At 44.6% G+C, this 72,089-nt stretch overlaps 1 protein-coding gene and 1 pseudogene across 1 annotated transcript; both read left to right on the forward strand.

The window, feature by feature from the left end:
• The first annotated feature begins 23,426 nt into the window (after nt 1-23,426).
• LOC123139422 (protein SAR DEFICIENT 1-like) lies at nt 23,427-27,197 on the forward strand (annotated as a pseudogene).
• A 19,726-nt stretch (nt 27,198-46,923) lies between these two features.
• LOC123138160 (probable peroxygenase 5) lies at nt 46,924-49,068 on the forward strand. Its single transcript, XM_044558072.1, has 6 exons — nt 46,924-47,125; nt 47,229-47,351; nt 47,497-47,582; nt 48,184-48,275; nt 48,361-48,486; nt 48,579-49,068. The coding sequence occupies exons 1-6, from the start codon at nt 47,038-47,040 to the stop codon at nt 48,733-48,735; spliced, it is 672 nt and encodes a 223-aa protein (XP_044414007.1). The 5' UTR covers nt 46,924-47,037; the 3' UTR covers nt 48,736-49,068.
• The last annotated feature ends 23,021 nt before the right edge of the window (nt 49,069-72,089 follow it).

Genomic DNA, 72,089 nt, shown 5'->3' on the forward strand with positions numbered 1-72,089 from the left:
TGCAGCAGGAGCTTGGGTTGATGAACTTCCATCAGTACTTTGGGGATTGAGGACAACTCCTAATCGGTCGACTAGGCGAACTCCATTCTTCCTAGTCTACAGAGCTGAAGCCGTACTCCCGAGTGACCTGCTCCACAATGCGCCCCGAGTCGAGCTCTTCTCTGAAGAGGAAGCAGAACAGGCTCGGCAAGATGCGGTCGATCTCCTAGAGGAAGAAAGAGAGATGGCCTTGATCCGGTCGACCATTTATCAACAAGACCTGCGTTGATTCCATGCCAGAAACGTAAGGGGTCGGGCATTTCAGGAAGGAGACTTGGTTCTTCGAGTGGACCAGCAGAAACCACACAAGCTCACTCTGCTTGGGAAGGACCTTTCGTCGTCACCAAAGTGCTCCACAACAGGGCATATCGTCTTTTCAACGTCGAACACAATAAAGATGAGCCGCGCGCCTGGAATGCGGAACTGCTGCGCCCCTTTTACTCTTAAAGTACTTAGACTATTGAGATGTAATAAGAAGTACATTTTAGTTTGATTATCAAAAGACATGATTTTACAGTTTTCCCAATGATTGTTGTTCATGCTTTGCATGTTCTAAAATCCCCTAGTGGGTGCCTTAGCTGCGAATCCGTTTTGCCTAAGTTGAAGAAAAAAAATCCTACCGAGTGGTGAGCCAACCTCCCACTCGGAGGCTTAGCTGCGAATCCGTTTCGCCTAAGTATTAAAAATCCTACCGAGTGGTGAGCCAGCCTCTCACTCAGGGGCTTAGCTGCAGTGCAGTACTCGCCTAAGTATAAAAAATTCTACCTAGTGATGAGCCAGCCTCTCACTCGGAGACTTAGTTGCAGTCCAGTACTCGCCTAACTATAAAAATCCTATCGAGTGATGAGTCAACCTCTCACTCGGAGGCTTAGCTGCAGTCCAGTACTCGCCTAAGTATAAAAATCCTACCGAGTGGTGAGCAAACCTCTCACTCGGGGGCTTAGCTGCAGTCCAGTACTAGCCTAAGTATAAAAAATCCTACCGAGTGGTGAGCAATCCTCTCACTCGGGGGCTTAGCTGCAGTCCAGTACTCTCCTAAGTTTAAAAGGTCCTACCAAACGGTATGGGTCGGCCAAGACCCCCCCCCCAGGGGCTACACCGTCAAGAAGAAGGTCGAGATTGTGAGAGCAATCCTCTCACCCGGGGGCTTAGCTGCAGTTCAGTACTTGCCTAAGTATAAAAAATCCTACCGAGTGATGAGCCAGCCTCTCACTCGGAGGCTTAGCTGCAGTCCAGTACTCGCCTAAGTATAAACAATCCTACCGAGTGGTGAGCAATCCTCCCACTTGGAGGCTTAGCTGCAGTCTAGTACTCGCCTAAGTATAAAAAATCCTACCGAGTGATGAGCCAGCCTCTCACTCGGAGGCTTAGCTGCAGTCCAGTACTCGCCTAAGTATAACAAATCCTACCGAGTGGTGAGCAATCCTCTGACTCGGGGGCTTAGCTGCAGTCCAGTACTCGCCTAAGTATAAAAAATCCTACCGAGTGGTAAGCAATCCTCTCACTCGGGGGCTTAGCTGCAGTCTAGTACTCGCCTAAGTATAAAAAATCCTACCGAGTGGCGAGCAATCCTCTCACTCGAGGGCTTAGCTGCAGTCCAGTACTCGCCTATGTTTGAGAAACCCAGTCGAATGGGACAGGTCGCCCACGACCCCTCCCCCCGAGGCTGCACCATCAAGAAGAAAGACGAGATTGTGCACACTGCCAAAGGCTCATCCAACAGCTGGCGTCGAGGCGAGCTTCTTTCAGGAGCGTCAAGACCATTGCTGAGTGCCTTGCTGATGAGCTGATCAATGCTGCCAAAGGCTCATCCAACAGCTAATGCCAAGGCGAATTTCTTTCAGAAACGTCAAGACCATTGGTGAGTGCCTCGCTGATGAGCTGATCAATGCTGCTCAAGGCTCGTCCAACGGGTCGACTGTGACCTCTTCCTTAGAAGCTGCATCAGGAGTACAAAAACCAACCCGAGAGAAGATAAACACATAATATTTAAAGATAAGCCCAGGGCAGATAAATCCAAAGGTTTCTAAACCACAGATTAAAGTACTCGGGCATCAGGCCCGAAGGAGTTTTAACGATTACAAAATCACTCGGCATTCCGAGGCAAATAAAGGTGAAACATAATGTTTTTTCGGTCACTCGGCGGGAGAAGGGCTGGCTAGATTGCAGAAGCTGTCGAGGTCGATACTGTCAGCAATACGAGTGGCTGCCTTAAGGAAGGTGTCCATGAAGGTCTGGAAGGAGTGCTTCTTCGTATTCGCAACCTTGAGGGCCTCCATCTTGTCTTCTCTAGCCTCCTTGCAGTGCACTCAAACCAACGACAGGGCGACGTCAGCACCACAATGGGCGGATGACTTCTTCCACTCTTCCACTCGGCCAGGAATCTGATCGAGTTGAGTCATCAGCGACTCGAGGTCTTGAGAAAGTTCCACCTGAGGCCAGAGTTCAGCATCCACTCGGGTCATCGCAGCCTTTAGTTGAGTTAGATAGGCAACAGCATCGTCCAGGCGTGATTCCAATCGCAGCAAGTTCATCGCAACATTATCTTTCACGGGACAGTTGATGGGGTCGAGACCTGTCTCGACTCGCCCAGTTTTTGCTTCGAAGTCCTGGCAAAGTTCTATTCCATCACGAAAAACAATGAGTCGACAATATTACAACATACTCCAATCGACGAAAATTAACCAGTCGAGTGACTATACCTTCAAGCTTCAGAACTAGTTTCGCGGCAAGTTGTCCCAGATAGGACTCTAACTTGCCCGTCTTGGCTCTGAGGCCTCCAACTTCAGTGGCCAGGTTCTCCTTATCCTTTTTCAGTTGCTCTACTTCTCGATTGGCTTCTGAGATGGCGGTCTTCAACTTCGCGTTCTCCTCTTGTAATTGGCCGACTGAAGCCAGCTTCTATTCCGCAAACGCCGTCTTATCACGTGCTTCCTTCTGAGCAGCAGCAAGGTCCTGGTCCTTCTTCTCCAAAGCTTCCTTCATTCTCTCCAAAGAAATAACACTCTTCAGACGAGCCTGAAGTTGACGGTTTTCACTATGCACATCTGCTTGTGTGAAGTCACTCGGTTCAAAGAGACTGAAAGAAAAATCAGTGAAAGACGCGAGATACTAAGTAGACGAGACAGTCGAACGGTTACCTCCCATGATGGCCGTCTCTTGCTGAGCATTCTTGAGGTTCTCCTTTGCGAGTTCCAGATCGAGTTCAACTCTGATATGCTTCTTCTTTAGCTCGGAAAGTCAAGCTCCAAGATCACAAGATCGCTGCAGTCAGCGAGAAAGATATGTCAGTCGACATAAACAAGAGGCAATGGCAGTGAAAAGTTACTCTAAGACTACTGCCGAATCAAATATTCAACAGTAGTCTCGGGGACTACACCCAGTGGGTGCACTTAGCGTGCCCCCACTGGTTCAGATCAACACTCAGCAGGGTCTGCCCAGCGTGAGTAAAAAAAATTCTAAGACCTCAGCCGACTGCAAGCAGTCGACTGTGGTCTCGGGGACTACACCCAGTGGGTGCACTCGGCGTGCCCCCATTGGTCCAGACAGATTACTAAGACTCAGTTCGAGTGGAGTGGAGTGGAAGGTTTCCTAAACTCTAGATAAAGGCACACCCCAGTGGGTGATCGGATATAAAACAACATTCAAAAGTTCAGTCAGAGTTCACTGACACTGCAGGGCAGTGCTGGTGTTGCAAGCCACCTGACTATCCTCGTGCATCACCTTCACCTGCTCCATGACAAGGTTCACCTGGCGAAGAGCCTCCCTAGCAGCACTTGGCGAGTCGTCCGGGGTCTGATATGCAGCGAAGAGTGATGGCTCCAGGGCGGTCGAGGCAGTTACTGGAGCGGCAGGAGTCGGAGCAGTCGATCCCGACGGACGATCAGTCGTCAGCGGGTTGGCGAACGTGACGTTGGTCCGAAACGGTTCTCCGGAATGTTCGACCACCGCCTCAAGCGCCAGCGTCGACTGAGGGACTTAAAGTTCAAGCCTCCTCCTGCTTGAGCCCCCACTCCTCTTCCTCCTCTCCTGTAGAGGCACTTCTTCTTCTTCATCATCAGGGAGCATGACGACCTCTTGTGGAACTACGGAAAAAGAGAAATATCAGAAATTCAGCCGATTGATGATTCACTCGACTCAATGAAGCCTGGTCGAATGGACTTACCAGCTCGAGAGGTGGCCTCCTCGTCTCCTGGTGCCTTGTTGATGTCCATGTCAGTGGCAGCAGAGGTGGGGCTAGAAAGATACATGATCCGGTTGGTCAGAACAAAAACTTCAGTCGACCTACGTAAACACAAGCGAGACACTCACCCTGAAGCAACAGGGACGTCCATCTTGATCCGCGGCAAAGTCTTCCGAGCCTTGGGAGGAACCACCTTGGGTTGCTTGGCGACCTTCTCCGTCGGCTCCGGAGTCGACGTCCGAGTGCTCTTCTGAGTGTGGGTACTCGGAGCCACGTTCTTCCCGTGCCCGCCCGCCGGGTCATGCTACTGCTTGGATCGGCATTTAGAGCGCGGCGGCGAGTCAACTTCTTCCTCGTCGTCCGACTCCTCGCTCTCCTCCTCCTCCTCCTCTTCATCCGAAGACTCCCAGTCACTACTCTCCTCTGCGCTGGCCTCTCCCTCCTAGCCCTGCTCCAAAGCTTGTTCGGCGTTGGGCATCAAAAACCTCTCAGTGAAAACCTGCAGGACAAATCAGTCGAGTAAAAGTCAGTCGACATCAAGTATAGTCGGAACGTATACGCGAGGCAGTCGGAATAAAGAGCATACCTTGTCGGGCGGATTGTCGTCACTGAAGGGGATGACTCGCCTGGATCCTCTGGGGTTGTCCTGATTGCTTGTGATACTCCTCAACCACATGGCCACGGTCTTGGGTGGCACTTCTTCTGGATGGACCCGAGCGGTGTCGTCAGACCCGAAGTACAGCCACATAGGATGGTCACGAGCCTGAAGAGGCTGGATGCGTCGACTGAGGAACACTTCCAGCAGGTCCAGGCCGGTGACACCCTCATTAATAAGTTGGACCACTTTCTCCACCAACATCTTCGTCTCCATGTTCTCAGCAGCAGTCACTTTCAGTGGAGCAGGAGTCTGAACACGGTCGAATGTGAAGTGGGGAAGGCTAGTCGACTGACCTGGAGTTGCGACGTCCTGGCAGTAGAACCAGGTCGACTGCCAGCCTCTAACCGATTCAGGGAGGGTCATAGTAGGGAAAGCACTCATATGCCTGTTCTGAATACCCAAACCCCCACACATCTAGATGACATGGGTCTTTGAGTCACTCGTTTTTGCTTTCTTGACCGACTGGGATCGGATGGTGAAGATATGTTTGAAGAGATCCCAGTGCGGTCGACACCCAAAAAGTTTTCACACATCGACACGAACGCGGCCAGATACGTGATGGTGTTGGGAGAAAAATGGTGGAGTTGAGCACTGATACGTCTCCAACGTATCTATAATTTTTTATTGTTCCATGCTATTATATTACCCCTTTTGGATGTTTATGGGCTTTATTCTACAAATTTATATCATTTTTGGGACTAACCTACTAACCGGAGGCCCAGCCCATATTGCTGTTTTTTTTGCCTATTTCAGTATTTCGAAGAAAAGGAATATCAAACAGAGTCCAAACGGAATGAAACCTTCGGGAGCGTTATTTTTGGAACAAATCTGATCCAGAGAGCCTGGAGTGCAAGTCAAGAAAGCTCCGAGGGCCTCACGAGATAGGAGGGTGCCCCCCCTATAGGGCGCGCCCCCTGTCTCATGGGCCCCTCGGGCGTCCACCGACCCCTGTCTCATGGGCCCCTCGGGCGTCCACCGACATACTTCTTCCTCCTATATAAATCCACGGACCCCGAAAACATCCAGGAGCACCACGAAACACAATTTCCACCGCCGTAACCTTCTGTATCCGCGAGATCCCATCTTGGAGCCTTCGCCGGCACTCTGCCGGAGGGGGAATCGACCATGGAGGGCTTCTACATCAACACCATAGCCCCTCCTATGAGTTGTGAGTAGTTTACCTCAGACCTACGGGTCCATAGTTATTAGCTAGATGGCTTTTTCTCTCTTTTTGGATCTCAATACAATGTTCTCCCCCTCTCTTGTGGAGATCTATTCGATGTAATCTCTTTTTGCGGTGTGTTTGTCGAGATCCGATGAATTGTGGGTTTATGATCAAGTTTATCTATGAATAATATTGAATCTTCTCTGAATTCTTTTATGTATGATTGAGTTATCTTTGCAAGTCTCTTCGAATTATCAGTTTGGTTTGGCCTACTAGATTGATCTTTCTTGCCATGGGAGAAGTGTTTAGCTTTGGGTTCAATCTTGCGGTGATCTTACCTAGTGACAGAAAGGGTTGCAAGACACGTATTGTATTGTTGCCATCGAGGATAAAAAGATGGGGTTTATATCATATTGCATGTGTTTATCCCTCTACATCATGTCATCTTGCTTAAGCCGTTACTCTGTTCTTATGAACTTAATACTCTAGATGCAGGCAGGAGTCGGTCGATGTGTGGAGTAATAATAGTAGATGCAGGCAGGAGTCGGTCTACTTGGTATGGACGTGATGCCTATATACATGATCATGCCTAGATAACGTCATAATTATTCGCTTTTCTATCAATTGCTCGACAGTAATTTTTTCACCCACCGTAATACTTATGCTCTCGAGAGAAGCCTCTAGTGAAACCTATGGCCCCCGGGTCTATCTCTTATCATATTTGCTTTCAATCTATCTTTATTTGCATCTTTACTTTTTGCATCTATATTATAAAATACCAAAAATATATTTATCTTATCATACTATCTCTATCAGATCTCACTTTCGTAAGTGACCGTGAAGGGATTGACAACCCCTTTATTGCATTGGTTGCGAGTTCTCAGTTTGTTTGTGTAGGTGCGTGGGACTTTTGAGGAGCCTCCTACTGGATTGATACCTTGGTTCTCAAAACTGAGGGAAATACTTACGCTACACTTTGCTGCATCACCCTCTCCTCTTCGGGGAAAACCAACGCTATCTCAAGACGTAGCAAGAAGGATTTCTGGCGCCGTTGCCGGGGAGGTCTTCGCTCAAGTCAAGACATACCAAGTACCCATCACAAACCCATCTCCCTCACATTTACATTATTTGCCTCTCTTTTTCCTCTCTCCCCACTTCACCTTTGCCGTTTTATTCGCCCTCTCTTTCCCAATCTCATCCTCTCTTTTCGCTCGTCGTTTTTCTGTTTGCTTGTGTGTTGGATTACTTGTTGCCATGGCACAAGATAATACCAAGTTGTGTGACTTCTCGAATACCAATAATAATGATTTCCTTAGTACTCCGATTGCTCCTCTTAATGATGTTGAGTCTTGTGAAATCAATGCTGCTTTGCTGAATCTTGTTATGAAAGATCAATTCGTCGGCCTTCCTAGTGAAGATGCCGCTACTCATCTAAACAATTTTGTTGATTTGTGTGATATGCAAAAGAAGAAAGATACAGATAACAATATTGTCAAATTGAAGTTATTTCCGTTTTCACTTAGAGATCGTGCTAAAATTTGGTTTTCGTCTTTGCCCAAAAATAGTATTGATTCTTGGAACAAGTGCAAAGATGCTTTTATCTCTAAGTATTTTCCTCCCGCTAAGATCATCACTCTTAGGAACGATATTATGAATTTTAAACAACTTGATCATGAGCATGTTGCCCAATCTTGGGAAAGAATGAAATTGATGCTTCGCAATTGCCCTACTCATGGTTTGAATTTATGGATGATCATACAAAAATTTTATGCCGGTTTGAACTTTGCCTCTAGAAATCTCTTAGATTCGGCCGCGGGAGGCACGTTTATGGAAATTACGTTAGGAGATGCTACAAAATTGCTTGATAATATTATGGCTAATTATTCTCAATGGCACACCGAAAGATCTTCTAGTAAAAAAGTGCATGCTATAGAAGAAATCAATGTTTTGAGTGGAAAGATGGATGAACTTATGAAGATGTTTGCTACTAAAAATACTCCTCTTGATCCAAATGATATGCCTTTGTCTTCCTTGATTGAGAATAATAATGAATCTATGGATGTGAATTTTGTTGGTAGGAATAATTTTGGAAACAATGCTTATAGAGGAAATTTTAATACTAGACCGTTCCCTAGTAATCCCTCTAATAATTATGGAAATTCCTACAATAATTCTTATGGTAATTTTAATAAGATGCCCTCTGATTTTGAGAATAGTGTGAAAGAATTTATGATTTCTCAAAAGAATTTTAATGCCTTGCTTGAAGAAAAATTGCTCAAAGTTGATGATTTGGCTAGGAACGTTGATAGACTTTCGCTTGATGTTAATTCTCTTAAACTTGGATCTTCTTCTCCTAAGCATGATATCAATGAGTCTCTCAAAGTAATGAGAATTTCCATTGACGAGTGCAAGGAAAGAACCGCTAGATTGCGTGCAAAAAAGGAAAGCTTTATAAAAGCGTGTTCTTCTAGTCTACATGAAAATAATGACGAGGATCTTAAAGTTATTGATGCGTCTCCGATTAGATCTATGTTTTGCAAGATGAATTTTGATGATTATGGGAGTGATGATGAATCAACTTTGCCTAGAAGGCGTCCCAAAAATTCGGAATCTTTAGATCGTGATGTTAAATTTGGTAAAAGAGAGATTGGAGAATCTTCAACTTCTAATATTGAACCTACTATCTCGGATTTCAAGGAATTTGATTATGATAATTGCTCTTTAAAAGGTTGTATTTCCTTGTTGCAATCCGTTGTTAATTCTCCTCATGCTTATAGTCAAAATAAAGCTTTTACCAAACATATCGTTGATGCCTTGTTGCAATCTTATGATGAAAAACTGAATTTGGAAGTTTCTATACCTAGAAAACTTAATGATTAGTGGGAACCTACTATAAAGATTAGAATTAAAGATTATGAGTGTTTTGCTTTGTGTGATTTGGGTGCTAGTGTTTCCATGATTCCAAAAACTTTATGTGATATTCTAGGTTTCCATGATCTTGATGATTGCTCTTTAAATTTGCACCTTGTGGATTCCACCATTAATAATCCTATGGGAAGGATCAATGATGTTCTTATTGTTGCTAATAGAAATTTGGTGCCCGTAGATTTTATCGTTCTTGATATAGATTGCAATCTTTCTTGCCTTATTATTCTTGGTAGACCTTTCCTTAGAACGATTGGTGCGATTATTGATATGAAAGAAGGGACATTAGATTCCAATTTCCTTTAAAGAAAGGCACGGAGCACTTTCCAAGAAAGAAAGTCAAATTACCTTATGAATCTATCATGCGTGCTACTTATGAATCAAGTGCCAAAGATGGCACTAGTTAGATCTATCCTTGCTTTTATGCCTAGCTAGGGGCGTTAAACGATAGCGCTAGTTGGGAGGCAACCCAATTTTTCTTTATGTTTTTTGTTTTTGCTCCTGTTTAGGAATAAATCTTGCATCTACTCTCTGTTTAGATGTGTTTTTATCTTTTAACTAGTGTTTGTGCCAAGTAGAACCTATAGGATAACCTATGATGATAGTTGATTTGATTCTGCTGAAAAACAGAAACTTTGCGCTCATGAGAAAAAATTCAATAAATCACAGAGACGTGATTTTGCATTTATTATGTTTGCTTCTGATCAATAGACAAATTTTCCAGTACCTCCTATTTTGATAGGATTTTTAGAGTCCCATAAGTTTGCGTTAGTTACAGATTGCTATAGACTGTTCTGTTTTTGATAGATTCTGTTTTTCGTGTGTTGTTTGCTTATTTCAATGCATCTATGGCTAGTAAATTAGTTTATGAACCATAAGGAAGTTGGAATACAGTAGGTTTAACACCAAAATAAATAAATAATGAGTTCATTTCAGTACCTTATGTGGTGGTTTTGTTTTCTTTCACTAACGGAGCTTATAAGATTTCCTGTTGAGTTTTGTGTTGTGAAGTTTTCAAGTTTTGGGTAAAGCTTTTATGGACTATGGAATAAAGGGTGGCAAGATCCTAAGCTTGGGGATGCCCATGGAACCCCAAGATATTCAAGAGTAGCCAAAAGCCTAAGCTTGGGGATGCCCCGGGAAGGCATCCCCTCTTTCGTCTTCGTTCATTGGTAACTTTACTTGGAGCTATATTTTTATTCGCCACATGATATGTGTTTTGCTTGGAGCGTCGTATATTATATTAGTATTTTCTTTTGAGTTTACCACAATCATCCTTGCTGTACACACCTTTTGGGAGAAGCCTATTTGATTACAATTTCCTAGAATACTCTATGTGCTTCACTTATATCTTTTGAGCTTGATAGTTTTGCTTTAGTGCTTCACTTATATCTTTTAGAGCACGACGGTGGTGTCTTAATTTTGAGGAAATTGCTAGTCTCTCATGCTTCACTTATATCATTTTTAGAGTCTTTTAGAACAGCATGGTATTTGCTATTGTTACAAAGTTGGTCCTAGAATGATGAGCATCCAAGTTGGGTATAATAAAAACTATCATAGGAAGTGAATTGGATGCTATGATCAACTTGATACTTGATAATTGTTTTGAGATATGGAGGTAGTGATATTAAAGTTATGCTAGTTGGGTGATTATGAATTTAAAGAATGCTTGTGTTGAAGTTTGTGATTCCCGTAGCATGCACGTATGGTTAACCGCTTTGTGATGAAGTTGGAGCACAATTTTATTTATTGATTGTCTTCCTTATGAGTGGCGGTCGGGGACGAGCGATGATCTTTTCCTACCAATCTACCCCCCTAGGAGCATGCGCGTAGTGCTTTGATTTTTGATGACTTCCAAATTTATGCAACAAGTATATGAGTTCTTTTGATTAATGTTGAGTCCATGGATTATATGCACCATTTCACCCTTCCACCATTGCTAGCCTCTCTTGTGCCGCGCAATTTTCGCCGGTACCATAAACCCTTTATTTACCTTCCTCAAAACAGCCACCATACCTACCTATTATGGCATTTCCATAGCCATTCCGAGATATATTTCCATGCAACTTTCCACCGTTCCGTTCATATGACACACATTACTTTTGTCATATTGCTCTTTGCATGATCATGTAGTTGACATCGTATTTGTGGCAAGGCCACCTTCATAATTTTCATACATGTCGCTCTTGAGTCATTGCATATCCCGGTACACCGCCGGAGGCATTCATATAGAGTCATATTTTGTTCTAGCTTTGAGTTGTAAATCCATAAAAGTGTGATGATCTTCATTATTAGAGCATTGTCCTCGTGAGGAAAGGATGATGAAGGCTATGATTCCCCCACAAGTCGGGATGAGACTTCGGACTTTACAAAAAAAGGAAAAAGAGAAAAAGGAAAAAAAGAAAAATAAGAAAAATGCCAAAGAAAGAAAAAAAAGAGAAAAAGAAAAAGAAAAAAAATAAAATGAGAGAAAAAGAGAGAAGGGACAATGCTACTATCTCTTTTTCCACACTTGTGCTTCAAAATAGCACCATGATCTTCATGATAGAGAGTCTCATATGTTGTCACTTTCATATACTAGTGAGAATTTTTCATTATAGAACTTGGCTTGTATATTCCAATGATGGGCTTCCTCAAAAGTGCCCTAGGTCTTCGTGAGCAAGCGAGTTGGATGCACACCCACTTAGTTTCTTTTATTGAGCTTTCATATATTTATAGGTCTAGTGCATCCGTTGCATGGCAATCCCTACTCACTCACATTGATATCTATTAATGGGCATCTCCATAGTCCGTAGATACGCCTAGTTGATGTGAGACTATCTTCTCCTTTTTGTCTTCTCCATAACCACCATTCTATTCCACATATAGTGCTATGTCCATGGCTCACACTCATCTATTGCGTGAAAGTTGAAAAAAATTGAGATTATTAAAGTATGAAATGCTTGGCTTGTCATCGGGGTTGTGCATGATTAAATACTTTGTGTGATGAAGATAGAGCAACAGCCAGACTATATGATTTCGTAGGGATAACTTTCTTTAGTCATGTTATTTGAGAAGACATGATTACCTTGATTAGTATGCTTGAAGTATTACTATTTCTTATGTATTTATGAACTTTTATTTTGTATTCATTTGGATCTGAACATTCATGCCATCATGAAAGAAAATTACATTATGAATTATGCTAGGTAGCATTCCACATCAAAAATTCTCTTTTTATCATTTACCTACTCGAGGACGAGCAGGAATTAAGCTTGGGGATGCTTGATACGTCTCCAACGTATCTATAATTTTTGATTGTTCCATGCTATTATATTACCCCTTTTCGATGTTTATGGGCTTTATTTTACATATTTATATCATTTTTGGGACTAACCTACTAACCTGAGGCCCAACCCATATTGTTGTTTTTTGCCTATTTCAGTATTTCGAAGAAAAGGAATATCAAACAGAGTCCAAACGGAATGAAACCTTCGGGAGCGTTATTTTTGGAACAAATCTGATCCAGAGAGCGTGGAGTGCAAGACAAGAAAGCTCCGAGGGCCTCACGAGATAGGAGGGCGCGCCCCCCTATAGGGCGCGCCCCCTGTCTCGTGGGCCCCTCGGGCGTCCACCGACATACTTCTTCCTCCTATATATATCCACGGACCCCGAAAACATCCAGGAGCACCATGAAACACAATTTCCACCGACGTAACCTTCTGTATCTGCGAGATCCCATCTTGGAGCCTTCGTCGGCACTCTGCCGGAGGGGGAATCGACCATGGATGGCTTCTACATCAACACCATAGCCACTCCTATGAGTTGTGAGTAGTTTACCTCAGACCTACGGGTCCATAGTTATTAGCTAGATGGCTTCTTCTCTCTTTTTGGATCTCAATACAATGTTCTCCCCATCTCTTGTGGAGATCTATTCGATGTAATCTCTTTTTGCGGTGTGTTTTTCGAGATCCGATGAATTGTGGGTTTATGATCAGATTTATCTATGGATATTAATTGAATCTTCTCTGAATTCTTTTATGTATGATTGAGTTATCTTTGCAAGTCTCTTCGAATTATCAGTTTGGTTTGGCCTACTACATTGATCTTTCTTGCCATGAGAGAAGTGTTTAGCTTTGGGTTCAATCTTGCGTTGATCTTACCCAGTGACAGAAAGGGTTGCAAGACACGTATTGTATTGTTGCCATCGAGGATAACAAGATGGGGTTTATATCATATTGCATGTGTTTATCCCTCTACATCATGTCATCTTGCTTAAGGCGTTACTCTTTTCTTATGAACTTAATACTCTAGATGCAGGCAGGAGTCGGTCGATGTGTGGAGTAATAGTAGTAGATGCAGGTAGGAGTCGGTCTACTTGTTATGGACGTGATGCCTATATACATGATCATACCTAGATACCGTCATAATTATTCGCTTTTCTATCAATTGCTCGACAGTAATTTGTTCACCAACCGTAATACTTATGCTCTCGAGAGAATCCTCTAGGGAAACCTATGGCCCCCGGGTCTATCTCTTATCATATTTGCTTTCAATCTATCTTTATTTGCATCTTTACTTTTTGCATCAATATTATAAAATACCAAAAATATATTTATCTTATCATACTATCACTATCAGATCTCACTTTCGTAAGTCACCGTGAAGGGATTGACAACCCCTTTATTGCGTTGGTTGCGAGTTCTCAGTTTGTTTGTGTAGGTGAATGGGACTTTTGAGGAGCCTCCTACTGGATTGATACCTTAGTTCTCAAAACTGAGGGAAATACTTACGCTACACTTTGCTGCATCACCCTCTCCTCTTCGGGGAAAACCAATGCTAGCTCAAGACGTAGAAAGCACCAAAGAAATTCAGGAATCCCCGAAAGAAGGGGTGCAGAGGGAGAGAAAAACCCTGGTTGACGTGGGTGGCGAGCAGTACACACTCACCCGGTCGAGGCTGCAGTTCCATCTTCCCCTCTGGCAGCCTTGCCGCTCCCTTGACGATTAGTCCGGACTCCGCCAGCTCATCCAGATCTTCTTGCCGGAGCGAAGACCGGATCCAATCGCCCAGGATCCAGCCCGGCGGCAGCCCCGCGCGGGATGACGACTCGCGGTTCTGCTTCTTGCCTTTCGCCGCCCCCGTTGCCTTCTTCGCGCGCTCTAGCTCCGCCGTCTTGTCCTTCACCATGGCGGCGGAGCGGCAGCGTCGAGAGCAGAAGAGCCGGGCGCGGTGGAGAAGCGGAGGAAGAAGAAAGAGAAACGGGCGTGCATAGTGTAGACGCCTCGGCCCCGTCGGCTTATAAAGGGTTGCTTCCGAGTGGCTGACGCGTGGGACCAGGCGATCCTGTCAAATCCCGCAACAGTCGCGCGCAACGTACATGGTGAAAAAGGTGACCCGGAAATCGAGGCATCACTATTTATCCGCTCCGCCTGCTTCGGCGCTCCCCGTCCCGCGCGCTTCCCCGAAATTTTGTATCCCATGAAATCCGGGATACACATCAGTCAATCGCACCAAGGATCCTGCACTCTAATGCAGCACTCGGCAGACGATGCTATAAATTCAGACGACAACTCTCTGAATGGATCAAGGCGACCGAATCAACGCTGAAGTTCCAACGTGAGTTTTACGTCTTGCAGAAAACGCTCGCGAAAGTGCAGAGCTCAAAACAAGTTCAACTTCAACCAACTTTCCACTTGAACCTTAATCCATTCGGGGGCTACTGATGAGGATACAGACCTGGGGTAGGGTCATAGGCCTGTCCTATACGTCTTACCCAAGGTCCCTACCCTAGAAGATAAGAAGTCCAAGAGGCAGCAAGAGACCCCCAGTCAAAGATGTCGAGTGCAATCCACCCGACAATCATGTCACTCGGGGGTCCTCCTACCTATTATCACTCGACCACCCAAGGAATCACTCGTCCTACCGAAGATCAGGAGTAACTCCGCATTGTAACGTGCAGGCGTTCCTCTGTAGTCTTTAAGGTCATTAATAACACTTAAGGCTGGCGTTACCTGTAACGCCCCTACTTTATGTACATTCAACCCTCTGTAACGGGGGATGTTTGGGGTCCTGGCGAACTCTATATAAGCCAAACTCCTCCTATGGGACAAGGGTTCGCACCCCCTGTAACATCACACACATATAATCCAGTCGACCGCCTCCGAGCACCGAGACATAGGGTTGTTACTTCCTCCGAGAAGGGCCTGAACTCGTAAACTCGTGTGTACACCTTCACCATAGCTAAGATCTTGCCTCTCCATTCCTACCCCCTTTTCTACTGTCAGTCTTAGAACCACGACACCCAGCACCGCAGACAGCACCGCCGCATTGGCCCGGAGCAGGGCAAGCGGCAGCTCCTCGTCGTCTTCGACGAACTAGAGGCAGTAGCAGCCCTCACCGGCGATGGTGTGACCCATGGTTTGGAGGAGAAGGGTCTTTCCACGCAACGGGCAGAGGGCCGAGGTGTGCCCCTCCTGGGCGCAGATGATGCACAGTGGCTTGAAGGAGCATTGGTTCTGATAATGGCCGGCCCGACCGCCCTTGAAGCACTCCGGACCCTCGAGTTCCTCGACGGGGTTGGGCTTCGCCGCCGTGCCCTTGGAGGAAGAAGGCACATCAGATGAGGGCGGGAGGGGCAGCTTGGAGGCCGCCGCCCCTGCAGGCTTGAGCTTGGACTTCTTTGCGAACGGGTCCTCGACGCGGTCGCCGCCGGGAGCGAACTGCATCCCTTTGCGCTTGAGCTCCAGAATGCGCCGCTTGTACTCCTCCTCCTCCTTCTTCTTTCTTTCTTGCTCACGGATCCACCACGCCGGCGGCGGCCCCCAGCCACCCTGCTCGTCGGCGTGCTCCGCTCCCTGCGCCGAGGAGATCTGGCGCTGCGCGCGGTCGCGGTCCCGTGGGGGCTCCATGGGCGGCTTCTCCGTGCGGCGATCTGGCTTGGATCCCATCGTCACGACCGCCGCAAAGGAACGATCGAGGGAAGGGGGAGGGGAAATGGGAAGGAAGGAGCGGGCGGAGCGGCCGAAGCGGCGGATCTCAGCGTTGGTGGCTGGAAACCCTAGAGTGGCGTCTAGGGTTCCGTGACGCAGCCACAACCACTTATAAGGCATGGGCTTGGGCCCGGGTTGGCCTGGGTCTTGGTGGGGTGGCTTCCTGGGCCGAGGGGGAAACGGGGGGCGTCACTGGTGGGCTGGACAACAGGGGCAGGGGTGCCACCACTAGTAGAAAAGGGGGCAAAGGTCCAGGCCGGGTCAGCCCATTAGTCCCAGTTCAGTCCAGAACCGGGACCCATGGGGGCATTGGATCCGGTTCGTGAGCCCTGGGGGCCGGCCGGGCCACGTGGGCCATTGGTCCCGGTTCGTCTGGACCTTTTGGTCCCGGTTGGTGGGACGAACCGGGACCAATGGGCCTCGCTCCTGGCCCACCACCATTGGTCCCGGTTGGTGGCTCGAACCGGGACCAATGAGCCTCGCTCCTGGCCCACCACCATTGGTCCCGGTTGGTGGCTCGAACCGGGACCAACGGCTAAATAATGCAGAAAACAAAACAAAAAAAACTGGAAAAAAATAAAAATAGCAACAATAAGTACTTATTTATTTTCTTTTACGATAATTCTTTTTGTTATTAAAGTTTGTAACAAAATTCTAATTACTTATTTATTTTCTTTTATGATAATTCTTTTTGCTTTTAATGTTTTGAACAAAATTCTAATTACTTATTTATTTTCTTTTATGATAATTCTTTTTGCTATTAAAGTTTGTAACAAAATTCTAATTACTTATTTATTTTCTTTTATGATAATTCTTTTTTCTTTTAATGTTTTGAACTAAATTCTAATTACTTATTTATTTTCTTTTTTGATAATTCTTTTTGCTATTAAAGTTTGTAACAAAATTCTAATTACTTATTTATTTTCTTTTATGATAATTATTTTTTGCTTTTAATGTTTTGAACTAAATTCTAATTACTTATTTATTTTCTTTTATGATAATTCTTTTTGCTATTAAAGTTTGTAACAAAAAACAAAAAAAGTGTTTTCAAATTTGAAACTTTTCTAAAACAAAAAAAGTGTTTCATGAAACTTTTCTAAAACAAAAAACAAAAAAGTGTTTTCAAATTTGAAAACTAATGGCACTAACAGAAAGTTTATAATTTTTCTAAACTAAAAGCAAAAAAGAATTAAAAAATAAAGCAAAAAACAAAATAAAATAAATAATGCAGAAAAAAATAAAAAAACTAGAAAAAAATAAAAATAGCAACAATAAGTAAAGAAAATGGAAAAACAAAAAAAGTGCCTCCTACTGGGCCCCCACGGCCTGAATACGACTAGAAACCCAACAATGGGCCAGGATTCAGGCCCGTAGTAAGCCTAGTAGGCCCACGGGCACATAGATACAGATTAGGCCCGAAAGCCTGTTTTAGAGAGGAGCTCGAGAGGGTTGGCGCATCGCACCTTATAAACAGGTGTGGTTCTCTCTCAGCTAGCAAGGTGGGACTAAACATCCCATCGCATCGCGCCAGCGCAAGGCCTTTAGTCCCGGTTGGTGGCACCAACCGGGACTAAAGGGGTGCATTAGTCCTGGTTTGTGCCACCAATCGGGACCAATGACCCCCTTTAGTCCCGGTTCATGCCACCAACCGGGACCAAAGGCCGCCGCTTCCCGCCCTTTGGGCTGCTGAAAAGAGGCCTTTGGTCCCGGTTGGTGGCACCAACAGGGACCAAAGGGGGCATTGGTCCCGGTTGGTCTGACGAACCGGGACCAATGCTTTGCCTATATAAGCAGCACTCGTGAAAATTTGGTTCAGTTTCTTCTTCCCCGCGCCCGACGCCGCCAGGCTGCCCGTCTCCGCCTCGCCGTCGCCGTTGTCGCCCCGCGCTGCCCCGACGCCGTCGCCGCCCCGCGCCATCGTCGCCCCGCACCGTCGCCGCCACGCCCCGCGCCGTCGCCGCCACGCCCCGACGCCGTCACCACCCTGCGCCGTCCCGCGTCGCCCCGTCGCCGTCGCCGTCGCCGTCCCCTGCCCGTCGCCCTCGCCATGCCCCTCACGCCGTGGCCATCCCGTGAGCAAATTTTTTTGTTAGAATTTTTGTAGTTCATAGATTTTTTTGGTAGATGTGTAGTAATTTAGATGTGTAGTTCATAGATTTTTTTCATATTGTGTAATTTGTTCATATTTTGTTAGATTTTTTTATGTTAATATATTTTTTTGGTGATATTATTGTTGAATATGCATGTTTGTATGTTCGTATATATGCAAAGATCGAATATGTCAAATTTTTATGATTTTTTTTCTGTTCATAAAATTTTTATGATTTTTTTCTTTTGTAATTTTGTTCATAGACTTTTAATGATATTTTTGTTCATAGAATTTTCTTTCTCAATTTATGTATATGTTCATATTGTGTATGTATAGGAAAATTGTGCATGATCAAAGTGATTTATGAATATGTTCATATTTAGAATAGAGGAAAAAGGAAAAAATAAGAAGAGAAAGTGTTTAATATAATTAGTTAGAAAAATAATAGAACTATAGTTAAACTAGTTTATTTTTAGTAAGTACTACTTTATTTTGTTTATAGTAAGTGCTTCATATATAATTGAACTAGCTAGTTGATTTAATAAACTAATTTATTTTACTATATATAAAAGTAGTTTATTTTTAGTAAGTACTACTTTATTTATTTATAGTAAGTGCTTAGTAGTTGAACTAGTTGATTTAATTAATAAAACTACTTTATTTAACTATATATAGAAGTAGTTACCGCATCGACGTCGACGATGCCTATCCCGCATCCTCGTCGTCATCGACTCGGTGGTGGAGGCCTGCTTGATCAGGGCCATGTTCGGGACTGGGCTCCGCCGGGCTGATATTGGGAGGTGCTACCTTCTGGGGGACGTAGGTTGGTGAGGAGGCAACCCGTTGTTGACCCGATCCTTGTTTGGTGGCGGTCGCGTGGGCCAGTGACGGTGCCAAGGCTTCCGGACACCGCGGAGGTGGTACGTCACCGTGTCAGCGAGGAGGACGAGCACGTCCGTCACTACATGGTTGCGTTGGAGGGCAGGTTCGACAATACCTGACAGGTTCTTCAGGGATCTCACTAGAGCTATGATTCTGTGATTGTTCCTTATCTTTAGGTGTCCACCGCCCGCGAAGATACCCGTCAGGCGCTACGGTTCTAGCTGTATTAATTAGCGATGCTATATGTATGATTATATTCGAGGAGTATTCGACGATGTACGGACACAAGAGATGATGTACTTTTGGTTATAATTGAATGCATGCTAATTTGAATACTACTTTATTTTACGATTTGGAGCCCCCTCAATCATCCACGCCGTCGTGGGGGTAGCTTATCCTTCATTCCCGTGTGCTAGACAATTTATTGTAATAATGCACTCGGGAATGAAAGGAGGAGCTACGTACCATTATCGATAGTCAATCCGTGATTAATAATAATAATCTAATTTATGTTTTTTTAGTACATATACTTAATTGTACAAGTTTAATATTTGAATTATGAACTTAGGCCGGAAATGTCGTACTCGGACGACGAAAACCGTCCGGGGGAGTGCGACTGGTGCCACGACGACCGAGGTATGTGCGATAGGTTCATTGAGCTGGACGAAGATCGGTGCTTCAGCATTAAGCTCGAGGAGACCTTCGATGTTCATTCGGTACACAACGACGACAATAGTTTTTTTCGTAATTAAGCACGACTTCAACTATTTTAACGTGTATTTTTCATCTTTTCCAATTCGACTAGCTTATCTCATGCTATGCAAGACGCTATGTCTTGTAGAGGATGGATTTTGAAGACCATGAAAGTATGGAAACCAAAAAAATTATTCTAAGGACCCATCATGGTGTGGATTTTAAAGTAAAGTTGTACAATGCTGAGAGTGTAACCCATTTTGGTTGCAAAAATTGGGAAGCACTTTGCAAGATGTATGATTTTGATGAGGGTATGCTTGTCACCATGGATCTTGGTGATCCTACAATCCAGCAAGACAATATGGGCATTTGGGTCCTTGTGGATACACCTCCAATTCTTCCCCCATGTGAGCTTAACATAGTTATTAAGTAATTTATATTGTTTATTTTAAAAAAATAGTTGACAACTTGTTTCCATTGACAGCTTATTTTCATTCTTCAAAGAATGTGCGGAAAATGGTAGACAAAACCCACTACACCGATGGTTCCGAATTAATTTATAAGGAGAAAAATCATCTGATCGCATTTTGTACTGATCTTGAGAATTACAATGTCTACAATCGAACTCCTCAACTTTATGGTCAATACGTGCCACTAGTGCACGTGTTGAACTACGGTAACTACCATGGAGATACCCTGGTAAGATTTTTTTACTATTACGACATCGCTGCATCTTTTTAAATATTTCTAAAACTAGTACATCATTGCTAACTACGAAATTATTACTATATTTTTCAACAGATAATCCCGAATGGTCGTGTGCCTCATCTGATGTATACGCACGGTCGCCTTGATGTTTTGAACATACAACCAGGTCGTCCTACGAATCTCAACTGTCCATACCGGATTTCTAAAAGAAGTGGAGACATAACAATCAAAGAATGGAAAAAATGTATGGACAGTCGTAAGGAGCTTCTTGCAAGCAAAAGAAGGCGAAGCGCAAGAATTGGAGATAGGATGATCTCCATTCTTCATAATGAAGAGTCAGGGTCTATATTGTTTTATGCTATTTTACCTTAAGAGTGTTTAGGTCCTACTTAATACTGATGATCATGTGCTAAGAACAATTATGTAGGGTTGGGTTCGATGACTATGAGGATGATGATCGTATGACTTGTTATTAATAACGAGTAAAAGTTGTATGATGATGCATGATTAGTAGGACTTGTTATTATATATGATGATGTATGATGCGAGCATGCATGAGTTATTATATATCAGCGGGTGAAATGAACATAGCAGTAGTGTTGGTAAACCAAGGACGAAGATATAAGAGAGGACACTTCTCTCTATTAGCTAGCTAAAAACAACCTAAAATTAATCCCCAAAACCACGAAACCAGCCACTTTTTTTTAAAAAAAAAGAAAAACCCTCAGCTCTAGCCAGCTGCTGACACGTGGAAGCCTTTTGGTCCCAGTTCATGTCAACAACCGGGACCAAAGGCCCCCTTGCCTGGGTTGCTCGCAGTGGCCACGTGGAGGGCCAATTGTCCCGGTTCGTGTAAGAACCGGGACTAAAGGGAGGAGGCATTAGTAATGACCCTTTAGTCTTGGTTCATGAACCAGGATAAAAGGGCCTCACCAACCGGGACAAATGCCTTGTTTTCTACTAGTGCACTGACGCGGGCTCGTGCACTGGGCAGCAGCCCACGAACGATGCCCGGCCCGGAGACCGCACCGTCGTCGCCGCCCCAACCCTAGGTCGCGCTTCCCGTACGGCAGCCGCCGCCGCCGCTAGCGCTGATCCCCCTAGATCCAGTCAGTCTGGCCCCAGGCCAGGGACGAGGAGCAAACCGGTGTCCGCCGGCTGCCCACTCCTGCCCTCCCCGGCCCGCGCAAGCGCGAGGCGAGGCTGTCGACGCTGCGCCGCGGGCCACGGCCGCCCGGCGCAAACGCGCGACGCCCACCGGCCTTGAAAGAGCCCTCGAGCTCCTCCGCCCGCGCCACAAAATCGCCGACGGAGCACGCCGGCCGGCCTTGCTCCGCCCGCTCCTCCGCCTCGGCGCCCTCATCCTCCGCGTCGTCGTCATCCGAGCACGCATCCGCCAGCGCCCAGAACCTGCCCCCCACCAACCACGCGAGCATGGCGGTGGGGAGGCTTGCTTCTTGCTTGGCCCCGGCCGGGCCACAGTCCACGCGTCCCTCGCGGCGGAGGGAGCCACGAGGAGGCCGCCGGAGACGGAGGCGGGCGCAGGATCGCCGCCTGCGTCGCCACGGGCGCTCTGGTCACCCGTTCGTACAGTAACCGTTGGACTCATTCTCCGGGTCGACGCTTTCCGAACCGAGTCGTTTGAGAAGATGCATAGAAAACATCATGAAGTCAAGCTTGCTACTAAAGTTGCTTCCAGTCGGTCCAGGAAGAGTTTACTACTACCTCCGTCTAGGTGAATAAGTCATTCGCGTAGTTCTAGGTCATCGATTTGAGCAATTAAATATGTGTTATATGTCATGAAAAGTACATCACTAGATTTCTACGCGGATGTAGTTTTTAAATATATAATTTTTGTCACATATAATACATATTTAGATAGTTAAATTGTCGACCTAAAACTACGCGAATGTCTTATTCACCTGGAGTACTTAATTACCAGCTAAATATTTCCCTTAAATGAATGTATCTAGCATCAAATTAATGCTAGATACATATTTAGTAGTACTTAATTACCAGCTAAATAAGCAGTTAATAAATGTACCTAAGGAGCCGTAATTTCGATGCTATCATGGCCACAAGGTGGTACGTTTTGGAAGGTGTCCTTTGGTGGTACTTTTTGGAAGGTGGCTTCGCCTCCCGGGCTGGATGGGTACGTGCGTGTGCACAAGGTGACGGCTGCTATGCTCTTAATTTCTCCGGAGCCTCAAGGGAATGCTCACGGAAGCATAGCAGCACGTTCGTCTCCCACTCACTTGTAGCAACAGGCTACAGCCTACAGCCGGCATCGAACTGAAGACGGAATTCGGGCCGCGTTGATTTCCAAGTCCATTCTGTCATTGGTGCGTACTCCCTCCGGCGGGGGAAAAAGCTTGTCCCAAGCTTGTCCTTTAAATAAATTTATCTAGCATTAATTTGATGCTAGATACATTTATTTTAGGGACAAACCTTTTCAGACGAAGGGAGTATGTACGTAATATATAGTCCAATAATCCTACACCTACGAACACCATACGTAAGGCTACGGAACCTTCTAAACTAATCTAAACATCCCCTGATTTTAGGGGGTGGGCCCCTCCCTTCCCTAAACACCAATCATAATGCTCCACCTTGGTTTTTATGTAAACGTTCGTAACTCCTCTACGTAAGTCCAGATTGCCCTGCACCAACCCAGGCAAGACTTTGCATTGCCCATTGCCTCCGGAAGGCTGGTAATTAACCATGGCTGTAAACTGAAACTAACCCCAAGATTAACGGTGCGATGCGCCGGGTGGCTAGCTAGCCAGCTTCCGGTCACCTTCCTGGAGCCTGCTAGGGACATTCTGTCCCGATGCGGCACTGCAATTCTTTATTTCTGCCGACGACAAAAGCTTGCAGTGATTTCTCTACGTAGGCCTGGCTAGCTGTAGTACTCATGGCTAGATTGCATTTCTTTAGAGCTACAGTATATATATGGCTTCAGGCTAGATTGCTTTCGAGTATCCCCATGGCCATTGATGCCCTATGCCCGCGTAGCGCGTAGCTTCCTTCCCAACCTGCAGCTAGCTTGCAGAGTCAGCTCCATTAATCTGCTAGCTCTTCCTGATTTCTCCCATTTCATCCGCTAAATTAAGATGTCGGTGCGAAGGCCACGGGGCGAAGAGGAAGACGACGAGCAGGGGAGCGGAGGCGACTATCATCAGCCCATCAGCAACGGCACGGCCCGAGGCGGATACGGCCGGCCGCGCCACTCTCCTTCAGATCGTTAGTCCCTTCACTTAACTTCTCGCTTTTGGAATGGTTTTCAGCCCATGCTTTGATTTCTTTCCTCGTAGCTAGCAACTATGTATCTTTGTTTCTTGCTTCTTCTTGATCGATAGGAATGCATACATAACGATAAATTGGATTAGCCGTTGGTTCTCCTTATATATTTTCTGATTCAATAAGTGTAATAACATAATCTTTGGGTCAAGGGATAAAATATCACATGATTTCATATCTTGAGAATTGTTAAGGTACACCCAATCGACATGGGCCGTTAATTTCGTGTGTTCTACATATTGGCATATATTGGCATGATATAATCATATTACCTTAAAGCAGGTAAGTCACATAAGGTTAAGATGGACCTTGCTCTACATTCAAATAAGAAAATAAATATTTGGGACTTTGTTTTAGAAGAAAAACCCTCGGCCTCTGTATCAGAAGATGCACACAAATATTTGGGATGCTAATTAAGGATGGTACAAGTACAACACAAGGGTAAATTTCTTATCCAAGCCAAGAGCTTGCGAAAGCTAAACAGATCCTGTACCATATATCTAGCTCTAAAGAAATGTTTTTCTTCTACACCGTTTCGTGTGGCATGAAATGAGTTTTGGTCTGATATATATAGAAGGTACTAATTTTACGGATTAGCTTTTCTAAAACAATATAACTAACCTATATATATAAGTAAAGAGCTCGTATGGACAAACTTAGCCTTGTAAGTGGGGAGCGTCACAAACAGCTCATATATCATGGTTACATTGAATCAAACATCTCATGCCTCAACTCTTGTAAAAGTAATGAAATCGTATTTTAGATATAGCTAAATCAAAGCAAATACCCCCTCCATCCCAAAATAAGTGACTTAACTTTGTACTAGGTTTAGTAGCTAGTACAAAGTTGAGTCACTTATTTTGGGTCCGAGAGAGTACTAACTACTAAGAATTATAACCCGTCTAATAAGAGCTGTCTTTAGCTTAGTAACCAATTATATGCTCTACACAGAAGTTCTAAATATCCATATTCGTGGCTTGCACACGTGTGTTTTAGGAGTGTTAGTTAACTTTGAATTTACTTGGATTTCTTGACTATCTTTGCAGCGTCGTCGGAAGAGCCATGGCAGCGGACACTATCCAGCAAATTGCCATGAGTTTGGAACCGGTTATTCGTAGGGTGGTAAGCTCCAGAATCATATATATATTCATGTGACATAGGTTAAATCATCTATTGCTAAGGCTAGTACTGCCACAATTCGAACTAGCTTCACTTATATCTACTCCCTCCGTTCGGAATTACTTGTCTCGGAAATGGATGTATCTAGAACTAAAATACGTCTAGATACATCCATTTCTGCGACAAGTAATTTCGAACGGTGGGAGTATTTACTAAGAGTAAAGATAAAATGTAGCACTAAAGCCGGACTAAATAAAAACCCATTATCCAATCAGTTTGCACCCTGTTGATCCCTAATATTTATGCGAGCAACTGCTTATGAATTGGCACAAATTCTCATTCCTTTTGTTTCCAAAGTTGTACCACTGATCATCACATGCAAGACGTTGAGTGCAATATTTAAGTGTCTATTTGATGTTAATATTTAGGTACAAGAGGAAATTCAGAACATCTTTTCTCAGCACGATCACTTACCACACAGGTATATTAAAGTTATTGTCTTTCCATCAGACGCTACTAGCATTCTGTTACATAGCTTATATACTGCCATTGTTGACACGGTATGTCCTTTCTTCATACTTTTGCAGTCAACAGTCTACAGCCTGACCGATTTTCTAAAATAATAATCTGCAACCTGTTCATATATTTCCTGACCATTTGCACCAGCCTATTTTCAAATGTTACATGTTAAGAAGCAACACACATTTCAAATATATTCTTTGGCATCATATATACAATAATAATACTATTGTTTGACAATGAAATATTTTTTATTCAGCAAATTTAATTTTATGGATGTATCAATTCCATCAATTTGCTTCAACTATATGGGAATGCAATATCAATATGATAAAATCAACCATTATTAATCAGGTCTCTCCCTTTACACACCCAAGAGGTCGATGTCTCGCCTAGGTTGAAGCTTTCCTTTGCAAAGAAGCTCATGCTACCTATCTTCACCAACAACAAGCTTGTTGATGTCACCATGAACAAAATTCAAATCTGGCTCATGGATACTAGAACCAACCACCATATCACTCAAACAGAATCTAACGAAGGCTCTTCAACACTGAAGCTGGAGGTACTTGTCCTAGATGGTGATTTCAGTTGCGAGGATGGCATGGGGTGGACGGATGATCAGTTTACTGCTGCAATTGTGATGGCTAGAGAGGGTAGGAGACCACTACTTGTGGGTAGTACACTCAATGTAGCAATGAACAATCAAGGAGTGGCCGTGATTAATGATGTGGCTTTCACTGATAATTCAAGCTGGATAAGGAGCCGTAAGTTCCGAATCGGTGTTCGTGTCATGGGAGCGAGCTATCATGGGCCAAGGATTCAGGAGGCAACGAGCGAAAGCTTCACAGTGGAAGATCATCGAGGTGAATGTAAGTTTGATGCTCTTAGTTAATCAACCTTTAAGATCATCGTTATATGTTGAATGTGAGTTCCATGACTACATTAGCCATTTTGTTTCTTCCTCCATACCATATTCCTTGGCATACATACGTGACGTAGTAAAACACTACATTAAACCACATTTCCTTTGTTTACTAGTGTACAAGAAGCATTACCCTCCACTCTTGACTGACAATATATGGAGGCTCAAAAACATCGGAAAAGATGGACCGATTGACAAGAGATTGGAGTCCGAGGGGGTCAAGAACGCTCAAGACCTCCTGAAGCTTCAAACCGTAGATCCTGATAAGCTAAAAAATGTAACCATGTCATAGTAGAAATTATGTGCATACTTCATTTGCATGGTAATAATTCTTATTATCTATTCCATATATTTTAGCTTGTTGGCATGTCAGATCAGCAATGGAGGACAACACTGAATCACGCAAAAATGTGTAATATGGGACGAAAATGCTACATCTTCAAATCTGAAAGACGTGATGTTATATTCAGCCCTATAGGAGAGATTTTAGCAGCAAGGATTGGAGGCCAAACATGCTCTTTGCAACAACTACACCAGCAACAAATGGTACCTCATTCGTACATCAATTTGTGAAAAACTGTCCGAACTTGGTAGTTTCTTACTTCTGCTTTATTCTTAATTACAGGTCCAAGTGAAGCAATTGGCCACCAAGGCATACGAACAATGGGATCAACTAGAGGAAGTGGTGGTAAATGATACAGAACTTGTTACATATGAAGGATTGTTATCGTTTCCTCAAGAAAAACCTGGTTCGTCATGTACACTAGTGAGTAATGAAAGCATCATCATCTCAGGGTCTCAAAGTGTTGAGTATCTTGGCAAGTTGGGATCTAGAACAGCAACTTCCAATGCTACAATGGCGTCTAATAGCAGCAACTCCTTAGATTCCATGGTAGCTATCCCAGCTAGTGATGCTATGTATTGGATCCCAAGCATGGCCGTTGACGACGATCACTTTAGTTGGAACAACTCTACTAACATCTGTTGTTGGGATCAAGTTGATTACTTTTCCTCTATATTTTAGTAGCTACGGATGCAAGATGAATGCTCATATCTCATATGTGCAAAGGTGGATAAAGAGTAATAATAAGATAGCTCATGACGAAACTCAATTATGGTTGTGTACATCACCTAGCGCAGAGGCTAGGGGTTTCCCTCCTTACAGAAGAAATTGGCAAAGCTTGGTTATTTAAACAGGGCCTCTGAAGCTACCATAAATATGACCGTGAAAAGTGGAGGCTTGTTAAAGGTGACTAGGGGGGAATTTCGGCACTCACCGTTGATATTGAAAACAACAACGACAATGTCGATGGGGGGCTGGCATTTTTCCATTATGCGTCTCTCGAGCACCACACTCACCTGTGGGTACTTTGTGACTAAGGTGCCAGCACTCATGGATGACGTAGTGACATGAAATGATCCAGCATGAGCAGCGCCGATACAGGAGGGGTTTATCGGCTCCATGCTTGCAAAGAATGAAGATCTGGTGTTACGGATGTCGCATTAACGATCGGAGTCAAAGTGGCATCCATGACGGGGCCCTCTCCCTAGTTGTGTACCGGTCTCCGGTGGTGCCCGGGTGATGCGAGAACAAGGATGGAAGATTGCCATGACCCAAGAAAGGAAGGGCGAGAAGAAGGAAAGGGTTCATAGGCGAGTCCGCCCATTGGCGAGCTTCTTAGGATATAGTCCCCCCTAAGAAGGGTAGCAAGCAAATGTGACCTAAGGACGAGCCATATATAAGGCGGACCTAGTGATCACTTGAGGGAGAGAAGGAAAAAGAACTAGGACATATCTACTTTTCTGGACAACTCCATGCACCTTCACGAGGCAAGGTTGGCTGTAATCCCTAGGACAAATCTCACGGACGATCCTCTAGATCCTCAGCAACCACTACAATACTAAAGGTAGGAGTAGGGTCTTACCTCCTCCCAGAAGGGTCTGAACCTGGGTAAACTTTGCGTCTTACCTCCCTAAGCCCTAATTCTGTCATCGTCTGCCCATATCGATAAATAGTCATCCATCAACGAAAATGTCACACAAAACCAGGATAGTTGGCGCACAAGGTAGGGGATGGTGCACGCAGATCCGACCAAGCATATCATAGTGGCTTGTTTGGCCTCGGAACCCCATAAGCACACGATCAATCAAGGCCCAACCTTCGGTCGTCTTTAGTACCACTACAGGGATGCAGGGGATCAACCAACAGGTAGGTCTTCCATTTCGGACACCTATATTTCCATGCGGACACCACAGGCAAACTGGGTGGCTACGAAGACCACTCGGGCTCGGAAAGTGCCATGAATCCTTCCCCGTAGCCCCCGATGAAGCGGCCATGAAACAGGGACAAGATGCCTCTGACGGCCCGGGAGGAACGACTGGACGCATAGTGGAATACTAACCTTCCTCTAGCCAGGAGATGCATCCTTCATGGTGTTGGGAAACATAGTAGAAAATCAAAAAACGGCCTATGAACATCGAGAACAATATGAAGGTTCATTAGAGGATTGGATCATGATTGTTACCAACTCCTAGTTGTAGCAAAAGCAGATGAGTCGGTGTAGATCGTACTTGGTGACCCTTGTACCGCCAATGGACGATCCCGCGAACCACCCTCGAGGCCCGGTTTTTGGTTTTGTAATATGATAAAAGTAGACCTAGGGGCCATAGCTTTTGCTAGAGGCTTCTCTCTCATAAAGATAACACACGACGAGTAGATAAATTATTGTTGGGCAATTGATAGAAAAGCGCATAGTTATGATGTTATTCATGACAATGATCATGTATATAGGCATTACGTCTGTAACAAGTAGACCAAATGATTCTACATCTACTATTATTACTCCACTTCAAGAGCGCTTCTATGCTTGCTTCTCTACGTATTAAGTTCATAACAAACAAAGTAATGCATGAAGTATGATGATGTAATGTAGACAGAACAAAACCAAGCAATATGATTGAGACCCGTTGTTTTACCCTTAATGAAAACAATACAAATACGTGCCTTGATACCCCTTATATCACGAGGTGAGGAGATCGCAAGATTTAACCCACTACAAAGCACCTCTCTCACTGAAGATAAATCAACCTAGTTGGCCAACCAAATAGATAGATCAGAGATAAATATAAAGCTATAAAAATCATGCATAATAAAGTTCAGCAAAGACTCAATTGCTTTTAGTGAATAATCTAATCATAAACACACAATTCATCAGATCCCAACAAACACACCGCAAAAGAATATTATATCAAATAGATTTTCAAGGAGAACATTGTATTGAAGATTGGAGAGAAAGAAAAAGTCATCTAGCTAATAGCTATGGACCTGTGGGTCTGTGGTAGACTACTCACACATCATTTGTTGTGCAGCAAGGATAATGTAGAAGCCCTCCATGATTGATTTCCCCTCCCGTAGAGTACTGGAAAATGCCTCCAGATGGGATTGTAGAAGAACAGAAGCTTGTGGCGGCATAAAAGTTGTTTTGGGTGGCTCTCTATTGGTTTGGTGATTTATGGAAATTTATGGAGTTGGGGTTAGGTCAAACGGAGCTGCTTAAAACCCACGAGCTCAGGTGGTGCCCTCCTGGGGGTGCGCCACGTGAGCTCATGGCTCTCCCCTAGATCTTCTAGCATCCTCCCGGATGTTCTAGGGTCCCTTGTGATCCAGAAAAATCACCGTAAAGTTTCATCGTGTTTGGACTGTGTTTGGTACCGATTTCCTGAAAAGCCAAAAACAAGAAGAAGAAAATAGCAACTAGCACTGGGCACTGAGTTAATAGGTTAGTCCCCAAAAAATAATATAAAATTGCATATAAAGTATCTAAGATTCGTAATATAATAGGATGAAACAATAAAAAATTATAGATACAATGGAAACATATCAACCCACTATGGGCAGCCTGACTAAACTACATGGGGAGTGGGACAAGCCATTGTGGCATACCCATCTTGCACCCAATGACCCCAGGTCCATACATCATCTTGAAAATCATGTCCAAAACGACAGGTTCTCAGCAGGCCGTGGCGGTGAGGAATGGGACCCTAGGTCCTAAAGGCCATAGACCAAGGGTATCGAAGACTGACCACCATGACCCTAAGTCGGCCAAACACACACGAGTGAAGGGCGAGCACGATACGCCCTCCTGGGTGGCAAATAACCCCCCCCCCCCCAGATAGGGAGGGGCCTCGGTCATCCTGGATCGAGACCTGGTTCCCAAGGGATATGTGAGTGTGCTTCCCATAGGGCTCTAGCCGGGAGCCGGGGCAACCCTCGATCTCCTCGGAATTAATGATATGAGAAGAAGGCCATGAGTCCGCCACTGCCTAGATTCTCAGGGCAGAGCTCCGAAGGGTTGAAAGCGTATGTAACCCGAGGACCAGCCGTATATAAGGTGGAACCAGGGATCCCCTGAGGGCAGAGAGAGAAAAACCTAGGATAGATCCACTTTCAAGAATAGCTCCATCCACTGCCGCTAGGTAAGGTGGGTTGTAATTGCTAGGACAGAACTCATCGGTGATCCTCTAGATCCCTAATGACCACCTTAATACTACATGCAGGAGTATGGTCTTACCTCCTCCCCTGAGGGCACGAACTTAGGTAAACCATCTATGTGCTCTCTCTAACTCGTCGATCGGCCGTCGTCCGCCCCTACCGAACAAATAGTCATCCACCGATGACACTATCGCACGAAAACCACGACACCGGGTCTGCCTAGACAGTGCCACCTGGATCACTGTTTTGCCACAGGTGGAGATGGTCTCCGGTGGTAGCGACAACACGACATACCTTGCCTCCACCAACTACTCTATAATGGCTATAATAATAGTAAATCGACATGTGAGCAGTTTGATTTTCAAACTTCCTAGACGTGTTTTGTACGCAGATGGGACTATCGTGCTCGGCACATCATCAGGGTCCAAGGGCAACGACCCATCATGGGGCCAGATTGCAGGCGGCGTCGATTGGGGCTGGTTTACGATGGTTTCTAGGTTATAACTAGAGACATACAACCCAACCGGTGCCACTTGTATCCTTCGACCCTTGTCGAAGAACCTAAACAAGGAAGCAATGTCAGGTGTCGATGTCAAGGTAGCGTTGTCCCGACGATCTTGGTGTTAGTGGCGTTGGTGAGTAGGTCGGCAGTTATGGCGGGGGTGTTTAGCAAGCCATCAAATTATGATGGTGGTTATATCCAAGGGGTGCAGTGAAGTGGCCTTAGTGGTGGTGGCTCCGACGGTAACTTCTTTGAGGGTGGGTATGACGGTGCAGAGGTGTGAACCATGGTCTCGTCAACAATTCTTATGGTTAGAGATTAAAATTCCATTCCATTAAAGAAAATGGGGTGCCATGTACAAATGAGAGTATTTAGAGAATGCTCCCTTCTTTCCGGTTTAGAGGGCTTATCTCAGTATTTTTTGTTTTTCCAATTTAAAGGGTCCATCTTCATATTTCTATGGCGGTGTGGCCTATCTCCATCTTTTATTGAGATTTCAAGGTGCACTAAATCTTTGCATGCAAGAATTAGAAAGAAACTTAAAAATGCATGTAATGTTCCTACTCATCTAGTAGTACTGGCCAAGCATGCATGCATTGCAGTTAATTCAAATTAATGCATCAGTTTAATTTGGATAGTTTTCTAAAGTTATATTCCTCCATTTACCATGATATTTCAGATTTGAGCCCGTAAACCGGAGAGGAGTGGCATTTTTTAAACTTACAATAGTGTCTACTAGAAGGAAACGCATGCCTTGCCGCACCATTTTTCTCTTTATCATTGTACACATGGTGCTTGAATAGTATAGAACCAACAATAACAAAAGCATGGAGTGAACAAGCTGCAACAACACAATCAAATGGGAAGAGAGGTAAATGAAGCAGCAAAGCAAAAATTGAGATGGACTTGAGCACTTTCCCTACAACTTGTTCTAGATCAGTAAGTTTGACCGATAAATTTTGTGAACGCCAAAGTTTCTTGCCATGATTTTTCTAATAAAGAGTCACATAATCCAAGATAGATGATAGCTAAGGCAACGTAAATAAACATAAGGAAATTTACATTTTAGTATGCTCCAAATGCAAATATTAACAGAAACTGGTGATACACCTTCACATTAGTCCAATGATACCCCAAAAAAGATACCAGCAAATGGTTATTTCCAACCTAATTTGCATATACCATCATCTGCTCATGCATGTAGTGGAAACACATAAACCCCCTATAATGTGAGGTGTATCTGTCCGTGTAAATGATCCCATTCAAATATTTTATCATTTGGATAAGTATGTAAACACAGAGGATAAACTGGAATAGAGGTGTGATACGTCTCCATCGTATCTATAAATTTTGATTGCTCCATGCCAATATTCTTCAACTTTCATATACTTTTGGCAACTTTTTATATTATTTTTGGGACTAACATATTGATCCAGTGCCCAGTGCCAGTTCCTGCCTATCATGTTTTATGTTTCGCAAAAACCCAATATCAAGCGGAGTCCAAACGGGATAAAAATGGATGGAGAATTATTTTGGAATATTTGTGATTTTTGGGAGAAAGAATCAATGCGAGACGGTGCCCGAGGTGGCCACAAGACAGGGGCCCACGCCCACTCCAGGTGGGCGCCCCCCACCCTCCTGGGCCCCTCGTAAGGCGGTTGATGCCCTTCTTTGGCCGCAAGAAAGCTATTTTTTGGAAAAAGATCTGGGCAAAGGTTTCAATCCAATCGGAGTTACGGATCTCCAGATATAAAAGAAATGTTGCGAGGGCAGAATTCCAGAACGCATAAACAGAGAGAGACAGAGATATAGATCCAATCTTGGAGGGGCTCTCGCCCCTCCCACGCCATGGGAGCCAAGGACCAGAGGGGAAACCCTTCTCCCATCTAGGGAGGAGGTCAAGGAAGAATAAGAAGAAGGAGGGCTCTCTCCCCCTTGCTTTCGGTGGCGCCGGAGCGTTGCCGGGGGCCATCATCATCACCGTGATCTTCACCAACAACTTCACCGCCTTCATCACCAACTCTTCCCCCCTCTATGCAGCGGTGTAACCCCTCTCTTACCCGCTATAATCTCTACTTAAACATGGTGCTCAACGCTATATATTATTTCCCAATGATGTATGGCTATCCTATGATGTTTGAGTAGATCCGTTTTGTCCTATGGGTTAATTGACGATCGTGATTGGTTTGAGTTGCATGTTTTATTATTGGTGCTGTCCTATTGTGCCCTCCGTGTCGCGCAAGCGTGACGGATACCCACTGTAGGGTTTGCAATATGTTCATTATTTGGTTATGGTGGGTGGCGTGAGTGACGGAAGCACAGACCCGAGTAAGTAGGTTGTTTGCGTATGGGATAAAGGGGACTTGATGCTTTAATGCTATGGTTGGGTTTTACCTTAATGAATCTTTAGTAGTTGCGGATGCTTGCTAGAGTTGCAATCATAAGTGCATATGATCCAAGAAGAGAAAGTATGTTAGCTTATGCCTCTCCCTCGAATAAAATTTCAATAGTGATTATCGGTCCAGTTATCGATTGCCTAGGGACAAATAACTTTCTCGTGACAAAAAGCTCTCTACTAAAATTTACTTTATTGCTTCTTTATCTAAACAACCCCTAGTTTATATTTACGTGCTCTTTATTATCTTGCAAACCTATCCAACATCACCTACAAAGTACTTCTAGTTTCATACTTGTTCTAGGTAAGGCGAACACTAAGCGTGCATAGAGTCGTATCAGTGGCAGATAGGACTTGAGAGTATATTTGTTCTACCTTTAGCTTCTCGTTGGGCTCAACACTCTTACTTATGGAAAGAGGCTACAATTGATCCCGTATACTTGTGGGTTATCAAGACCTTTTTCCGGCGCCGTTTCCGGGGAGTCATAGCATGGGTTGAATATTCTCGTGTGTGCTTGTTTGCTTTATCACTAAGTAATTTTTATTTGTTGTTCTTAGTTGTTCTCTATCTTTAGTTATGGATATGGAACACGAAATACCAAAAAAAATTAGGTGTACTTGCTGCTCATGGAGATGGGGAACCTCCTAAAACCCTCGATGCTCATTATGTGAAACAAATTATGTACTACTTTGATAATCCTGAGAAAACCCCATTCAATTATGTTATGGGAGACACGTTGGATCAACATGAATACTTTAGGGATTATCGCTAGACACAAAAAGGGAAACTATTATGGGATCAAACTTATATGTTGTATTGGTATGCTAGGCATCTATGATTGAGATATGATTATACTTGTTGCTCTAGGATGAAGGCTCCACACCTTCCCTTTTCATGCGAATTTAATGATAATAAAACCTTGGCTTCTTATGCTAATGGTATATATGATTACTATGATGTGGAACAAATAGAAGAATTCGTTGCTTTTATGGGTGCTTATGAGATTGAATCTATGTTTAAAGAGTTTGAAGATTTTGATGATTCAATTTACAGACCTGAAAATTTTGCTATACTTAGATATTGCTATAAAAATTATGAATACAATTACAATATTGATACATTTATTGAGAAAGTCTTCAGTGTCCAAGAAGAGACTAATATTTTGCAGGAAGCTATGGAAGAAGAAATTGATGAAACTGTGAGCTCATTGGATGGAAAAGATGATGAGGAGAGCGAAGAACAAAAGGAGGAAGAGCGGATTAGCTACCCGTGCCCACCTTCTAATGAGAGTAACTCTTCAACCCATACATTGTTTAATTCCCCTTCATACTTACTGAAGGATGATTGCTATGATGATTGCTATGATCCCTTGAATTCGTCTGAAATATCCCTTTTTGATGATGCTTGCTATGCTTGTGGCCAAGATGCCAATATGAATTATGCTTATGGAGATGAACTTGCTATAGTTCCTTATGTTAAACATGAAATTTTTGCTATTGCACCCATGCATGATAGTCCTATTATCTTTTTGAATTCTCCCTACCACACTATATCGGAGAAGTTTGTGCTTATTAAGGATTATATTGATGGGTTGATTTTTACTACTACACATGATGATTTTGATAGATATAATATGCATGTGCTTGCTGCCCCTACTTGCAATTATTATGAGAGAGGAACTATATCTCCACCTCTCTATGTTTCCAATATGATAAAATTGCAAGAAACTGCCTATACTATGCATTGGCCTTTACTATGTGTCCATGAATTGTTCTTTTATGACATGTCGATGCATAGGAAGAGAGTTAGACTTTGTTGTTGCATGATATATGTTACTTTGTGCTCATTACTAAATCACAAATCATTGTTAATTAAAATTGGCTTTGATATACCTTGGGATCCGGGTGGATCCGTTACTTGAGCACTATATGCCTAGCTTAATGGCTTTAAAGAAAGCGCTGCCAGGGAGACAACCCGGAAGTTTTAGAGAGTCATTTATTTCTGTTGAGTGCCTTTATATAGTCTAAAAACAAAAAAATAAAGAGGGGAACCCAAAACTTTTCAAAAAGGAAAGTGAAAGTGAGAAAGACAAGCATTGTTGAAGTGGGAGAGCTCCTTGAACTTTGTTCATGCTCACGGAAACTTTGTGAATCTTAATTACAGAAACTTTTCATCAAAAATAATTATCCCCTTGTACAATTCCATTGTATTATAAAAATAATGTGCCAAGGTTTGCCTTTAGGATGTTTACAATGCTAGTTGGTTTGTATGGTGCAGGACAGAAACTTTGGCTGTAGTGCGCGATTTTACATTTTTAACTGGAAAGTCAAATCGTTCTGATTCTTTTTGCACTGTTTTTCTATACAAATTGTTTGTTTTTCCTAATTGTGGTAGAATGTTTGGGGTACCAGAAGTATGGTGAATGTTCAGATTGCTACAGACTGTTTTGTTTTTGACAGATTCTGTTTTTGATGCATAGTTTGCTTGTTTTGATGAATCTATCAATTTATATCAGTGGATTAAGCCATGGAAAAGTTATACTACAGTAGACACAATGCAAAAAAAATATGAATTGGTTTTCAACAGTACTTAGAGTGGTGATTTGCTTTATTATACTAACGGATCTTACCGAGTTTTCTGTTGAAGTTTTGTGTGGATGAAGTGTCTAATCGAGGAGGTCTCGATATGAGGAAAAGGAAGAGAGGCAAGAGCTCAAGATTGGGGATGCCCGAGGCACCCCAAGTAAATATTCAAGGAGAATCAAACGTCTAAGCTTGGGGATGCCCCGGAAGGCGTCCCCTCTTTCTTCAACAAGTATCGGTATGTTTTCCTATTCGTTTCGTTCATGTGATATGTGCAACCTTGGAGCGTCTTTTGCATTTAGTTTTCATTTTTCTTTTATGCACCATGCTGGTATGAAGTCCTTGGTTGTTTTATAGAATGCTCATTGCACTTCAGTTAAATCTTTTGAGTATGGCTTTATAGAATACTTCATGTGCTTCACTTATATCTTTTGAAGTTTGGATTGCCTGTTTCTCTTCATATAGAAAACCGCCATTTGTAGAATGCTCTTTTGCTTCACTTATATTTGTTAGAGCGTGGGCATATCTTTTGTAGAAAGAATTAAACTCTCTTGCTTCACTTATATCTATTTAGAGAGATGACAGGAATTGGTCCTTCACATGGTTAGTCATAAAATCCTACATAAACTTGTAGATCGCTGAATATGATATGTTTGATTCCTTGCAATAGTTTTGCAATATAAAGGTGGTGATATTAGAGTCATGCTAGTGGGCGACTGTGGATTAGTAGAAATACTTGTGTTGATGTTTGTGATTCCCGAAGCATCCACGTATGGTGAACCGCTTTGTGATGAAGTTGGGGCACAATTTTATTTATTGATTGTCTTCCTTATGAGTGGCGGTCGGGGACGAGCGATGGTCTTTTCCTACCAATATATCCCCCTAGGAGCATGCGCGTAGTACTTTTTTTTCAATGGCTTGTAGATTTTTGCAATAAGTATATGAGTTCTTTATGAGTAATGTTGAGTCCATGGATTATACGCACTCTCACCCTTCCACCATTGCTAGCCTCTCTTGTGCCGTGCAACTTTCGCCGGTACCATACACCCACCATATATCTTCCTCAAAACAACCACCATACCTACCTATTATGGCATTTCCATAGCCATTCCGAGATATATTGCCATGCAACTTCCATCATCATCATATACATGACTTGAGCATTCATTGTCATATTGCCTTGCATGATCGTAAGATAGCTAGCATGATGTTTTCATGGCTTGTCCGTTTTTTGATGTCATTGCTACGCTAGATCCTTGCACATCCCGGTACACCACCGGAGGCATTCATATAGAGTCATATCTTTGTTCTAGATATTGAGTTGTAAGTAAATAAAAGTGTGATGATCATCATTATTAGAGCATTGCCCTAGTGAGGAAAGGATGAAGGAGACTATGATTCCCCCACAAGTCGGGATGAGACTCCGGACTTTATGAAAAATAAAAGAGGCCAAAGAAGCCCAAATAAAAAAAAGAGGCCAAAGAAGCCCACCAAAAAATATAAAAAAATAATAAAAAAGAGAGAAAATAAAAAAATGAGAGAAAAAGAGAGAAGGGGCAATGCTACTATCCTTTTACCACACTTGTGCTTCAGAGTAGCACCATGTTCTTCTTAGAGAGAGCCTCCTACGCTTTCACTTTCATATACTAGTGGGAATTTTCATTATAGAACTTGGCTTGTATATTCTGATGATGGGCTTCCTCAAATGCCCGAGGTCTTCATGAGCAAGCAAGTTGGATGTACACCCACTTAGTTTTCAGTTGAGCTTTCATACACTTATAGCTCTAGTGCATCCGTTGCATAGAAATCCCTACTCACTCACATTGATATATATTGATGGGCATCTCCATAGCCTGTTGATACGCCGCGTCGATGTGATACTTTCTCCCTTTTTGTCTTCTCCACATAACCTCCACCATCATATTCTATTCCATCCATAGTGCTATATCCATGGCTCACACTCATGTATTGCATGAAAGTTAAAAAAGTTTGAGATTACTAAAGTATGAAACAATTGCTTGGATTGTCATCGGGGTTGTGCATGATTAAATACTTTGTGTGATGAAGATAGAGCAACAGCCAGACCATATGATTTTGTAGGGATAAGTTTCTTTGGCCATGTTGTTTTGAAAAGACATGATTGCTTTATTGGTACGCTCGAAGTATTATTGTTTTTATGTCAAACGATAGACTATTGCTTTGAATTACTCGTGTCTTAATATTCATGCCATGATTAGACATATGATCAAGATTATGCTAGGTAGCATTCCACACCAAAAATTATCTTTTTTATCATTTACCTACTCGAGGACGAGCAGGAATTAAGCTTGGGGATGCTGATACGTCTCTGTCGTATCTATAATTTTTGATTGCTCCATGCCAAAATTCTTCAACTTTCATATACTTTTGGCAACTTTTTATATTATTTTTGGGACTAACATATTGATCCAGTGCCCAGTGCCAGTTCTTGTCCCTTGCATGGTTTATGTTTCGCAGAAACCCAATATCAAACGGAGTCCAAACGGGATAAAAATGGACAGAGAATTATTTTAGAATATTTGTGATTTTTAGGAGAAAGAATCAACACGAGACGGTGCCCGAGGTGGCCACGAGACAGGGGCCCACGCCCACTCCAGGTGGGTGCGCCCCCCACCCTCCTGGGCCCCTCGTAAGGCGGTTGATGCCCTTCTTTGGCCGCAAGAAAGCTAATTTTTGTAAAAAGATCTGGGCGAAGGTTTCAATCCAATCGGAGTTATGGATCTCCAGATATAAAAGAAACGGTGCCAGGGCAGAATTCTAGAACGCAGAAACAGAGAGAGATAGAGATATAGATCCAATCTCGCAGGGGCTCTCGCCCCTCCCACGCCATGGGAGCCAAGGACCAGAGTGGAAACCCTTCTCCCATCTAGGGAGGAGGTCAAGGAATAAGAAGAAGAAGAAGGGGGGCTCTCTCTCCCCCTTGCTTCCGGTGGCGCCGGAGCGCTGCCGGGGGCCATCATCATCACCGCGATCTTCACCAACAACTTCACCGTCTTCATCACCAACTCTTCCCCCCTCTATGCAGAGGTGTAACCCCTCTCTTACCCGCTGTAATCTCTACTTAAACATGGTGCTCAACGCTATATATTATTTCCCAATGATGTATGGCTATCCTATCATGTTTGAGTAGATCCGTTTTGTCCTATGGGTTAATTGATGATCGTGATTGGTTTGAGTTGCAAGTTTTATCATTGGTGTTGTCCTATTGTGCCCTCCGTGTCGCGCAAGCGTGAGGGATCCCCACTGTAGGGTTTGCAATATGTTCATGATTTGCTTATGGTGGGTGGCGTGAGTGACGAAAGCATAGACCCGAGTAAGTAGGTTGTTTGCCTATGGGATAAAGGGGACTTGATGCTTTAATGCTATGGTTGGGTTTTACCTTAATGAATCTTTAGTAGTTGCGGATGCTTGCTAGAATTCCAATCATAAGTGCATATGATCCAAGAAGAGAAAGTATGTTAGCTTATGCCTCTCCCTCAAATAAAATTGCAATAGTGATTATCGGTCCAGTTATCGATTGCCTAGGGACAAATAACTTTCTTGTGACAAAAAACTCTCTAATAAAATTTACTTTATTGCTTCTTTATCTAAACAACCCCTAGTTTATATTTACGTGCTCTTTATTATCTTGCAAACCTATCAACAACACCTACAAAGTACTTCTAGTTTCATACTTGTTCTAGGTAAGGCGAACACTAAGCATGCGTAGAGTCGTATCAGTGGCAGATAGGACTTAAGAGTATATTTGTCTTCCTTATGAGTGGCGGTCGGGGACGAGCGATGGTATTTTCCTACCAATCTATCCTCCTAGGAGCATACGCTTAGTACTTCATTTTGATGACTAATAGATTTTTGCAATATGTGATTTATTTATGACTAATGTTGAGTCCATGGATTATACGCACTCTCACCCTTCCGCCATTGCTAGCCTCTCTTGTGTCGCGCAACTTTCGCCGATACCATACACCCACCATATACCTTCCTCAAAAAAACCACTATACCTACCTATTATGGCATTTCCATAGCCATTCTGAGATGTATTGCCATGCAACTTTCCACCATTCCGTTTATTATGACACGTTTTGTCATTGTCATATTGCTTTGCATGATCATGTAGTTGACATTGTATTTGTGGCAAAGCCACCTTTCTTAATTATTTCATACATGTCACTCTTGATTCATTGCACATCCCGGTACACCGCCGGAGGCATTCACATAGAGTCATATTTTGTTCTAAGCATTGAGTTGTAATTTTCGAGTTGTAAGTAAATAGAAGTGCGATGATCATCATTATTAGAGCATTGTCCCATGTGAGGAAATAAAAAGAGAGGGCAAGTAAGCCAAAATAAAAAAGAGGCCAAATAAGCCAATACAAAAAAGAGAGAAAAAAGAAACAAAAGAAAAAAATGCGATAAAAAGAGAGAAGGGGCAATGTTACTATCCTTTTTCCACACTTGTGCTTCAAAGTACCACCATGATCTTCATGATAGAGAGTCTCTTATTTTGTCACTTTCATATACTAGTGGGAATTTTTCATTATAGAACTTGGCTTGTATATTGCAACGATGGGCTTCCTCAAATGCCTTAGGTCTTCATGAGCAAGCAAGTTGGATGCACACCCACTTAGTTTCTTTTTGAGCTTTCATACACTTATAGCTTTAGTGCATCCCTTGCATGGCAATCCCTACTCGCTCACATTGATATCTATTGATGGGCATATCCATAGCCCATAGATATGCTTAGTTGATGTGAGACTATCTCCCTCTTTTCGTCTTCTCCACAACCCCATATTCTCTTCCACCATAGTGCTATGTCCATGGCTCACGCTCTTGTATTGCGTGAAAGTTGAAAAGGTTTGTGAACATCAAAAGTATGAAACAATTGCTTGGATTGTCATCGGGGTTGTGCATGATTTGAGTATTGTGTGTGATGAAGATGGAGCATAGCAAAACTATATGATTTTGTAGGGATAAGCTTTCTTTGGCCATGTTATTTTGAGAAGACATAATTGCCTTGTTAGTATGCTTGAAGTATTATTGTTTTTATGTCAATATTAAACTTTTGTTTTGAATCTTTCGGATCTAAACATTCATGCCATAATAAAGGGAATTACATGGATAAATATGTTAGGTAGCATTCCACATCAAAAAAATCTGTTTTTATCATTTACCTACTCAATGACAAGCAAGAATTAAGCTTGGGGATGCTTGATACGTCTCCTACGTATCTATAATTTTTTATTGTTCCATGCTATTATATTATTTGTTTTGGATGTTTTATATGCATTAATATGCTATTTTATATTATTTTTGGGACTAACCTATTAACCTAGAGCCCAGTGCCAGTTTCTGTTTTTGCCTGTTTTAGAGTTCCGCAGAAAAGGAATACCAAACGGAGTCCAAACGGAATGAAACTTTCGCGATGATCTTTCTTGGACCAGAAGCAAACCAGGAGACTTGGAGATGAAGTCGGAGAAGCATCGAGGCGCCCACAAGGGTGGAGGGCGTGCTTAGGGGCTAGGGCGCACCCCCTACCTCGTGGGCCCCTCGGAGCTCTCCTGATCTAATTCTTTCGCCCATATATACTCTTATACACCCAAACCATCAGGGAGAGCCACGAAAACACTTTCCACCGCCACAACCTTCTGTACCTATGAGATCCCATCTAGGGGCCTTTTCCGGCGTCCTACCGGAGGGAGATTCGATCATGGAGGGCTTCTACATCAACACCATTTCCCTTCCGATGAAGCGTGAGTAGTTTACCACAGACCTACGGGTCCATGAATAGTATCTAGATGGCTTCTTCTCTTTCCTTGATTCTCAAAACCATGTTCCCCTCGATGTTCTTGGAGATCTATTCGATGTAATACTCTTTTGTGGTGTGTTTCTCGAGATCCGATGAATTGTGGATTTGTGATCAGATTATCTATGAATATTATTTGAGTCTTCTCTGAATTCTTATATGCATGATTTGATATCTTTGCAAGTCTCTTGGAATTATTGGTTTAGTTTGGCCTACTAGGTTGGTTTTTATTGCAATGGGAGAAGTGCGTAGCTTTCGGTTCAATCTTGCGGTGTCATTTCCCAGTGACAGTAGGGGCAGCAAGGCACGTATTGTATTGTTGCCATCAAGGATAAAAATATGGGGTTTTCATCATATTGCTTGAGTTAATTCCTCTACATCATGTCATCTTACTTAATGCGTTACTCTGTTCTTTATGAACTTAATACTCTATATGCAGGCAGGAGTCGCTCGATGTGTGGAGTAATAGTAGTAGATGCAGAATTGTTTCGGTCTACTTGACACAGACGTCATGCCTATGTTCATGATCATTGCCTTAGATATCGTCATAATTATGCGCTCTTCTATCAATTGCTCGGCAGTAATTTGTTCACCCACCATATTATTTGCTATCTTGAGAGAAGCCACTAGTGAAACTTATGGCCCCCGGGTCTCTTGTCCATAATACAAGTTCTCACTTTTGCAAGTAATCGTGAATGGATTGACAACCCCTTTATCGCGTTGGGTGCAAGTTTGTTGATTGTTTGTGCAGGTATTGGGTGACTTGTGCGTTGTCTCCTACTGGATTGATACCTTGGTTCTCAAACTGAGGGAAATACTTACTCTACGTTGCTGCATCACCCTTTCCTCTTCAAGAGAAAAACCAAGCTCAAGAGGTAGCAGTCTCCAAAATAACTGGTTTTTGAAAAGTAATACCAATATATAACCCGGCGAGAGCCGCACGAAGTTCTGCTTCATCCACACAAGTGCACTACCAGATAAAATCCCATGAGGATACCAAGACTTCGCCTAGGTGATTCCTGGCAATAATCCCAACGCTAGCAGATCTCATTGTCTCCACAAAACTAGCATTAACGTTTATCTTAATATATACCCTTGGTTCGGTGGCTCCCAATCATGAAGAACCTTCGCGATTGGAGTAATGTACCTCCCATTATGAATCACCCCCTTACCTTTAATGCTTAAATCAACTTACACACAGGTTTTTGCATTTGTGAAGGATTTCCAGTAATTTCCCACAAAAGTGATAGAAGCATGTAAAGATTCTTTCCCCTTCCCGAAGATCATATCATTTCTCAAATGCCAAGATCTCCAAAGCATGAATAAAACTTGGTTGCGTTCCGGCGAGCCCAGTTGATCAAGCAGAATAAACATCTAGTCTGAGCCCGTGAAACTGAAAAGCTCCTTAGCAGGAATATTCCACACTTCTCTCATAGTGAACCAGAACGTGAGCACCTTTGGACAAGACACAAGGGCTGGAAAGTACTTTCATCCTCCATCCCGCATATAGTGCACATGCCTGGCACCGTTTGGTGGTGGATAACTCTGTTTACCTGGGTCGCCAAACTGTTAGACGCAGCTCGCCAGGAAAAAATTCCTATTTTTTGCGGGACTTTGGCTTTCCAAATAACATCCCACATACTTCTTTCCTTGTCAACAACTGAACTAGACGATCCTGTCTCACCCTTGCCATACTGAAGGTTCAAGGCCAGACTATACACACTTTAACCGAGAACATGCTATTTTTCTCATAGTGCCAAGCAATTAGATCTCCCTCACCTATAGTCTGACTACGTAAATTTAGGATCTCATGGCTGATTAAATTTTCATCCCATCTTCTTGTTCCGCTCATGAATAATTCAGAGACCCATTTCAGTCTAGTTCGGTTCTTTTTGACTAAAACTCCGAGGTCGTAATTTCTAGGTAGCCAGTTATCTCTCCAAACATTAACATTTTTTTCCATTGACCCCTCTCCAGATGACCCATTTTTTAGCAGATCCAGTCCACGCATAATGCCTTGCCAATTCATGGAGGTAGCCTGCAGGAAAGCAGTATCCAAGATGTGACCATTAGGATAATATTGTGCCTTCAAAACCTTAGCACATAATGAATCCAGATTTACCAGTGACCTCCAAGCCTGTCTAGCCAAGAGTTCTTGATTAAATAATCCAAGAGCACGGAAACCATGATTCCCTCTCTTTTAGGTTTTCTGAGTTTATCCCAAGCTAGCCAATGGGTTTTCCTTATGTCATCTTCGTCTCCCCTCCTAAAATTTCTTATAATCTGAGCTAACTCATCAAAGAGGCTGGAAATTTAAAATACCCATAGCGTACACTGGGAGTGCTTGCAATACAACCTTTATTTGATTTTCTTTTATACCACTTGAGACATATTTTTCAATCCAGTCTGATGCTCTTTTTAACGCCTTGTCTTTGGTTGACTGGAACTTACCAACCTTCATTCTACCCCTAGCTAGGTACCGGTAAGCCAATGTACTTATCTTCAAACCCTTCTGCAGTGATATTAAGAATAACCATAGTGGCCACCTGATCCTCCATACTACACTTTTTGCCAAACTTGATCGGACACTTATCGGGGCTCAGAAGCTGACCAGTTCCCACCTGATAGCCCAACAGAATATTTTTAATGACTAAGGCTTGATCTATGAACCCCTTGAAAAACATGAGACTGTCATCCGCAAATAATAGATGATAAATACCTGGCGCATGTCTGATCAAGTGGAAATCCTTTAGAACACCTTTGTCACATGCATCCTTTAACAACAAGGAGAGGGCCTCAGTCACAAATAGCAACAAGTACGGCGATAAAGGATCCCCTTGCCTGAGCCCACATGAAGGATAAAAAGGTTCCAACAATTGACCATTAAACCGGACTAAAAGTTTCACTGAAGTAACACACGACATGATCTACAGGCATGACTGGTAGGGGCGTGAGATGAGAAGATGTCCCTAACAGGAATGCTTGAAAGAAAATAATTTTACCTGCCATGTGGGCCAGGTGGCGCGTGCAAAGGCTGACATCGATGGCCTGCAGGCCCCGCAAAGCCTCGATGAAGGAGAGGCCTCTCGGTCTAGGGAGCTTAGAGTTTTAGTGATCGGTAGAACCATGTGCTTAATTAGACACATCTGCTATACAAATAAGCATTCGTAGTAGTTATGCGTCGAGTACCAAAAAAAACTGGTTTAGTTTTTTTTAACAAAGGGATTATATTAATATCAAGGAAATACTAATTACATCCAACCTCTGCAACAAAGAAATGTCGTAAAGACATCACAGATGCACACAACCAAAAGACAAAAAAAGAAGAAGAAATAAATAAATGAGAGATCCCGCTATAGTGATCAATTCCTTATAGCTGCAGCACGAACCACAACCAAGACAACACCCAAAGTCCAAATTCTTCAAAAGCGACGCCTCCGAGAAGGAAACAGTGCACAAGCACTGTCATCGCCTAATCATAGATCTTAGGTTTTCACCCTGAAGAAAATCCGCAATCTCAAAACAATGCCTTCAACAAGAACACTGCCAGACACAACCAATTAAGGCCAGACCTTGGGTTTTCACCCTGAAAGCTAAGACTTTGTACTTCGCCTGTGTTGCCGCCCCCACTTGCCGATGCCACCGCTACAAGTCACGAATCCCCAAGCGAAGTCATCATCGCCTCAACGTCTTGATCCGCCATTATTAGGCCTCGGATCTCAGCCAGCATGACATTCTCCGCTACTGTCTTCACCATGAAAATCGAAATACCGACATGTCTCATAATGTCAACAGACAACGAAGCTTCACATCACACCCTCCTGAAGCCACACGGGCTGAAATTGGGGCGTACGCGACCGAATCCATTCCGATCAGTAATCTACATGCATCAAGCATCCAATGAAGATCTCTGACGAAGAATTCCGGAACTCGTCAATGGTCAGATCAAAGAGGGTCGACATCTCGCAGAACACCATTTTGGAGCAAGAAGAACCCTACGAGCGGCAGATGTTCGAGCAAGAAGAACCCTATGAGCTGCAGATGGCGGCCACGGCAACCCATCCGGATCAACAACCTCCACCCTGCCCAGATCTAGGCAGAAGCGAAGCACCTCGGGCAACCAGCCCTCAACCCACGGCTGGGCTAAGTGGCCGCCGACCCCCCATGCTGCAACCACCACCATCGGTTTGAAATCCCCGTCCCGATCCAGATCCGGGCCAGGATGGGTCACCAGCGCGGACGCGCCCCCAGGAGATGGGGCATGGCACCTGCCCTTCATGCATTGACGGCCGCTCCGGGGCGTTAGCACCACGAGGACGTAAGTGGGGAGTTCCACCGGCGGCGAGCCGTGCAGGTTGCATGGCGGAGAGAGATGGGGGAGATGGGGAGGAGAGGAGGCTGTGCCCCCCCCCCCCCCCCGCGCCTACCCACGCCACGACTTTGCCCGGCGGGGCTAACAGGCAGCGCGCGAGGTGGGGAAGGGAGGGAAGGTGGGAGCAGGCGGCGGCGATTTGGGGCTCCGCCCGTGTCGCCCCGATGGGACAACGCTGGGTAGGGAAAAACCTAACTTCCTCCATCCTATTAAGTCGGCTAAAAAAACTGGTTTAGTTCTCGAAGCATCTTCCTAAGCACTTTACATCATATTCATGGTTTTATAAACGATTATAAGGCTACTCTTTTTTGGTTGAAAAGGGATTGTCCCAGCCTCTGCATCATCGCCCGCACACAACAAATGAAAGCAACAATTAGATTAACTTGTGCTAGCAATAAATGATGAGACATGGCAGAATAATTTGGATCAAGAAAAACTGTTTTCCGGGCAGGAGGCACGGTCCGAGCGTAGGACACGTATCTGTGGAGTGTGCGTCTCCTCTTGCGGAAACGTGCGATCCCAAAACTGCCCAACCACTCACACTGCGCAAAACCGCGATCCTATATATACGGACGGCGCACACCGAGACACCTGTGCACACCACGCGAGCCGCGGCAAAGACACAGAGAAGAGAGGTGACAACAGTCAAAAGCGAGCGAGGCGGAAGAAATCCCTTGAGATGGATGCAAGACCGCGACGGGCATCGTCCTCGCCGGCGGCGGCGACGGCGGCCTTGTCCCTGCTGCTCCTGTTCCCCATGTTCTTAGGTAATAAATAGGGCTGGCTCTCCTCTGGCGTCCATTTCTAGTCGCGGCTTGCGCGCTCTGCTGATATCTGTCGTCCTTCCTCTTCTTGATTCCGGTCGGACAGGGGGGCAGGCGTCGGCGTACGGCGACGATTCGGGCGCCGGCAGCATGACGGCGCTGCAGAAGCACGCGGCGTTCTTCGACGGCGACAAGGACGGCGTCGTCACCTTCTCCGAGACATACGCAGGTTAACGAATTTTTTTCCCCATTCACTTTCTTTTTGTTCCCTGCGTTCTGTTTCAGTCTTTCAGAGAGATTTCTCCCAGTGGTTCTCCGGTTGATGTTCGTTGATTCTTTCTCACGTACAATTGCCCTCCTTGCATATATATCAGCATTTCGGGCCCTTGGATTCGGGTATGCCGCCTCCACCTTGAGTGCTACCTTCATCAATGGCGTCCTTGGCCCCCAGACCAGACCGGTAATCCTTTGACCTTTGACAGAGAATTCTTTTGTCGGAGTTTTCTTCTGTGTTAAGTTTAAGGTCCCTGGTTACTGTTAGCTTGTGACTGCAACATACCCTTTGCTTCCCTGAGAAGAGAAGGCAACGCTAGAACGCGTCTTCTTTCTGCGGGTTTGAGCTAATTATTCAGTGCTGTGTTAGGCTAGCTACCTAAGGCATAAAGTTTTGCTGTGTGGAACGTTTAGCACCTTTTACTGTGCTTTCTCCAAATCTTGATAAAAATTCAATTCTCAGTAGTATTCCTACGAGTGTATAGATACGCGATCCCGGGTCTGACAAGCAATGAGTGTCAAAATCATGAAATGTACTTATAATTTAGAAGGATGCCTGGTTTCAGATTTTGACAGCACAAGCGTCAGATGTGGACATTACTTTTCTTTTTTTAAGTAAGCGGGCATGACTAGCTAGTACTACTACTGTACTTTGTGATCACTATGATGTTGCACAACTCGCTTCGAGCTTTAGTTTTCAAATCAAAGAAACCGAGCGGATCTTAGCAATCCTTCATTTTTTTTCTCCCGAAGTGCAAGCAAGTTAAAGGGCTATGAAATTCGTGCAGGAAAATGATACGGCGCGCATGTCCATCTACATCGAGAACATCCACAAGGGCATCCATGGGAGCGATTCAGGCGCGTATGACTCTCAAGGAAGGTAGTAAAGCACACGCCAACTAGTACTTCATCTGCTTCAACTTGTGCATGGTAATCCGCTACTAATGCTTAATTAAGCATTGCAGGTTCGTTCCCGAGAAGTTCGAGGCGGCATTCGCCAAGCACGCCAAGACGGTGCCGGACGCCCTGACGTCCGCGGAGGTGGACGAGCTGATCACCGCGAATCGGGAGCCCAGCGACTACGCGGGATGGTACGTGCGATCTACGACCTTTCCTGTTAGTATCTACTGTACGTAATTCTCAGACCCATCACCGGCAAACGAAACGACGATGATGTAAGCAGGGCGGGCGCGTCGGCGGAGTGGAAGTTGCTGTACAGCATCGGCAAGGACAAGGACGGGCTCCTCCGCAAGGACGCCGCCAGGGGCGTCTACGACGGCAGCCTCTTCGCCAGGGTGGTGCAGGAGCGGAGGACATCTATAGGAGAAACCCAGGCATGATCGTGGCACGCCGTCACGGTGTGTGGCTACCGTACAAGCGACGGAGGCCAGTCGAACACTCGAGTCCGTCCGAACCGATGCGTCGCTGGCTAGTTACAGGGCATTACTTATCCGGTGTGATTGGCTCGTCGCGTCACGCCGTCACGGTCTGTCGCCACATAGCTACGGACGGTACTATACTGCTGAATTAATGTTTAAAAAAATAGGCAGTGTGAAAGGGTGTGAACGCTTGTGAACGGAATCTTGGGATGGGACCGATGTCCTGTTGTTTGTGTCCTGTGGATATGGTTTTATTATGCGTACACGACTGACTTGCTAGGCGGTGCACTCGTATGGATGGAGTACTGCTCCTTTGTTTCGTTGTAACTAGCCTCCTAGGTGCAGTGAGCATATTATCATAAACATCCCTCACGATAGCGAACTTGAAGAAGAAGCTGTTTCGACATCTACTTTATCCCAAGTGCAATAATGCACCATTCTGGGGCTGACGCCTCAATAAAGCTCCCTAAATTAACCCCATGGTAACTATAATCAGTGAGCGTTCGCTAGGAAGGATGACAAGTGCGAACATCTTGATGCAACTTTAGTTGTCACGAGGATGGGCAAGGATGACAATTTTAGCTTGTAAGCATGATAATTTCCTCGGAAAAAATAAAACTGCAGCAAAGCTGCGACGCTCGCTAACTAAAACTGCCTTGAAAGTCGTTCGCGATGTCATCCCTTACTATTACTATTGGGTAAAACAATATCCTACTCCAGTTTCACGTCTCTCTTGTCTTGCCCGTGATGTTTGTCTGTGTCCTCCATGTTGCAATCAATCCCGTTTTATTAATTCGCTGGAATCAATGGAGCCAGCGAGCTAGGTCGCTGTCAGCTTCATCTTCCCGTGCATCCTTTGCCTGCTGAGAAAGGTTCCGTTGCGCTGTTTATTTGTTCCCCTTGTTTCATTGTCTGTACGCTGAGACTGGCTGTTTAGAAACTGTGCTCAGAGGTATCTTAATCGTCCTCGGCGCTGGCTCGTCTGACGGTATTAGGTGGAAACTCGCGACTGTCGACGCCGGCGACACGAGTCCCTGGGTGCTAATCATGCCAGCAGGTGGAGTGGTTGTGGACTCTCCGGTGTTCACCCGATGAGGCGAGCCAAAGTAACAGTAGATCATTTTCTTGGCGGAAAATGGTACGGAGTAGATCTTTTAAGAGAACTGCAGATTCCATCGCTCTAATACGATAGTACAGTCCATGTGCATAGGTCTGTCCTGAACTCGTCGTTCATTTGAACATGCTTTGCGCATACCCCTTTCATTTCAAAATATATCGTGTTTTTTGACACAATAATAGTGTAAAAAAAGTCTTATATTTTGACACGCATGGAGTATTTCGGTATTCACGCCCCCGTGGTGCCAGGAGGGTTAGAACATCTTTAACCGATCCCCTATAAAGTTTTAGAAGACCGGATTTTCTTCTTTAAACCGCACCTAGTCGAACTCGTAGGCGTGCCTCCACGGCGCAAAAGCGCGACTGAACTTCCCCTTCGGCACCCCCGCTTTCCCAAGTAAACAACGTTGCATGGCTTTTTTGGAAGAATAAGCAGTCAACTGTGAAAGTTGTTGGAGAGCTCCTCGAAATTCACGAAGCCTTGACAGCCTGACATCTTCCACGACAATGACTAGATCTTTTGACTCACAACTCCAAATAATGTGAGGTTTTTTTGTGTTGGAAATTAAATTTGATGTAGCTTCTGGTATACCCTGCGGCCCTGTCTCTCCAAATGGGTGTGACACAACAAAACACCAGAGATAAAAACTGACAGCATCAACTTCACTTGAAACTTGTTTTGATAAACTTGTTTCTTCATCGGATAAGATATTATTCACTTCCTTAGATATTGCACCTAAATTTGGCCAACAACAAAGAGATGAAAGTGCAGCCATGTGTTTAAGATTATAGTATGAGCTTAAGTCAGCGTTCACCTGGTCATGTATTTGTTTCGTGCAAGTTATTATGATTTATCCTTTGATGTCCGGGGCTACATCAATGGTTGTCATGTCCTCGTCATGCTCCCCTCTTGAAATGGGGTTGTCCTTGACTCTAGCTGGTCACAAAACACAATAAGCCAGTACAAAGAAGCAACACAAAAACTATATGGAATGCATAAGTTTAGCTTCACCGTTGCCAACTTCTTCAAATTTTTATGAATGTCAACATGATGTTTTGTTCAACTCAACAATTCTTTCCTACTAATAATTCTATGGAGTACAAACTTGTAACAAACCATGACCATGTCCATGTCGACACCACAAACGGACGGTGTTCATTTGGCGTCCGAGCATGTTGTGGCCCAGTTCTCCACATCGTCGGACGGTAGCGTGATTGCGCCGGCCACCCCACCCACACGGTCGTCATCGACCTCAATGTCACGCCTGGGTCCGGTGGCGCCGGCCAGTCAGCCACCCGGATGCAAAGGAAGCAGCCGTGGGCGATTCTGATGGCCAACTTCCCCGACGCCCGCAACCTGTTTGATGAAACACCCTACCCGACGCTGGCGCAAGACGACCCCGACCTCAATGCTTTCATGGAGAACGCCAACTACGAGGGCCATGGTCAAGCCTTCCATCCCGAGTGCCAAGGCCAAATCTTCGATCCTGACGAGACCCAAAGCCAAGATGGTCGCGACATTGGCCATGGCAACCAAGAAGAAGAGGTTTATCGATGAGCTCATCCAAAGAGCCAATGCACAAAAGAAGAAGCAAACCATTCGCACGGGACCATGCACCAAAGATAAGGACAAGTTGATTTGCGAGAGTTGGAAGTAAATAGGGCAAGATCCCAAGACCAACGTCGAGCAAAAAGGTGCCATTTTTTGTGAGAGTTCATACGATCTTCCTTGAACGTAGAAAGTTTCCGCCCTACAAATTTGCGAGCACCCGTGACATCAACTCAATTCAAAAGAGGTGGAGGTATATCCAACAAGAATGTAACAAGTTTTGTGTCGCTCTTGAGAGCGTTGAAGCTCGTCTCGTGAGTGGCCTAGGCATGGGCGATGATGATGACATGTACCTAGGGTAGGGTCTTAGACCTGATCTACATGCCCTTCCCAAGGACACCAAGAGGCCAAGGCCTACGAGGACAGAAAGAAGATACCGACTGGAATCATCACAGAGTGCAACTCACTCGACAGAAGATCCACTCGGACACCCCAATTCCACTCGACCGTCATTATTCACTTGGAGTACAAGAATCCACTCGAAGGATAGAACGCCCAATATCACCTGTAGATAGCAATGGTCGGTCATTCACTCCGCCACCATAAAGGTCATTAAACATGGGCGTTACTAGTAACGTATGTGGCTTTCCTCCCTCATTGAACCCTTGCGTAACCGAGGGCTATGAGGGGTCGACGCACTCTATATAAGCCACCCTCCCCTCTAGAACAAAGGTTTGCACCCCCTGTAACTCTACGCCCAATCAACAAGCCTCTGAGGCACCGAGACGTAGTGCTATTACCTCCTCCGAGAGGGGCCTGAACTCGTAAAACCGAGTGTACAACCTCGTCGTAGCTAGGACTCTGCCTTCTCCTATGTACCTCATATCTCTACTGTTAGATCTATTCCGACGACAGTTGGCACCCATCTTGGGGGCAGGCGTCTAAGCGACTTCCAATGAGTTTGCAATCTTTGATCTTCGTTAACATGGTTTTCGGTGGTGGATTGTCCTTGAGCCGCGAGATCCATCTCAACACGCTCACTTTCATCACCGACGATTCGGCCTGGCTTCAAGAAGCCCCTCTCAACGTCGAGGCACTCCCCATTTGCGGGGCGGCACACTTCCACGCGGGTGCCTGTGGCGTCCTCCTGCGGCAGCCGTCGACTCAGTATCAGTCAGCTCCCATGGCGTCTTTGCTTCCCGCTGCCCGTCGCCACAAGCGATCCGGTTGCTCGCGGCTCCAGCGGTGGGTGAAGCACGTGGTGGCGCGTCAGTCGGCCACTCCTCAAATCGCAGCAATCAATCTTGATGAATCTCTCTATGGGTTGTTCGATCTGTCGACTGGCCATTCGGATACTCTCACTGAGTGCGAAAGCAATGACCCCCTGACGGAAGTCCTCATGGTTGGTCCCCAGCTTAGCCCGCCAGGATTTCCCCGTCGCGTGACAAGACGAGTATTATCCTGAATCCTCACTACGGAGCAGAGGGAAGAGTTGCAGCGCAGAAATGATCAAGCTCTCCAGAACCCTATCGCTGGGGAGACCCCCGAGGCTCGGGCCTTGGAGGTTTCTTGTGTTGCCACTCTGGTTGAGCGTGCATGCTTGGAGAATCTTCAGGAAGCATTCGACGACTGCGCCCGCAGATGTCACACCCTAGCTAGTTCATGCATTAGAGTGTTGCATCATGTCTACCCTTTCATCAGAAACTTGAAATGGGGATGTCAGAACCCCCAGCCCCCTCTGAAACCAACTAGGGTTTACTAAAAACTTTTTCAATGAACCTGAAATGCCCTTCTAAAATGTCCATCATTTTTGTCTTGGTTCAGAACCTCTGCCAAAAGTGTTGCACAATTTTCTAGGTCATCTTAGGGTCTTTGAATTAATGATAAGTATTTGAATTTGGGCATTTAAAATTATATAAAATATTTCAAATGCTCAAATATTCCTAAACTGAAATGTTTCATGTTGGAAATATTCCAACTTTGGACCAGGAGCAGTTTGGTGATTTTAGGAGTTGCCTAGGTATTTTTAATAATTCAACAAAGTTGCAGAAAAATAGAAAAAGAAAAAAAACAGAAAGGAAGGACTTACCTGGCGCGTGCAACCCGGCCCACCTGCCGGCCCAGCCCAGCGCCGCGCTAGCGAGCTACTTGCCGGCCAGGCAGGCAGGCAAGGTGCTCGACGGCGAGCACCGCATGGGTGCCACGCACCTGCTCGCCGCCTCGCCGCTCCACTCACCGGCTAATGACGTGGATCGACCCCTCTCTCTCCCCCGAACCCCCCAGACGCCCCCTCTCCTCTCCAGCTCCTCCCCTTCGCGCTCCCCAGCCATGGCCGACGCCACCGCCGCCGCTCCATCGTCGTAGCCGCGCTCCCCGCCGCCCGTGCTCCATCTCGTGGTGTCCAGGAGCTCCGTCGCCGTCCACTTCGTCGAGCTAACCGAGCCCCGCATGCTCGTGAGGCCCGAGTCCACCGCACCGACCTCGCCCGAGTTCGCCGTCGCCGGAGATCCCCTTCAACGCCGTCGCTGCATCAGCTCATCCCCGACCCCGCCGGTGGCCTCTACGGGTGCTCTGTGAGCCTAGCTACCCCTCCTACCCTTCCTCTCTCGCCCCCGAGCCGTGTGGCCACCGCACGAAGATCACCGCCGCGGATCTCGTCGCCGACGTGCTCCCGGCCATCCTCCGGCCACCTCACGGTGTCCAACGCACTCACCACGCTGTGTTGAGTCCAACCGTGCACTCCCCGCACCTCATCGCACACCCTAGCCCCAAGTTCGCCTTCACCCGAACTCCGGTGACCGCCTAGGTCGTCGCCGGCGCCAACTTCAGCCACCCCGACCTCAACTCGCTCCACCAAGAGCTGCGGTTCGTCCCCAACTCCATGTAGATGCCTTCCGCGCCCCATTTGGTGGCCGGAACGGCCAAAACCACTTCCGTCGCCGCGTCGGGCTCGCTGGCGGCTAAATGCCGGTGCAGCCATTTTGACTTTGACCACGGGTGGGCCCTAGTTGACTCTGTTGAGTCAATGACAGGTGGGGCCCCCTTCTGCTGATTATCCAGATTAGTTTAAACTAATTTAATATAGTTAATTATCCACTAACACCCTGGACCCACGCGTCAGGTTTGACCTGGACCGGGTCTGTTGACTTGCTGAGGTCAGCATGACCTCATGCTGACGCAGTAAACCTTTTCTAAAATTAAAATAAATCTAAAATGATTTATAAATTCCAGAAATTGTTGCAAACTTCAAAAATTCATATAAATTCAACCGTAGCTCCAAATCAAACAAATTATATATGAAAAATGATCAGAAAAATCCAATATATCCATCTATACTAGTTTCATGCATGTTTAAACAATCTAACTTGAGGTTTAGTGCAGAACAAGATAAAACACTTTAAAGGGCCATTTATGAGTTTGAAATTTGAATCTTTGGTTCAAATTGATTCAAACCCATCTGGGTTTAGTTGCATTAGCCCAACACACTCATATTGCCATGTTTCATGCATGCATCATATTGTCGCACATTGTTTGGTGATGGTTGTGTATCGGTGTTCTTTGCGGCAGGTTCTGCCTCCGAGGAGTACCGTGATTACCCTAGCGAAGAACCGTATCCGTGCATCGATCCATCAGGCAAGCAACCAACCATTTGATCATATTGATACAATCCCATGTTCTCGCTCTTGCTCTCTTTTACTGCATTAAGACAACGCGTTTCAAACTGCTGTGTGCTACGGTAGTTGAACCCATTTCCTTTGCATGACCTGTCATTGCCACAGTAAATAGACGAAACCCACTAGCATGTGTAGGAATTGATTGAGCCATATGTATGTGTTGTTCCTACCTTGCTATGCCTGCTATGCTTAGAGTCGTGTCAGGTCTGGTTCATCTGGGTGATGGGCTAGAGTGAAATGATCATGTCGGTAATGAGAGTGATGTGGTGAACACGATTTGGTAAAGGTATCGATAAGAGGCCATGTAGGAGTACATGGTGGGTTGTTTCATTGAAGCCGACCTTAAGAACTGAGATCTGTATGCGTGATTTAAGATTCAGCTACTACCATGCATTGGGCCCTGAAATATGACCCCACTCGACTTCTTATTCACCCTAGTCCTCTGTCCAGGAGTTGCAAGTAGTTTCTGGTGTTTGTAGCTTACTGGAGGCCGTGGACAGCGCTGACCCGCGGGGTGGGCTGTGATGCGGTAGGTACGTGGCACGGTGTATCGAATACCCGTTAGGTATCTCGGGAACCCTGTACACATCGTTCGGGGCCGTATGGGAAACCTCGGCCGGACTCCCTGCGGATGGAACCTGGATAGGCAATAAACATGGACTAGAGACTTAGGTGTTTAGGTAGGTCGTGGTCTACACCCACGTCGGCTTTCGCTTGAAGTCTGCCGAGCACATGTCGTGTGCAGACGCTAAGTGGTGGAAACATGTATGAAGAAGTACCCCCTGCAGGGTTAACATGATCTATTCGAATAGCCACGTCCGCGGTAAAGGACTACTTGGTTGCTTATACAGTTCATAGACAAGTGAATGGATACTACTAAAAATCTCAAGATAAGCGTGAGTGCCGAGGATGGCTCTAGGATGACGGAGGTGGATCCTCGGTGGTGTATTGAAGTGGTGAGTAGTGGACTCGTGTGCGCAAAACCATTTCAAGTTGGAGTCTCGTAGGATAGCTTAGCCAAGAGTCAAAGCTGGCTTGCTGCAATAACTCCACCAACCCTTCTTGATAATGTGCATGTATGTAGGATCTGACGTAAGTCTTGCTGGGTACCTTTGTACTCATGTTGCTATAATTTACATTTTACAGAAGACGCTGCAACCCCTTCTGATGGGTTCTTCGTAGACGTTGACATCGACGAGTAGACTAAGGCCCAGGTGGTAATCCTGAGCTTGTGAAGGTCCACGTAGCATAGCTAGGCTTTCCAAGCCTCTTTTATTACTAGTTGTCTGTACTCAGACAAGTTACTTCCGCTGCTGGTTTGTATGACTGTATGACTTGAATGTGGGTCGTGTGACCCGCACTTGTATGTATGTTATGTATGGCTCTCTGAGCCTTTAAATAAAGTACTTGTGTCGTAGAGTCATGTTGTGATGCCTTGTTGTATTTGCACATATCGAGCATATTGTGTGTATGATTGAAATGCTTGGTATGTGTGGGATCTGACTATCTAGTTGTTTATCTTTAGTAGCCTCTCTTACCGGGAAATGTCTCCTAGTGTTTTCATTGAGCCATGGTAGCTTGCTACTGCTCCGGAACACTTAGGCTGGCCGGCATGTGTCCTTCTTCGTTCCTATGTCTGTCCCTTCGGGGAAATGTCATGCATTGAGTACCGGAGCCCTGTTAGCCCACTACAGCCCGGTTTACCGGAGTCCTGCTAGCCCAGTGCTACAGCCCGGACCCACTTGCTGATGACCGACACGTTCGATGCTGGGTCATGGATGCCTGTCCCTGTAAGTCTGTGCCACTTTGGGTTTACGACTAGTCATGTCAGCCCGGGCTCCTTATCATATGGATGCTAGCGACATCATCATATACGTGAGCCAAAAGGCGCAAACGGTCCCGGGCAAAGGTAAGGCGACACCCGTGGGAATACCGTGCGTGAGGCCGCAAAGTGATATGAGGTGTTACAGGCTAGATCTATGTGACATTGAGTCGGGGTCCTGACAGCAGACATATCCCAAGTTCCAGTTAATGGCAGCGGCAATTGTTTATGACTGGACCTCAGGATGAATGTCAGGTATACCGTACCCCAATTCAAAATATTGCAGCAGCTGTGCGTATTGCAGATTTGATCCAGCCGTCCCGTTCCAAGGATGGTAGAGGCTTACAGCAGATTCGGGCACTGCTCAGGGTGGCCGAGGAACAAAACTCAGTTGTTTTCCAGTCACGTAATAGGATTCACAGCAGGTCTGTCATGGCAGACATAGTTCAGCGGGCACACAGCCCAAGATCGCCCCTGCGGCATGAAGATCATGGTTATCGCCAGGATCAGTACCTGGGTCGAGGCCAAGGGAAGTTTGACCCTCGATACCACCGTGAAGACCACTGTCGAGTTCCTACGCCCCCTCGTATGTGCCCCGGCGGTATGATGACAGGCGCCCGTACAGCGACAAGCGGAGGATCCCTGTCGACCCTCGAGAGCCCGAGTTTGATGCAAAGTCAGTCCTTGTGCATGGTCTGGTTGACAGAGGCAGAGCTAACAGAGAAGGTTTGGACAAAGATTACCCAAGTGGGAGCAGAGCGTTCGTCTCTGGGCCCAAGTGTTTCGGCAGATGCTTGAAGGTTGAAAGTACAAGTGCTTCCTGGGTGATTTTGGTAATTACTGTCAACATATCTCTTGTTGGACTAATACTTCTATCTAGTATGTTTTAGATGAGTTCAACAGTGGAGTGGCAGGGCAAGAGGATGTGGAACTCCTTCATGATGTTAAGGATACATATTGGCAAAAGCTCAAGGCTCTTCATTTTCTATTTTAGTGATCCAAGATCACATCGAGTCCATAGGAAAGCCAATACTATTAAAAGGGGATGAGGTGTTGCTTAATGGCTTCCTTGCTCAAAGTTCTTAGTGATATGCTCCAAAGTCCTCAACCACTTTTTCATTTCCACATATGTTCAAAACCTAAAGTCAAACTCGGCCCCACTGATTTGATCTATCTAGCGCCACCGAGTTCTTTGACATAGCCACTGCCAGAAACCCTAATCAGTTCGGTCTTACAGATGGGACCTCGGTCTCACCGAGATGGCCCTGCAAACTCTCTGTTACCTATTCTGGTTATTTTGGTCTCACCGATATGCAGTCGGTCCCATCGAGTTTACTTGACCAAGTCTCTATTTGCTTATTGCTGAAATCGGTCTCACCGAGATGAGGTTTTGCCCTAACCCTAGCACATCGATCTCGCCGAGTTGACCTTGTCGGTCCCACTGAAAACTCTAACGTTCACATTTTGAACCATATCGGTCTGACCGAGTTTCACTATTCAGTCCCACTGAGTTTGGTAAATTGAGATTTTCTATGGAGGTTATGTATACCCCTCCACCCCTTTCTCCATTAGAGAGAGAGAGAGAGAGCCATCAGAACGTGCCTACACTTCCACTACTCATTTTCTGAGAGAGAACCACCTACTCATATGTTGAGACCAAGACATTCTAATCCAACCACAAGAATCTTGATCTCTAGCCTTCCCCAAGTTGCTTTCCACTCAAATCATCTTTCCACCATATCCAAATCTGTGTGAGAGAGAGTTGAGTGTTGGGGAGACTATCATTTGAAGCACAAGAGCAAGGAGTTCATCATCAACACACCATCTATTACCTTTTGGAGAGTGAAAGTGCAACTAGTCCTGGGTGGTTTTGGTAATGATTTACAACATATAGCTCATTGAACTAATGCCATTTCAAGATAAATATTTCAGGAAAGTTCAATGATTGGCATGGCATGGATAAGGAATGTGGACCCCTCAAAATGCTAAGGACAAAAGATTGACTCAAGCTCTAAAGTCCAAGACTCTACATTTTCCATTTTAGTGATCCAAGATCACATTGAGTCTATAGGAAAGCCAATACTATTAAAAGGGGATGAGGTGTTTCTTAATGGCTTGCTTGCTCAAAATGCTTAGTGATATGCTCCAAATCCCTCAACCACTTTCTCATATCCACATATGTCCCAAACCAAAAGTCAAACTCGGCCCCACCGATTTGATCCATCCGGCGCCACCGAGTTCATTTGACATAGCCACTACTAGAAACCCTAGTCACTTCGGTCTCACCGATAGGGATCTCGGTCTCATCGAGATGGGATTGCAAACTCTCTGTTTCCCTTCGTAACATTTTGGTCTAACCGAGATGAGCAATCAGTCCCTCCGAGTCTGCAATGCAAACTCCCTATTTCCTTTTCGTAACGCTTCGGTCCCACCGAGACGAGCGAATCGGTCCCACCGAGTTTGCCTGACCAACTCTCTGGTTAGCTTATTACCAAAGTCGTTCCAACCGAGTTTGTGTAATTGGTCCAACCGAGATTACGTTATGCCCTAACCCTAATGATATCGGTCCCACCGAGTTGACATGTCGGTCCCAGCAAAATTGCCTAATGGTCACATTATGTACTGAATCGATCAGACCGAGTTTTCTGATTCGGTCCCACCGAGTTTGGTATATTGTGTGTAACGGTCAGATTTTGTGTGGAGGCTATATATGCCCCTCCACCCTCTCCTCATTCAGGGGGAAGCCATCAGAATGTGCCTACACTTCCACTACCCATTTTCTGAGAGAGAGCCACCTACTCATGTGTTGAGACCAAGATATTCCATTCCTACCATATGAATCTTGATCTCTAGCCTTCCCCAAGTTGCTTTCCACTCAAATCAGCTTTCCACCAAATCCAATCCTATAAGAATGAGTTGAGTGTTGGGGAGACTATCATTTGAAGCACAACAGCAAGGAGTTCATCATCAACACACCATCCATTACCTTTTGGAGAGTGGTGTCTCCTAGATTGGTTAGGTGTCACTTGGGAGCCTCCAACAAGATTGTGGAGTTGAACCAAGGAGTTTGTAAGGGCAAGGAGATCGCCTACTTCATGAAGATCTATCCTAGTGAGGGAAGTCCTTCGTGGACGATGGCCATGGTGGGATAGACTCGCGCAGCCATTACCCTTCGTGGGTTGAAGTGTCCATCAACGTGGATGTACGATAGCACCACCTATCGGAACCACACCAAAAACATCTGTGTCTCCTATTGCGTTTGCATTCTCCAAACCCTTCCCTTTACATTCTTGCAAGTTGCATGCTTTAGTTTCTGCTGCTTATATACTCTTTGCATGCTTTCTTGAATTGTGTTAAGATTGCTTGACTTGTGCTAAGTTGTTAAAATCTGCCAAGAACTAAAATTGGGGAAAGGTTAAGTTTTTATTTTGTCAAGTAGTCTAATCACCCCCTAGACATACTTTCGATCCTACAATTGGTATCAGAGCATTGGTCTCCATTTGCCTTGATTTCCATAGCTTTTGGTGATCATAACCTTGGTTTCACAACCTAGGAGAGTATGGCGTCTAGCGAGGGAAATTACCACCGTAGAGATCCTTACTTTGATGCTACTAATTTTGCTAGTTGGAAGCATAAGATGAAAATGCATATTTTTGGACATAACCCCACCGTTTGGGCTATTGTGTGTATTGGCTTGCAAGGTGAATTCTTCGATGGGAGAGAACCAAACCATGAAGCAACAACGGAAGAGTTGAAGATGCTGCAATACAACGCCCAAGCTTGTGATATCCTCTTCAATGGATTATGCCCCGAAGAATGCAACAAAATTAGCCGTCTTGAGAATGCAAAGGAAATTTGGGATACTTTGATTGATATGCACGAAGGTACCGACTCCGTCAAGGAATCCAAATTGGATGTGCTTCAAAGTCAACTTGACAAGTTCAAAATGAAGGATGGTGAAGGTGTCGCTGAAATGTACTCTAGGCTTGCTCTCATCACAAATGAGATTGCCGGCTTAGGAAGTGAAGAGATGACCGACAAATTCATCATCAAGAAGATCCTAAGAGCCTTGGATGGAAAATATGATACCGTGTGCACATTGATCCAAATGATGCCCAGTTACAAAGATCTCAATCCATTGGAAGTCATTGGAAGAATTATTGCTCATGAGATGTCACTCAAGGATAAGGAAGAGCTTCACAACAAGTCAAGTGGTGCTTACAAAGCCTCATGTGATGCTCCTACTTCATCAAGTGAGAAACAAACCATCAATGAGGAATTGAGCCTAATGGTGAAAAACTTCAACAAGTTCTACAAGAGTAGAAGCAAGGAAAGAAGTTCCAAGTCAAGGTCCTACAATGACAAAAGATCTTCGAGTCATGAATGTAATTGCTACAACTTTGGAAGACCCGGACACTATTCCAATGAGTGTACGGCTCCTTACAAAAGGAGAGAAGATTCACCCAAAAGAAGAAGTAGAAGAGAAGAATTGCCACCAAGAGAGAGGAGGAGTAGAGATGATCACTATGAACGAAGAACCTCCCTGATAAGCAAGGATTTGGAAAGGAAGGTCAAATCATCAAAGAGCTACACAAAGAGAAGACATCAAGCTCATGTTGGTGAATGGGTATCCGGCTCCGACTCCGACCATCACTCCGAGAGAAGCTATCACTCCGATTCCGAATATACTCAAGATGAAGGTGTTGCCGGTCTAGCACTCGTGTCAACCAACTCCTACGACATATTTGACTCACCAAATGAAGGAATTGGAAGATGTTTCATGTCTAAAGGCCCAAAGGTATCACACACCGAGTATGCTGATTTCAATAGTCATGAAGATGACTTGTTAAGTGATGATGGTTTACTTGTTGACAACTCTAGTGATGAATACTATGATAAAATGTCAATCAATCATGCTAATCAAGATAAAACGAATGACAATGATAAGGAGAAGATTGAGCGTCTAACTAAAGAACTAAATACTCTTAAGTGAGGTCATGAAACTACCTTGGAAGGTCATCGAGAACTTTTAAAGACTCATGAGAAGTTACGCTTTGAAAAGCAAAACCTTGAGCAAGAGCATGAGTTTTTAAAGGCAATCAATGTTGGGGAACGTAGCAGAAATTCAAAATTTCCCTATGTGTCACCAAGATCTATCTATGGAGAAACCAGCAATGAGGGGAAGGAGAGTGCATCTACATACCCTTGTAGATTGCTAAGCGGAAGCGTTCAAGAGAACGGGGTTGAAGGAGTCGTACTCGTCGTGATCCAAATCACCGGAGATCCTAGTGCCGAACGGACGGCACCTCCGCGTTCAACACACGTACAGCCCGGTGACGTCTCCCATGCCTTGATCCAGCAAGGAGAGAGGGAGAGGTTGAGGAAGACTCCATCCAGCAGCAGCACAACGGCGTGGTGGTGATGGAGGAGCGTGGCAATCCTGCAGGGCTTCGCCAAGCACCGCGGGAGAGGAGAAAGGAGAGAGGTAGGGCTGCGCCAGGGAGAGGTCAAAACTCATGTGTTGGCAGCCCTCAAGACCTCAACTATATATAGGGGAGAGGGAGGGGGTGCGCCCCCTCTAGGGTTTCCACCCCAAGGGGTGCGGCTGCGCCCAATCCCATCTAGGGTGGCGGCCAAGGGGGGAGAGGGGAAACTTGCCCCCCAAGTTAGGTGGGTGCGCCCCCTCCCCCAACCCTAGGCGCCTTGGGCCCTTGTGGGGGGGGGGCGCACCAGCCCACCTGGGGATAGTCCCCTCCCACACTTGGCCCATGCAGCCCTCCGGGGCCGGTGGCCCCACTTGGTGGACCCCCGGGACCGTCCCGGTGGTCCCGGTACGTTACCGATAAAACCCGAAACTTTTCCGGTGACCAAAACAGGACTTCCCATATATAAATCTTTACCTCTGGACCATTCCGGAACTCCTCGTGACGTCCGGGATCTCATCCGGGACTCCGAACAACATTCGGTAACCACATACAAACTTCCTTTATAACCCTAGCGTCATCGAACCTTAAGTGTGTAGACCCTACGGGTTCGGGAATCATGTAGACATGACCGAGACGTTCTCCGGTCAATAACCAACAGCGAGATCTGGATACCCATGTTGGATCCCACATGTTCCACGATGATCTCATCGGATGAACCACGATGTCAAGAACTCAATCGATCCTGTATACAATTCCCTTTGTCTAACGGTATTGTACTTGCCCGAGATTCGATCATCGGTATACCGATACCTTGTTCAATCTCGTTACCGGCAAGTCTCTTTACTCGTTCCGTAACACATCATCCCATGATCAACCCCTTGGTCACACTGTGCACATTATGATGATGTCCTACCGAGTGGGCCCAGAGATACCTCTCCGTTAACCGGAGTGACAAATCCCAGTCTCGATTTGTGCCAACCCAACAGACACTTTCGGAGATACCTGTAGTGCACCTTTATAGCAACCCAGTTATGTTGTGACGTTTGGTACACCCAAAGCATTCCTACGGTATCCGGGAGTTGCACAATCTCATGGTCTAAGGAAATGATACTTGACATTTAGAAAAGCTTTAGCATACGAACTACGATCTTTGTGCTAGCCTTAGGATTGGGTCTTGTCCATCACATCATTCCCTAATGATGTTATCCCGTTATCAACGACATCCAATGTCCATGGTCAGGAAACCGTAACCATCTATTGGTCAACGAGCTAGTCAACTAGAGGCTTACTAGGGACATGGTGTTGTCTATGTACCCACACATGTATCTGAGTTTCCTATCAATACAATTATAGCATGGATAATAAACGATTATCATGAACAAGGAAATATAATAATAACTAATTTATTATTGCCTCTAGGGCATATTTCCAACAGTCTCCCACTTGCACTAGAGTCAATAATCTAGTTCACATCGCCATGTGATTAGCACTGATAGGTCACATCGCCATGTGACCAACATCCAAAGAGTTTACTAGTGTCTAAACTAGTTCACATCACCATGTGATTAAGAATCAATGAGTTTTGGGGTTTGATCATGTTTTGCTTGTGAGAGAGGTTTTAGTCAACGGGTCTGCAACATTCAGATCCGTATGTATTTCGCAAATTCTCTATGTCATATTGTAAATGTTGCTTCCGCGCTCCACTTGGAGCTATTCCAAATGGTTGCTCCACTATACGTATCCGGTTTGCTACTCAGAGTCATTCGGATAGGTGTTAAAGCTTGCATCGACGTAACCCTTTACGCTGAACTCTTTATCACCTCCATAATCGAGAAACATGTCCTTATTTACTCCAAGGACAATTTTCGACCGCTGTCCAATGATCCATTCCTGGATCATTCTTGTACCCCTTGACTGACTCATGGCAAGGCACACTTCCGGTGCAGTACACAGCATAGCATACTATAGAGCCTACGCCTAAAGCATAGGGGACAACCTTCGTCCTTTCTCTCTTTTCTGCCGTGGTCGAGCTTTAAGTATTAACTTCATACCTTACATTTCAGGCAAGAACTCCTTCTTTGACTGATCCATCTTGAACACCTTCAAGATCATGTCAAGGTATATGCTCATTTGAAAGTACCATTAAGCGGTTTTGATCTAGCCTCATAGATCTTGATGCTCAATGTTCAAGTAGCTTAATCCAGGTTTTCACTTGAAAAACACTTTTCAAATAACCCTATATGCTTTACAGAAAATTCTACATCATTTCTGATCATCAATATGTCAACGACATATACTCATCAGAAATTCTATAGTGCTCCCACTCACTTCTTTGGAAATACAAGTTTCTCACAAACTTTGTATAAACCCAAAATCTTTGATCATTTCATCAAAGCATATATTCCAACCCTGAGATGCTTACTCCAGTCCTTAGAAGGACCGCTGGAGCCAGCATACCTTTTAGCATCCTTAGGATCGACAAAAACTTTCTGATTGTATCACATACAACCTTTCCTTACAAAAATTGGTAAGGAAACTCGTTTTTGACATCCATCTGCCAGATTTCATAAATGCAGCTAATGCTAACATGATTCCGACGGACTTAAGCTTCGCTACGGATGAGAAAATCTCATCGTAGTCTACTTCCTTGAACTTGTGAAAACTCTTCGCCACAAGTCGAGCTTCATAGACGGTGACATCACCGTCCAAGTCCGTCTTCTTCTTAAAGATCCATTTATCTCAATGGCTTGCCGATCATTGGGCAAGTCCACCAAAGTCCATGCTTTGTTCTGATACATGGATCCTATCTCGGATTTCATGGCTTCTAACCATTTGCCGGAATATGGTCCCACCATCGCTTCTCCATAGCTCGTAGGTTCATTGTTGTCCAGCAACATGACCTTCAAGACAGGATTACTGTACCACTCTGAAGTAGTACGCATCCTTGTCACCCTACGAGGTACGGTAGTGACTTGATCCAAAACTTCATGATCACTATCATAAGCTTCTACTTCAATTGGTGTAGGTGCCACAGGAACAACTTCCTGTGCCCTGCTACACACTAGTTGAAGTGATGGTTCAATAACCTCATCAAGTCTCCACCATCCTCCCACTCAATTTTCGAGACAAACTTTTCTCGAGAAAGGACCCGATTTAAGAAACAATCCCTATTGCTTTCGGATCTGAATTAGGAGGTATACCCAACTGTTTTGGGTGTCCTATGAAGATGCATTTTATCTGCTTTGGTTTCGAGCTTATCAACCTGAAACTTTTTCACATAAGTATCGCAGCCCCAAACTTTTAAGAAACGACAACTTAGGTTTCTCTAAACCATAGTTCATACGGTGTCATCTCAACGGAATTACGTGGCGCCCTATTTAAAGTGAATGCAGTTGTCTCTAATGCCTAACCCATGAACGATAGTGGTAATTTGATAAGAGACATCATGGTACGCACCATATCCAATAGGGTGCAACTATGATGTTCGGACACACCATCACACTATGGTGTTCCAGGCGGTATTAATTGTGAAACAATTTCCATAGTGTCTTAATTGCGTGCCAAAGCTTGTAACTCAGATACTCATCTCTATGATCATATCATAGACACTTTATCCTCTTGTCACAATGATCTTTAACTTCACTCTGAAATTACTTGAACCATTCAATAATTCAGACTTGTGTTTCATCAAGTAAATATACTCAACATCTACTCGAATCATCTGTGAAGTCAGAACATAACGATATGCACTCCATTTCTCAGCACTCATTGGACTGCACACATCAAAATGTGTTACTTCCAACAGGTTGCTACCTTGTTCCATCTTACTGAAACCAAGGCTTTTCAGTCACTTTGCCCATGTGGTATGATTTGCATATCTCAAGTGAGTCCAAACGATCCATCTGCATGGAGTTTCTTCATGCGTATACACCAATAGACATGGTTTGCATGTCTCAAACTTTTCAAAAACGAGTGAGTCCAAAGATCCATCAACATGGAGCTTCTTCATGCGTATTATACCAATATGACTTACATGGCAGTGCCACAAGTAAGTGGTACTATCATTACTATCTTATATCTTTTGGCATGAAAATGTGTATCACTACGATCGAGATTCAATAAACCATTCCTTTAGGTGCAAGACCATCGAAGGTATTATTCAAATAAACAGAGTAACCATTATTCTCCTTAAACGAATAACCGTATTGTGATAGACATAATCCAATCATGTCCATGCTCAACGCAAACACCAAATAACAATTATTTAGGTTTAACACCAATCTCGATGGTAGAGGGAGCGTGCGATATTTGATCACATCAACCTTGGAAACACTTCCAACACATATCATCAGCTCACCTTTAGCTAGTCTCCGTTTATTCCGTAGCTTTTATTTCGAGTTACTAACACTTAGCAACCGAACCGGTATCTAATACCCTGCTGCTACTAGGAGTACTAGTAAAGTACACATTAACATAATGTATATCCAATATACTTCTATCGACCTTGCCAGCCTTCTCATCTACCAAGTATCTAGGGTAATTCTGCTCCAATGGCTGTTCCGCTTATTACAGAAGCACTTAGTCTCGGGTTTGGGTTCAACCTTGGGTTTCTTCACTAGAGCAGCAGCTGATTTGCTGTTTCATGAAGTATCCCTTATTACCCTTGCCCTTCTTGAAACTAGTGGTTTCACCAACCATCAACAATTGATGCTCCTTCTTGATTTCTACTTTCGCGGCGTCAAACATCGTGAATACCTCAAGGATCATCATATCTATCCCTGATATGTTATAGTTCATCACGAAGCTCTACCAGCTTGGTGGCAATGACTTTGGAGAAACATCACTATCTCATCTGGAAGATCAACTCCCACTCGATTAAAGTGATTGTTGTACTCAGACAATCTGAGCACAAGCTCAACGATTGAGCTTTTCTCCCTTAGTTTGCAGGCTAAGAAAATCGTTGGAGGTCTTATACCTCTTGACGTGGGCACGAGCCTAAAATCCCAATTTCAGCCCTCGAAACATCTCATATGTTCCGTGACGTTTCGAAAACGTCTTTGGTGCCTCAACTCTAAACCTTTTAACTGAACTATCACGTAGTTATCAAAACGTGTATGTCCGATGTTCGTAACATCCACAAATGACGTTTGGGGTACTGCACACTGAGCGGTGCATTAAGGACATAAGCTTTCTACTGTTCGCATAATCGCTACTGGCAACTTTCAACTATATTTTCTCTAGGAACATATCTAAATAGTGGAACTAAAACGCGAGCTTACGACATAATTTGCAAAGATCTTTTGACTATGTTCAGGATAATTAAGTTCATCTCATGAACTCCCACTCAGATAGACATCCCTCTAGTCATCTAAGTGATTACATGATCCGGGTCAACTAGGCCATGTCCGATCATCACGTGAGACGGACTAGTCATCATCGGTGAACATCTTCATGTTGATCGTATCTACTATACGACTCATGGTCGACCTTTCGGTCTCTTGTGTTCCGAGGCCATGTCTGTACATGCTAGCCTCGTCAAGTCAACCTAAGTGTTTCGCGTGTGTAAATCTGGCTTACACCCGTTGTATGTGAATGTAAGAATCTATCACACCCGATCATCACGTGGTGCTTCGAAACGACGAACTTTCGCAACGGTGCACAGTTAGGGGGAACACTTTCTTGAAATTTTAATGAGGGATCATCTTATTTACTACCGTCGTTCTAAGCAAATAAGATGTATAAACATGATAAACATCACATGCAATCAAATAGTGACATGATATGGACAATATCATTTTGCTCCTTTTGATCTCCATCTTCGGGCTCCATGATCATCATCGTCACCGGCATGACACCATGATCTCTATCATCATGATCTCCATCATCGTGTCTTCATGAAGTTGTCTCGCCAACTATTACTTCTACTACTATGGCTATCGGTTAGCAATAAAGTAAATTAATTACATGGCGTTGTTTTAATGACACGCAGGTCATACAATAAATTAAGACAACTCCTATGGTTCCTGCCGGTTGTCATACTCATCGACATGCAAGTCGTGATTCCTATTACAATAACATGATCAATCTCATACATCACATATATCATTCATCACATTCTTTTGGCCATATCACATCACATAGCATACCCAGCAAAAACAAGTTAGACGTCCTCTAATTGTTGTTTGCATGTTTTACGTGGCTGCTATGGGTTTCTAGCAAGAACGTTTCTTACCTATGCAAAAACCACAACGTGATATGTCAATTGCTATTTACCCTTCATAAGGACCCTTTTCACCGAATCTGTTCCGACTAAAGTGGGAGAGACTGGCACCCGCTAGCCACCTTATGCACCAAGTGCATGTCAGTCTGTGGAACCTGTCTCACATAGGTGTACGTGTATGGTCGGTCCGGGCCGCTTCATCCCACAATACCGTCGAAACAAGATTGGACTAGTAACGGTAAGCATAATGAACAAAATCAACGGCCACAACTACTTTGTGTTCTACTCGTGCAAAGAATCTACACAATAGACCTAGCTCATGATGCCACTGTTGGGGAACGTAGCATAAATTCAAAATTTTCCTACGTGTCACCAAGATCTATCTATGGAGAAACCAACAACGAGGGGAAGGAGAGTGCATCTACATACCGTTGTAGATCGCTAAGCGGAAGCTTTCAAGAGAACGGGGTTCAAGGAGTCATACTCGTCGTGATCCAAATCACCGGAGATCCTAGTGCCGAACGGACGGCACCTCCGCGTTCAACACACGTACAGCCCGGTGACGTCTCGCATGCCTTGATCCAGCAAGGAGAGAGGGAGAGGTTGAGGAAGACTCCATCCACCAGCAGCACAATGGCGTGGTGGTGATGGAGGAGCCTGGCAATCCTGCAGGGCTTCGCCAAGCACCGCGGGAGAGGAGAAAGGAGAGAGGTAGGGCTGCGCCAGGGAGAGGTCAAAACTCATGTGTTGGCAGCCCTCAAGACCTCAACTATATATAGGGGAGAGGGAGGGGGTGCGCCCCCTCTAGGGTTTCCACCCCAAGGGGTGCGGCTGCCCCCAATCACTAGTAGAAAACAGGGCTTTCGTCCAGGCCAGTTTAGCCCATTAGTCCCGGTTCAATCCAGAACCGGGACCAATGGAGCTATTTGCCCCGGTTCGTGAGCCCAGGGGGCTGGCCGGGCCACGTGGGCCATTGGTCCCGGTTCGTCCGGACCTTTTGGTCCCGGTTGGTGGGACGAACCGGGACCAATGGTCCTGGCTCCTGGCCCACCACTATTGGTCCCGGTTGGTGGCATGAACCGGGACCAAAAGGGTTACCTTTAGTCCCGGTTCATGCCACCAACCGGGACTAAAGGGTTGGCCCTCGTTGCACCCAGCTTTTAGTCCCACCTCGCCAACAGAAGGGCGCCCACACCTGTTTATAAGCCCGTCCCTCTCTCTGTTGTTGATCTCCTCTCAAAGTGAAAATAGATGCACCTATAGAGGAAATTGGACCTAAATTTATAAATAAAAATTGATTATGAATTTATGTTTAATTTTCTCTATAAGTGCATCTATGTTCACTAACAGAGAAGTTTTTATTTTTTGTGACCTAAAAGAAAAAAGAAATCACCAAAAAACTGTAAGTATTTATTTCTAAGTAGAACTGAAAAAATAATGGCACTAGTAAAGTTAATCACAAACTTCAAATTCACACAAATTTCAAAGAATTCAATTTAACTATTCACACAAATTTCAAAGAATTAAAAAATAAAGCAAAAAACCAAAAGAAAATAATTAATGCAGAAAACAAAACCAAAAAACTGGAAAAAACTAAAAATAGCAACAATAAGTATTTTATTGTAAGTAGAAACAAAATAAAATGAATAAAGCAACAAAGAAAACAAAAAAAGAGTTTCCAAATTTGAAAACTAATGGCACTAACAGAAAGTTTATAATTTTTCTAAAACTAAAAGCAAAAAGAATTAAAAAATAAAGCAAAAAACAAAAGAAAATAAATAATGCAGAAAACAGAACAAAAAACTGAAAAAAATAAAAATAGCAACAATAAGTATTTTGTTGTAAGTAGAAACAAAATAAAATAAATAAAGCAACAAAGGAAACAAAAAAAGAGTTTTCAGATTTGAAAACTAATGGCACTAACAGAAAGTTTATAATTTTTCTAAAACTAAAAGCAAAAAGAATTAAAAAATAAAGAAAAAACAACAAAAACTAAATAATGCAGAAAACAGAACAAAAAACTGAAAAAAAATAAAAATAGCAACAATAAGTATTTTGTTGTAAGTAGAAACAAAATAAAAGAAATAAAGCAACAAAGAAAACAAAAAAAGAGTTTTCAGATTTGAAAACTAATGGCACTAACAGAAAAATAAACCAAAACCAAAATAAACTAAATAAAGCAACAAATAAAACAAAAAAACAAAAAAATGCCACCTACTGGGCCCCCACGGCCTGAATACGACTAGAAACCCTATGGGCCAGGATTCAGGCCCGTGGAAGGCCCAGTAGGCCCACAGGCACAGAAGGGAGAGTTAGGCCCGAAAGCCTGCTTTAGAGAGGAGCTCGAGAGGGGAGCCGCACCGCACCTTATAAACTGGTGCGGCTCCCTCTCAACTAGCGAGGTGGGACTAAACATTTGGCGCGGGGCAGCACAAGGCCTTTGGTCCCGGTTGGTGCCAACAACCGGGACTAAAGGGGGCCTTTGGTCCCGGTTGGTGGCACCAACCGGGACTAATGCCCCCCTTTAGTCCCGGTTGGTGCCACCAACCGGGACCAAAGGCCGCCACTTCCCGGCCCTTTGGGCTGCTGAAAATTGGCCTTTGGTCCCGGTTGGTGGCACCAACCGGGACTAAAGGGGGGCATTAGTCCCGGTTGGTGCCACCAACCGGGACTAATGCCCTTGCTATATAATCAGGACTTGTGAAAATTTCACATCTCCCTCGCCAGTTGCCCCCGCCGCCAGGCTGCCCAAATCGCTCGCGCGCTCCTCGTCGCCGTCGCCGCCGCCGGCCGCCATCCCCGTCTCCCCGTGCCCCTGCCCCGCGCCCGAGCCCACGCCGGCCGCCACCCCATGCCCCTGCCCCGTCCCCGAGCACGCACGGCCGCGCCCCTGCGCCCCGGCCCGCCCCCACCATTGTCGACGTCGTCGCCGGCGCCCGCCCCCACTGCCGCCCCTGCCTCGATGCCGCCCCTCCTCCCCGTTCGGTCCGGCTCCGGCGACCCCCTTTCCTCCCTGTCCCCTCTATCCTCTTCATATAATTTTTAGATTTTTTTTAAATTTTGTTGATGTATATTTAGAAAAACATATATGTTGATGTATATTTAGAAAAATGTATGTATGTATGTTCATATGAAAGAAAAATGTATGTATGTATATCTGTTTATATGTCTTTTTTTAATTTTTTTGTTTTTTGCATTTTTATAAAAATGTATATATGTTCTCTGTGTGTATATATGTTTTATGTTCATAGATTTTTATTTGAACATTATTTAAAAAAACAAGCAATACAAGAAGAAGAAAAAGAATGAGAGGAAAAAGGAAAAAAGAAGAGGAAGAAAGGAGAAGAAGAGGGGATAGGAAGAAGAGGAGAAATAAATAAGAAGAAGAAAAAAGAAGAAAAAGAAGAGGAGAAGAAGAAAAGAATAGAGGAGAAGAAGAAAAAATAGAAAAAAATCCTGTTTTTTCTTCTTCTCCTCTATTCTTTTCTTCTTCTCCTCTTTTTTTTCT

Source organism: Triticum aestivum, chromosome 6B, assembly GCF_018294505.1.
Source record: "Triticum aestivum cultivar Chinese Spring chromosome 6B, IWGSC CS RefSeq v2.1, whole genome shotgun sequence".
NCBI classification, from domain to species: Eukaryota; Viridiplantae; Streptophyta; class Magnoliopsida; order Poales; family Poaceae; genus Triticum; species Triticum aestivum.

Excerpts from the sequence above, each read along its gene's own strand:
- LOC123138160 (XM_044558072.1), top strand. The coding sequence starts at position 47,038 with ATGGATGCAAGACCGCGACGGGCATCGTCCTCGCCGGCGGCGGCGACG. Across the intron at positions 47,352-47,496 it reads CTTCTCCGAGACATACGCAG|CATTTCGGGCCCTTGGATTC; the intron begins GTTAACGAATTT and ends CATATATATCAG. Across the intron at positions 48,487-48,578 it reads CCCAGCGACTACGCGGGATG|GGCGGGCGCGTCGGCGGAGT; the intron begins GTACGTGCGATC and ends TGATGTAAGCAG.